At 37.1% G+C, this 72,089-nt stretch overlaps 5 protein-coding genes across 6 annotated transcripts in view; 2 read left to right on the forward strand and 3 right to left on the reverse strand.

Moving 5' to 3' along the window:
* Positions 1-564: 564 nt before the first annotated feature.
* sftpbb (surfactant protein Bb) lies at positions 565-8,943 on the forward strand. Its single transcript, XM_084113337.1, has 10 exons — positions 565-765; positions 1,092-1,150; positions 3,771-3,845; positions 4,272-4,388; positions 4,528-4,665; positions 6,252-6,332; positions 6,432-6,615; positions 8,149-8,282; positions 8,430-8,507; positions 8,605-8,943. The coding sequence occupies exons 1-10, from the start codon at positions 714-716 to the stop codon at positions 8,632-8,634; spliced, it is 948 nt and encodes a 315-aa protein (XP_083969463.1). The 5' UTR covers positions 565-713; the 3' UTR covers positions 8,635-8,943.
* Positions 8,944-9,260: 317 nt separating this feature from the next.
* Positions 9,261-21,472, reverse strand: usp39 (ubiquitin specific peptidase 39). The gene is made up of 13 exons (XM_084113336.1): positions 21,309-21,472; positions 20,868-20,946; positions 20,679-20,773; positions 19,094-19,230; positions 18,759-18,911; positions 18,300-18,525; positions 16,751-16,825; positions 16,565-16,632; positions 15,477-15,665; positions 14,120-14,262; positions 13,871-14,006; positions 13,688-13,774; positions 9,261-10,237 (listed from the first exon to the last, which is right to left on the reverse strand). Exons 1-13 carry the CDS (start codon positions 21,358-21,360, stop codon positions 10,184-10,186), a joined length of 1,494 nt encoding a protein of 497 aa, XP_083969462.1. The 5' UTR covers positions 21,361-21,472; the 3' UTR covers positions 9,261-10,183.
* On the forward strand, positions 21,465-27,160 carry cUnh2orf68 (chromosome Un C2orf68 homolog). Its single transcript, XM_084113338.1, has 4 exons — positions 21,465-21,908; positions 22,832-22,947; positions 23,814-23,953; positions 26,059-27,160. The coding sequence occupies exons 1-4, from the start codon at positions 21,799-21,801 to the stop codon at positions 26,179-26,181; spliced, it is 489 nt and encodes a 162-aa protein (XP_083969464.1). The 5' UTR covers positions 21,465-21,798; the 3' UTR covers positions 26,182-27,160.
* A 6,420-nt stretch (positions 27,161-33,580) lies between these two features.
* On the reverse strand, positions 33,581-44,671 carry mat2ab (methionine adenosyltransferase 2Ab; the record flags this gene model as incomplete). 2 transcript variants are annotated; one of them, XM_084114490.1, is made up of 9 exons in its annotated part: positions 44,440-44,671; positions 41,711-41,788; positions 41,490-41,612; positions 40,806-40,918; positions 40,587-40,730; positions 39,171-39,389; positions 38,875-39,057; positions 37,797-37,930; positions 33,581-35,397 (listed from the first exon to the last, which is right to left on the reverse strand). In XM_084114490.1, the coding sequence occupies exons 1-9, from the start codon at positions 44,534-44,536 to the stop codon at positions 35,295-35,297; spliced, it is 1,194 nt and encodes a 397-aa protein (XP_083970616.1). In that variant the 5' UTR covers positions 44,537-44,671. The 2 variants fall into 2 exon arrangements, with proteins under 2 accessions (XP_083970616.1, XP_083970617.1); XM_084114491.1 differs by lacking the exon at positions 33,581-35,397 and having other exon boundaries at positions 37,793-37,930; positions 44,440-44,611.
* A 16,635-nt stretch (positions 44,672-61,306) lies between these two features.
* inpp5jb (inositol polyphosphate-5-phosphatase Jb) overlaps positions 61,307-72,089 on the reverse strand; it is a 37,619-nt gene continuing 26,836 nt past the window's right edge. Inside the window, exons 10-13 of the mRNA XM_084113630.1 lie at positions 67,803-67,940; positions 67,574-67,657; positions 67,353-67,457; positions 61,307-64,701 (exon numbers count right to left, since the gene is read on the reverse strand). Coding sequence (XP_083969756.1) covers positions 64,399-64,701; positions 67,353-67,457; positions 67,574-67,657; positions 67,803-67,940 — 630 coding nt within the window. The 3' untranslated portion in view covers positions 61,307-64,398. The remainder of the gene's footprint in view (positions 64,702-67,352; positions 67,458-67,573; positions 67,658-67,802; positions 67,941-72,089) is intronic.

Here is a 72,089-nt window from a genome sequence, read left to right on the forward strand (position 1 = left end):
TGGTATATCAATTCATTTCATTATAGCTTTTATAACAGAGAATCATCTTTATACAAAGTTTGGTTTAAAAAAATCCTGAAACCTAAAAATGTATTGGTGAATGAAATAAATGTCATTTCAAAATAATTATTGAGTCCTGGTTTCCACTACATAACATGAATAAAATATATTTTTTTTCAAATGTTTTTCATTTGTTTCTTATGCTCTAGTCTAAACAATGTAATGACATGAATAAATACTAAATAAATAAATAAATAATTCAGTGTCTCAGGAGGATTTGATAATAATAGGGTGTTTTAGATTTTATTTATCCATCAGCCCATTTGTGTGTGTTTGGTAAGTGTTTGAAAGGATAGGGCTTATAAATATGACATAAATAATCTTTTTTTTTTTTTTTTTTTTTTTTTTACAACATATAGCCTTAAACATTCACACAAAATGTAACCAAATGTAGTATTTATGGTCGTTTGAAGCTTTGGAATTTTTTTTTTAAATGGCTTTAAATTCAATTTAATTTCATGACACACATTAATGCATGTTACATTAAAAGCCTCTCACTACATTGCAGTTCATAGGCTCGTTTTAGCGAATCAGGCAGACAGTCACGATCTGGTGGTTTTACTTCCTCATCAAAATACAATAAAACGTTTGGGTTAACCAGTTGAACACAGACAGCGTCGGGTTTATGGAACAGCGCTTCCGATTAAAACATCATGCAGTTCGCCTTCGTCTCTTTCTTTCTCTTTACTTCTACCCTGTCCTCAGGTAAGAGAGATGAAATATTACCTAAAGATGGCTATGTGATATTTTGCTCCAACATCACCATTACATTTAATAATTAAACTGCTTAATTTTACTATGTTAAAAGTTAAAACAAGATAGACAGTTGAATTAAAAAAGCTTGCAGGCGATTTCCCTAAGTCAATTCCATATTAGCTAGAAATACTTTACATGCTCTGGTTTGATAATTAAAATGAGCTCTTTTATTTTCCAAAGCTGACACTCGATTTCCTGGTAGCCTTTTAGTCAAGTAGTTTATATATGATTCCATATTAGCAAGGAATGCTTTACATGCTCTGGTTTCTCTATAGGATGGGCAAGAAATGTAGACCTTCGGCCCACAGAACCACGAACATCCAGCCTTTCCACGGTGAGTCACCAGTGCTTGAATATGACCACTTGCATTTACAGTAGCAGCAATGCAGATGAAATCTATCCCTTTATAGCCTACATTTTCATTTATTTAATAAACTACTGGCATGCCAGCATACACCTAGTTAACCTTTACATTGGCTATATTAAAGGCTACTTTAGAAGGGAATCACAGATGCTTTTATAGGGATAGTTCACCCAAAAATGTGAAAAGTCAATGGGGCCTCTCATTTAACGTAAGTAAATGATGAACTATCCCTTTAACAATTCAAGAACTCGTTGAATTCTCAGTATTGCCTCAAGACACACTATAGCAGGCATTAACTTCTGACGACCATTTTTTTCCTCTCGTGTCAAACACTGCTACAGCAGAGCTACATGTGAAGAGATTACTCGTTTACTGTTTCTTTCATTTGGCTGAAAATGAAACTTGTGCACAGGAACTAGACTAGGGCGTATACACAATCAACTGAACTGACAAACTTCTTTCTAGATTTATCAAAGGTCTAATTTAATTCTCCCATTTAACCACTCTGTATTAGCGTTGCCACCCGTCCCGGTTTTCCAGGGATTGTTCTCTTTTTTGAGCGACAGTCCCGGAAAATTTATATTCTTTCCCGGGACACGAATTGTCCCGGTTTTTTGTGAAAATGTACTTCTACAGTAGAATTTCCTGGTTTCAAATTAAACCGTCCTTCTACTGTTACTGCAGAGCTGCCACGCACAATTGACACTTTTCACACGCTCTCGCGAAGCAAAGAGGACACGGAGACCGACAGACTAGACAGAGCAGGTTACTTATGACATAAAAAAAAATCTCAGCTCTCAGATTCTGTAAATTTTATTACGAAATTCAAACAATAAACACCGTTTTGGCGTTTGTAAATGTGACGTGAAAGATCCCTAGCGGCACGTGAACATCTCATCTCTAGCTAATAGTAAATAAACACGAATGAACAATGTTAAAAGAAACAGTACAACTTACCGAAATGTATATTCATCATACATAATATCGATCAATCAGTGTTTTTCAACCGCGGAAAGGGTCAATAAAACAGCTGGAGAACAATTGTCACATAACATTTACCTCAGGAAAGCCATTTGATGACCATAATATAAGCACGTTAGTTGGCTAGAAAAAAAGAGCTATAGAGAGTATTTTGCTAAACATGTGTAGGCTACTATATTACATATTTATTATATTTACTTATCATTAAATAAAGTTGTTATTATAATAAAAAAACGCATTATATTTAATTTGTTAAATAAAGTTATTTTTAACCTAAAATAATACTACCAGCTGTATGTATGTATGTTTACAGCATTTGGTGAGATTTTTTTCTTGAGAAAAATTAATGCCTATCTTGTGTACCTTAATATTTATCCAAATCAGTCAATTAAATCAAATCACAAGAATTGAACTGAATTGAAATCCTGAAATTTGTTTCAAGCAATAATAAAAAAATGTATCTTACCAGACATTTTACCATATAAACATTGTAACATGTTGTCACTAAACCTAATACAATTCAGTTTAGTTACTAAAATGTTTTGACAATCACAATACACTTATTTGCAAGATTATTATTTTTAACAGTTAAAATTACTACCCCCCCCCCCCCCCCCCCCCCCCCCCCCCAACAGAAAAAATAATCTGAGTGTCCCGGTTTTTCACAAATCAAAGGTGGCAACCCTACTCTGTATATGTAAATATTTTGGGTTTTTTTTTGTCCATATCACCTACAAGTTGCTTCCACCTTATTTATTATTCGCAAGTTTTCTAACTTTTCTTATTGCTATTGCAGTGAAGGCCTTGCACTGTCACAAGCTGTGTTGGGGAAAGTTACTTTTAAAACTAATGTGTTACAATATTGCGTTACTTAGTTACTTTTATTGAAAGTAATGTTACAGTATTGCGTTACTTAGTTACTTTTTATTGAAAGTAATGTTATAGTTGAACAATTATGAATAGTTATCCTAATTTCATTGTATGCAAATACAATGACAATAAAGGCTTTCAATAATATTGCGTTAGTTCCTTTTAATTGAAAGTAATGTTACAATGTTGCGTTACTTAGCTTCTTTTTATTGAAAGTAATGTGTTGCAATATTGCGTAACTTTTCTCACCAGAGCTGGGCTTGTTTGTTTGTTTTTAAGACGGCAAATGTCAGGTATTTTGTAATTCTTGGTCAGGTTCTGCTCCATTTGGACCATTAGTAGACTGATTCTTATTTGTCACTGTCTTATACTAATCTGTGTTAGGTTACAGGAAATGGCTACCCTTCAAATAATAAAAGATCGTATCAATATATAAAATCTGACTGTGATCCTTAAAACAAGATTTGAGAATATGGTAATTTTTACACTTCCTTCTTTCTATTAAAGATAGATTCGTTCTTTGACCCGTCCAACGCTAGAAAAGAGGTTGTGAGAGTTTGTGGTTTTGTGTTAGAAACTGCAACACATGGTATGCACTAATCTTTCTCGTATTTTACCATGCAGACTAATAAACAAAGCACTGAAATGCACCAAATTCAAATGTGTTTAAAGGTTTTATTCATATTACATCAAATCAGCTCACAGAATATAACCTTATTCCACTGTCATCCTCCTGTAGATGAACAACATGTGCAGCGATTGCAACAAGATCGTACAGTTGTTGACGGAAATGCTCTCCAGTCAAGACACTCAGGTGATATTGTGTGTGTGATGTGTACACTAATACTGAAACATTTAACGCAACACTTTCTGTAAATCAATTTTTAAAACGGTAATTTTAATCCAGTGTTTGCATGCTTGTTTTCTTTATGCCAGACCTGGTAATTTCCTTCTGTTCAACACAATCTCATGGCAATAATTCACACCAGTTGATATGATCTCCTTCATGCTTTCACACAATCTGCTTACGCCGCAGTCGTCACACTTGTAGAGAAGTGACATTTCCAGCTGCATTATTTTCAGTTTTTCTGCCAGCCGAGTGATGTAGTTTCTGTTTCTGTGATAAGTTGCTTTTGAATAGAAGCTTCAACTAAATTACATGTTTGTTTTTTTTAAACTCATTGTTATGAATGATTTGGAGTTGGTTATATATTGATCTTAAATTGTTCCCTCTTCACAGCATCTTATTGAAAGCGCTTTGGACAAGTTTTGTTCCGAACACCCCGTCATCCCGTTGTGTATGGATGGAGCGAGGACATATGTGCATTTGGTCATCAAATATTTCAGTGCATTTGCAGTGAGTTCATCCCAATTTGACTTTATCTGACTTAACTCTTTCTTAAATCTAAATACTTAAAATATATATAAAGCAATATCTTCCTTACATGAATAATACCCTAGCACTGAAAACCAGATGTTTTTAACCCTTGTCGCAGAATCAAAATGGTGACATTTGCTCAATGTTGGGACTGTGTGGCGTCCAGTCTGAGAGACAAGCGCCGTCAGAGATCATGGTTGGCCTGAATGAACATGGTTTACTCTATGCAAAACCCTCAAGAGGAACTAGTCAAGAGGTACGTGTTAGACAGGTCAAAGTTTACACAGTTTTAGACTTGAAAAACTCATCACTCAGACCATCTGAATCATTGCTTTCCAATGAAGACTGTAAAAAAGAGCCTGGCTTTAGTCTCGATTGATTTAAGCAGGGAAAACAAATTCTCCAAAGGGTTTTTTTCTCTCTCTATCTCTCATCAAATGGGAGTTTTTAATCCTTGCACACTTGGGGACTAAAGATAACAATTATTATGGCATGACTTTCAATCAACTTTGATGAAACTTCTCAGGAGTGGATGAGATGACTAAAATCTTAGTCTATGATATTATAAATATAACAGTGAATATCATCTTATAATTTTAGCTGAAATTTGTCACTGCAGCAAAATTTTACAATCCTCAATATCACCACAAAACAAATGACTAACTTAAATATCCAACTTTACCCACATACATTTAGTACACCCACATAAAGCAATATTTGGGAGTCACATACATTACATATTCAAATGTATCTTTTTTGATGTAACTAGTAAAGTTCTTAAAAAAACGAGTAAAAAACGCATTACTTTAGAAATGTACACATTAATATTTGAGTTACTGTTTTTACAAAGTAATGCACATTACTTTTCAGTTTAATTAATTTGCTTAAACATTTTTCTTAACTCTTTCCCCGCCATTGACAGATATTTCATGAAATCCATGTTTTCACTGTTATATGGTAGTGGCCGCTATTACACTAGTAGTCTAAAACTGATTTTCTCAGCTTTTTGTTCAAAATGTTACTTCTTTATTAAACTTACCCACATTTAAGTCTTGATAAAAAATAAATGCATTAAACTAGAAGAAAAAAGCACGTTTTGTTTTAAGCAGAGGCTCTGTTCTTTCATATATACTCTCTCTCTCTCTCTATATATATATACATATATATATACATATATATAGAGAGAGAGATATTCAGATATTCATACAGCAAAAATATTCTGAGGGCCATTCTGAGACATTTTTGTGAAAAAGTAAGTGCTTAGGATATACAGTAATAATATTCTAAACGTGTTTTTAAAAGACAATAAAGATGTATTTTAGTATGTTGCTGAATGCATTACTGCATTAAAAACATGCACACAAAAAAAAAACACCTGTAAGGCCTGAAGGAGCCAGCCTCAACCAGGTGAGGAAAAGTAATGTAAAAAGCATAAAAATGCATTAATTTCCACAAAAAGTAACTGTTACTTTTACTTGTAACACAATATTGTTACACATTACTTTTAAAAGTAACTTTCCCAACACTGATATTTACTATATAGCAAATCTCATCTGGTTAATCATTTATATCATCGCTAACTGTAAACTATCCAATCGCCCAGCTCTAATCTGCTCAATGTGGACTATAAGGCATTAAGGTATTATAAACTTTAACATTATGAATTTCTGCAAAGCTGAAAAGTGCTATGCACTATTTTGGTTTTATTGGGAGACAAAATCCGTGATACATTCAAGTATCTTTAAATTTGAAAAGAAAAGGTTTGAGACCATGCAACTAGTCTGAGTAGTTCTAGTCATAAACACATATTAAATAAAGCTCACGTTCTGCTTTGTTTCTTAGGTTCATGTCAATCCCCTCTGCACCTTCTGTCTGTTCTTCATAAAGACACTTGAGAGCATGTTGCCAGAAAAGAGAACTGCAGTAAGAATTTTTTTTACTAGTAAATATGTTCATGTTTTAATTAGCACCTGAGTATTAAACGCTCCTGGGTTATTTTCCATTTGTTCCGTCTTGTTTTAGGAGATTATAGAGAACCTTCTGGAGAAGATCTGCGATCATTTGCCTGAGCATTATAAGGAAAAGTGTGACAACTTCATAGAAACGTATGGAAAGAAGCTGATCGATCTCCTGTTGTCCTCTCTCCCTCCACACACCATCTGCGCAGCTCTGGGTCTGTGCCTCTTCCCGGAGACTCCCATGACATGTGAGTAGTGTGAGTGCCATCAGAGCCACAAACTCACGGGAAACTGCTTTACGTTTTGGAGAATTGGTGTTGAGATTGGGTTGATCAGTGACCACAGTCTTTTCACATAGAATAGTTTCTGTGGAAATCAATAAGAGACTGAAAGTTTAAAAAATATAACCCAATCTTAATTTTACATATATATTCCCCTTTTAAAATTTTGTTCACTACCTAGTGGACCTTTGTTTTTGAGCACATGCGCTCTTGTGGTGACAATTTCACATGAATTTCTGATTTCATTTAATCTGCCTATGAACCAAATACAAATCACATTGTACAAATTAATAGGAATCGCCACTTCGTAAAATAATCTCATGAGATCGGGTTCATCAGTCTTATCACATAGACTCGCAGCTTTCAAACTGTGGCAATGTGTTCACAAATATTTTAGCAATCTGTCAAAAACTTGTTTAAAACTAAACATTTGATTGTCATTTATTAGGCATATAACAAACTGAAACAACTTAATAGTCTTTACTGACACATAATAACCAAATAATTTAATATAGTTACACTTTATTTTAAGGTGTCATTGTTACAGTGTAATTATATATTTAAGTACTGAGTAATATTAAGCAACTACATGTACTTACTATAGGGTTAGGGTAGGATTAGGATTTGTTTGAGGGCTATTTGCATGTAATTATGCATAATTTACTGTTATTACTATGGTAAGTACATGTAACATATGTAACAAGGACACTGTAAAATAAAATGTTACCCTTAATATTTTGTATGGCGTTCTTTGGCCTTGATAACAGCTTGCATTCTTGCTGGCTTTGTTTTTATGTACTGTACTTTTCCACAGTCTCTGTTGTTATTGATTTCCAAATAGTTTCTGGTTGTTCCCAAAGATTTGCTTTTGATTGAACTTTGGTGCGATCTATCTTTGAATCCACCAAATCCCAAATTTGTTCAATGGGATTCAAGTCCGGACTTTGACTTGGCCAACTGTGACGAACGAGCTCACACATACTGATGGATTAACCATTACAGAAACATAAAAAAAGATTTTGGTTATAACCAACACTGTTAGTTTAGGGCAGCTGTGGCTCAAACCTTACGTTGGGTGGAGGTCTAATAAATATATATATATATATATGCACTACCTAGTGGACCTTTGTTTTTGAGGCAAATCACTCGCAAATATGTTGTTGCAGTGGCTCATTAAATGAGATCCCATTTGTACTTTTTCATAACAATCTGAATATGAATCACATCATACAAATCAAAACCAACACCTCATAAAATAGTTGTTTCTCAAGAACGGGTTGATCACTCATCACATCGAATAGTAGCGTGACCTAAGTTGATTAATACATTTTTTTTGAGACTAGGTGGTACTTAATGTTCAGATATTCTGACATGGTTCTTGCCATGGAAGGTTTGAGAACCACTGACTTCAGTTTCTCAGACCAGAACTGATTGAAGAATCATTTATGTTTGTGAATGATTGTGATCATGCTTTATATGAATTATGCACATCCTCTCCAGTGTCCACAGACTGCGATTCCTGTAAGATACTGGCGGCCCTCTCCCGGTTTCATCTGGGTCACAACGCAACCGAGATCCAGACCTCTGACCTGCTCCAGAAGATCTGCCACCTCCACCCTAATGCTATTCCTCAAGTAATGATCACACGCACAATACATCATAACAATCCTTGGACAAAATCTGTGTAAAATAGTGACGTACACACTCAAAGACTGTCTGACAGTGGCGACACGTGTTTCAGAAAAAGCAGTAGACTGACTGTATTGTTTCTCCTGTTCTAGTGTGAAGGGTTTGTGAAGCTTCATGGCCACAGGCTCCTGAAGAGCGATGGGAAACAACCATTCATCAGCAAGTGTCAGGTAAGAACTGCTCAACTTTACCAATATCTTTGGGGATGCTGAACGGACTGGAGATTCTGACATTAAGTAACTCTTTTTTTGTGTGTTTTGTCAACAGGAAGATTACCTTTGCAGAGGACACAAGTGAAAGTGATCAATCGAATAAGACTGTTCACTTGACCAAGCTTTTTGTATTCACTTCCTTTAGACACAAAAATTACCTTTATTTACAGAACAGTTTTTAATATAACCTTTCTTAATTACTGCCAATCATTTATGTGTTGTGTCTATAGTTCCATAATCCAAACCACACTGAGTAGATATGTAATAACAAACTAGTGAACTTAGCCTATAGGAAATCTTATAGCATGCATTGTGTGTGTAACAATATATGAAGCCTTTGCATCCTCATTTTTGTGTTGAGAAGATGCAAGAAATAAACTCATTTGTATGTCAAGGCATTGTAAGTAGTTAATTCAGGGAAAATTGCTTTAGGCAATTTAAAATGAACTTTTAACGGTGACAATTCAAAATAAGGCCTTTTACAATTATCTTCACGAAAAATCTGTCAAAAAACAAACTGCCTTTGGATTTGTCTTGTTGTTTGTGGCAATGCTGTATAAGAACACTACGTATCCTATTATTAATTTCACCAACAAACACATAAGCATTGATTGAACTCTTAAAACAAAAGCAATCTCAAGTGTGAGGGTTTTGGTCTAGCTGCTTATTCACAATACTTGTTTTCTAAAGAGCCGAATGAGATGCAGTCTATAGTCTTGAAAACTTTAATAAAAGGTCTCATACTACAAACTGCCAAACTTTATAGGCAAAGGAACAGTCACAATAAAACTGAAATCATTAAAAAAAAAAAAAAAAAAAAAATCACCATAGGAACAGAAATGCGTTACGTTCACCTTACAGATTTCTTAGCATCATTATATGAAATGAAACCTCAGGATTTAAAGGGATAATTCGTTCAAAAATGAAAATACTCATTCACTCATCCTCTTCCCATCCTCAATGTATATGACTTTCTTCAGATACACACAAATGGAAGACTTTTAGGGGGGAAAAGTCCATCTCTGTTAGTCTATATAACCCAATTGATTGGCTGAAGCTTGTTTGACGCTTGAAAAACCACACAGCGTTCGTGACAGTGATCCATACAAATCCAGTGGATGAATCGATGTCATCTGAAGCCAAACGGTTGGTGTGTGTAAGAAAAATACTAATAGATTTAACTTTTTTAATTATAAATCAATGCTGTTTTGTCCCCCTCAAGAACGCTCGTACGACAGTAGACTGGAAGCATTGATTTATAATTAAAGTAAAATCTATTAGTGTTTTTCTCATACACCTATCGTTTGGCTTCAGAAGACATCGATTCATCCACTGGGGTCGTAAGGGTCACTGTCATGATCAAGCTTCAGCCATTCAATGGCATTATATGAACTGACAGATATAGATTATTTTCCTAAATATGTGTTTATCTGAAGAAAGTCAGTCTTATACACGTCGAATGGCATGAATGTGAGTAAATGAGAGAATTTGGATTTTTGAGTGAACTATCCCTTTAAGGTGAATGTCTCTCATTGTCACTGTCACTCATCTGGTCATTCTTGAAGCCAGGGTTCCAGTGCTGCATTCAGGAACACTTCATTTACAACTCGCGTATGCTGCGTTTTTTGGGCATCCTATGCCCCTTTATGGCTGTCTGCTCCATCCTCTTTATCTTGTCTCTTCCAAATCTGCAAAAGAAGAAATATGTGAAATAAGGTTGTGTGGTGAAGTCTCAAAAACATTTACAATGATTCAGAATAGAGATCTGCAAGACACATATATATTTAACATTTTTGATTGCAACGACCACAGTATCCATCATCTTATATAATGCTAATATATATGATTTAATAATAATAATAATAATAATAATAATAATAATAATACAAATCCACAAAAGTACTTGAGCACTTCCTCAAACATATTTGAAAAGAGAAACTGTGCGTTCTTCATTAGGGGCTTTCGCAGTTCTAGGAACTCAGTTTTAGGAACTAGTCGTCAAGGTGGTTCCCCGAGAACTTTCAGATTCAGATTGTTTTATTTAGTTATATTGCCATGATTCAAAGCTGTTTTCATAGCAAAAATTATATTACAAAAATACAAATATCATATAAATACAATAAAAACCAAACAAACAAAAACAGAAAGTCATATTATACAAGATTTTTTAAATTAACATGATTAAAAAAAATCCAAAACCTTTTCAGGCATAATCTTACTAAATAAGTCCTTAAGTGAGGGAACTTCATAAAAGAGCAATCTACATGTATTAAGTCCAGGACAATCTAATAAAAATATGTTTAACAGATAGGGGAATCTTACAAAACATGCATAAAGTTGGGTCTTCAACCTTTATCCCCGAGAACTAATATTGTGACTTATTTTGACGGCGCAGAGAACGCCACAGCCTGAGTAAATGTATAGGCTATAATCTGTGTGTACACTGTTTTTAAAAATGTCAGGTGCTGTTGTTTTGCATGCGCTCGGCCAATCAGCGCACACTAACGTCACTGGTAGTTCCTATTGTGCTGGGTTAGACCCTACTCTGAAAATAATTTAGTTTCCCCAAAGGGGAAGAACGTTCCTAGAACTTAAATCGTCCCCAGTTCCTGCGGTGTGAACACGGCAAAATACAGGTACATCCGCCATTGTTCTAGGAACCATGTGAAGGTTCCTCCGGTTTGAAAGCCCCTTTTGACAAGGATGTCAGAGTCAACACAACGGATGAAATCACTTCTGCTGACAATAACCAAGAGTCCATTTTTCATCTATTTTGTTGCTATAACAGGAAAGTGAATGTGAACTGTGAATCATGGGTCTTATTGAACACTGAAAATCAAAAGCAAACCAAAAAAATCTGTCAACAAAACAACTTTGTGTAGCACTTCAATTCGATAGTCCACGTTAGACATTTTACTAACTATAAGTAACTTTCCAACTACATATCAGCTAACTCTCATTAGAGTATTAGTAGACTGTCTGCTTAATATCGGCTAACTCTTTATTTATTGTGATGTTCCCCAACAGACATTATAATGACTAGGGCTGTAATCTCCCAGTCAATTAGTCGATTATTTGGTCGATACGTTCTTGCTCGACCAAAATTCTGATTGGTCGATTTTTTGCCGCGTTCATTTCATCAGGTGGAAAGCACTAATTGCTAATGGGGGTGTTTTCAGAGCACCCCTGTTTCACAGGTAACAGTCTGTCTTCAGAACACCCCCCTTGTTTTCACTTCTTTTGGATTAGCCCGACCCACCGGAGAAGAGAGACAGATTGAAGAAAGTATACTAGAAGTTTTACTGAATATTATTACTTGATCTGGTTTGTTTAATAAACATTTTTTTTATTATAGTGGACGTGCCTTTGGTGTTTAAGAGTAAAAGCTTTAAGTTAATAGTCTATTCGTGTCTCAGCCGCGAAGCTGAGCTCCTATGTTCAGCCTCGCTCTGTGCAAGCTGCAATGAAATGATAGTGTCTTTTGTCATATGTATTATAATAACTGACAGACAGTGTCTGTCAGTTATTATAATACATATGACAAAAACAATTATCTAAATTATGTTGCATATTCCTCAAAAGTTCTTGTGATGATATCACTAGTTGACAACATAGTACTATTTTCGTAAATCATAGGCTCTGATATTGCGCAGGTGCACGTGATGCAACGCTGTCAGAGCCGACAGACTCGTGTGTCAGACTCATTTCAGTGCAAAATAATTAGGTAAAAAACGATTTAATATACTGCAAATAACCTACTAGTTTTTTTATGTTTATTTATAATTCATTTAGGCGGACAACAAGGCTACCAAGTACTGCGCAGCTAATTAATTTAACGGGTTTTTTTCCCTAACGTCATTTTTAGTCGAAAATTTCAGGACTTCAGCCGACCAAGATTTTCTTTGGTTGATTACAGCCCTAATAATGACTATAAGTAACTTTGCAAGTACATGTCAACTTATTCTCCTAATCCAAACCATACTTATCTATAAAGGAGTGATAGATTGGTCGCGGCACTGTGTGCAAAAAAACTTCAGCCTTATGTCTGATGTCGAGTTACACAAAGCAAATCATCTACACAATTATTTAGTTTTCTTATTTAATGACCGACAATTTAGTCGTAATAATAATTTTGGCATAAGGCTTATTAGCGTTAGGCTATAGCCTGAAAGGTCTGATTTACGCACTGTTACAACAGTCTTTTTTTTTTTTTTCCACAATGACATTTGAGTTCATGATTTTAATGTTGTTGTTTTTTGTGGCTGGCTAAAGACTAATGACAGACTGTTGAGCTTTGAATAAAAATGTGTTTGGTTCAGGTTTGAAATTCATTATCTTTTATTATAGGCTATGTAGTCTAATATCATAGTAGGCCTACCCCAAAACCACCCCCACCCCACCCCGTCCCAAATTTCAGCCAATCTCATCTGGTCACCCTATCCTGCAGTGTGTGCATCTGTCCCATTGGTCCATGTTGTGCATGTCAAATAAAATCATTCATAATCAATAAATGTTATTTCTTATGTTTTTTTTTTGTATCATTACTTATTTATCCTTATTAATTTCATAACAATTCTTAACAGTTTCTGAATGTTATTTACATATAAAAACACTTATGTTATTCATGATTAAGGGTCCTATTTAATGGAGTTTAATGGAATTAAGTGAGGCAAAAGTTAGAATGAAGGATAAACTGAAATTCACAGCATTTAAACAACTTCTGCTCACGTATTTGAAGGCTGCTATTGGATCATCGAGGGTAATCATCATATTATGCGACTACACATTACTTTACGGAGAGTTTACGACCTACAAGCTGCGTTCTGCCTTACGAACAAATGGTGCAACCGAATAAAGTACAGAGTTAGTTACAAACTAGCTAGTAGTTACTAAGCCTCTAGTGTGGACTTTACGTTCCAATTTAAGAAAGAACTTACGAACGGCTGGTGCAACCCTACCCTGTTCACTAGTTAGTTTTTTTTAATTTCGCTTGAAGTATATCGGGGCCTTAAAGTGGACTATTTAAATGAAGTGTAATCCAGTTTTCATGTAATATCCACTTGATAAAACCTCACGCTCAGCCGTGTTTTTATCTCCATCAACTTGCGAATGACAAAAGAAAGTAATAAGTAGCAAACCTGTATGTACGCCTCAGAGAGTGTGATCATCTGTGGAAGGATGTCAATCACCTGCAGGTCCTGAAGCTCGTACCACTTCCCTGTGCCCTGTCAAACATTACAAAGCAGACATATTACACAAAACATACCAAAAAGAAAGCTGCTATTGTTTTGAATGGAATAAAGTGTTGGTGACACACTCACATGATGCAGAACATGAATTCTATAGGAACCCTCAGTGGGTTTTCCATCATGAACAACATTGGCCACCAGGTCATAGGTCGTGAACTTCTCAGTAGCCTGCGCTTCTTCTGTGAGGTACTCGCGCAGATCAACGTTCCTGTTGTGCATGAGTGTTTTCACAAGAACATTTCAAAATACATTTACATAGAATATAGACAAGTCTAAAAGAGTGTAATCTAAATATATCCGGAGCCGGCAGCGGTCACATACGTGATGGGGAAGTTGACGATGGTTGGGTTCTTCTCAATGAAGAAGTTGTTCTTTGTGAATCGTTTGATGCAGAAGATGAGGTATGGGGGAAGTTTGGTGAGCTGGAACTTCTTCAGAAAGTTCTCTTTGTAGGTCTTGTACTCCTGTGACAAAAACGTCAAAAGTTTGTTGTATATAATTGGCCGTAAACTAAGTGGCATATTCAATATCAGCCATTTTCTTCACAAAAAACATTGTATTAACAGTCCCATAAACATATTGCAAGCCTTTGCGATATTCATATTGCGATATATACATTTGCAATATTTCGATAATTTCGATATATTGTGCAGCCCCAGTTAACATGAACTAATAATTAACAATAATTCTACAGCATTAATTCATCTTAGTTCATCATGTTTATTTTATCATTTACTAATACAATATTAAAATCAAAATTTGTATTTGTTAACATTAATTAATGCACTGAACTAAAATAAACAAACAAACAAACAGCTGAACGTTAAAAAGGATTAATAAACAAATGTATTGCTCATGGTTAGTTCATGCTAGATAATACATTGCAATAAGGTCTCATTTGTTAACATTAGTTAAAGTGTAACCAAAAAATAATAATAAAGCTAAATACCAAATAAAAAAAATAAAGCTATGTATATTTTATCATTAAAAAAAATGCATCAGGTGATTTATGTCTATTGGTTGTTTTCCCATGAAAATATCATTAAAAACATTTTGAAAAATAGCCAAAAGGCTCTTCTGGTGTTATTTTAGCATTAATAATTATAGTATTTATTAATGTTTTGATTTTTAGTTTGATTTTTAGTAATTTATGTGCTTTTTATCATTTTTATTAGTTTTTTTAATATTTCTATTTAGTTTTTTATTTATTTTTCAGTGTTTGTAATTCTAGCACTTCAACTTAATCGAAAAATGGGGGGAAAAAGGCAACATTTCTATTTTTTATTCATTTCAGCTTTAAGGAAAATGATTTTGGTAACACTTTACTTAAAGCCTTTATATACAATGCATCATAAAGATGAACAACATATTATATATTTTTTTATAAATAATTATAACCAAAGTTAAAAGGCATGGCGATATTTGCAGATTACTTGTTACATCTGAAATTGGTTGTTCGTCGTGTGTTTCAATGCATTATACTGTCTAAAAGTGTAAAAATGAACGGATATATTTTTTAATGTATCATAACTGTGGACACAATAATTCATGAGACCATACAATACATTATAATGCATAATTAATGCATTAAAAATACTTATGCATTATATATAAAGGCTTTATGACAAATAATTATTATAAACAATAAATAATACAAAATCTGAAAGTAAATCCAAACCTTCTCGGTGTTTCCATTGAACTTGCCCAGGATGTTGAAGAGAGGAACCTGAGGAATGATGAGCTGCTCCTTCTCATCTTTGTAGAGCGGTGCGGTGGGCAGGTCAAGGGTCAGGTAGAGGAAGGTGGACTCCGACATCTTCTCCTGGTACTCCTCCTTAAGGAGAAGGGCTTCTTTCTCTTCAGGAGGCTGAGAAAACAAGGACGACAATAAATCATCTAATCTGACATTGCAAATACAGCATTTTTCTGTCCTCTTTCTAAAGACGGATGGGACACCAGCACAAGCGTTATTGTTCAATGTTCACAACAATCCCATCTCATGTATAAATAAATAATAAAGAAATGCCTTCTAAACTGTTTAAAGGGGTGGTATAATGCCATTTTCACAAGATGTAAAATAAGTCTCTGATGTCCTCAGAGTGTGTATGTGAAGTTTTAGCTCAAAATACCCCACAGATATATAGCATGTTAAAATTGTCACTTTTTGAGGGTGAGCAAAAACGCGGTTTTGTGTCTGTTCCTTTAAATGCAAATGAGCTGCTGCTCCCGGCACAGGGGGCGGAGCTTCAACAGCTTGTGTCCTTTTACCTCACACAGACATGCACTGATTATTTCAAAAACTTTTAGCCTTTTATGTTCAAACCGGATTCAGACAATGATGGAGAGACTTGAGAAGAAGTGACAACATGTAGAAGCAACAGGACATTTCTGAATGGTTAGTTGATGAATTTATGTAGCTTATGTGTAGATATTTTCTAGTCATTGATTAGCATATTTTGTCTTGATAATCTATAAATCGTGTTCAGGGGGCGGGGTTTATGTAAATTCTAGGGTTGGTGATGTCACTAACCCGGGAGGAATGTCGTGTAGTCTCTACCAGCCGTTTGTTGTAGTCCTTAAAAAGCAATTTCTTTAAAAGCAAATATCTCCCTTTGCTTTGAACTTTGAGCGTTGTAACTTTGCAGATGTTGTTTATGCTCAAACAGCAACATTACACACTAACTAAAGTAAGTTGAAATCATAATCAACCACCCCTTTAAATGGTTTTAGCAAGCACAAATCAGAAACTGTCCAGCAGAAACCTACCAAGTCTGGATGGGGAAGCTTCTTTGAGAAGATTCGCATGGACCCCTGAAACACCTTGGCGAGTATGGCTGTAGACAGAAGAGAAAAACTATTTCACCTGTACTTATGAAGATTACAACTGAGAAGAAAAACTAGCACAAACACATTCTTATAAAGTCAATCAGAAACACACAAAACAAAACTCACATGATTTCTTCTTTGTCCCACCAAGAGCACCATGCAATGCATTCAGGAACCAGGAGAGAAAGTCAACAGCGTCCCCTAGAGGATAAAGAGCACAACACCGGTTTAAAAAGTGATGACAGACTACTGTTTGAGCATTCTACCACACTAACTTTACACATACAAAGACGGCACACTCATATTACTTATATATAAATGGGAGAAAGTGCAAAGCACAATCTGGTGTAATAAATCCCGCCTTCTAAATAAAAGATCCAATCGCTGATTGATAAAGTCATCGCATCACTGCAGCTCTGCCATTAGAAGCTCTGGTTGTCATTGTTCTGAGACTTAGGACTGCACATGCGCATCTAGCCTCAAAAATAAGCATTTCTAAAGCTATATGAGCATAAGAAACAACATTTACGGGATAGTTTATGTCAGATTTGGTTGCTGATTTAAAATATGTTATTTTATTCTGAGTGTGGCAAGGAGTTTTTGAGAGTTCAGGATTTCCCCATTCATGTTGGACTTGGTCTTGGATGCCTGAATTACCTGGATGCCGGAGGTGTTGCAAATATGTCCGCCAAGTGAACAGACTTTAAGGGACTTAGGTCCTGTCCCAAATGGCACACTTCAAATGCACTTTCGGTCTTGTGGACTTACAACGGCTGCTGCGTGCACGTGTCCGTTAAGTCCACGAGAACGTAGGGTGTCCCATTTGCCATTTTAGGTGTCAGAAGGGTGCTTGCAAGCACTATTTGCGGTCGATACACCCTTGATGTGCACTTTTGCCAAGCCTGCACTCTTGCGAGCTCCACGGCAGACTTCTTCCTGATGCTACTACACTACTTTCTGAATTAAACATGCAACCTAGAACCTAAGATAGCAGCTTAAGAAAAACGTTAACCCAGTGCACTGTATATACAGCACAGTATGCAGTACAGGGCTTGTTATTAACCCGCCAACCCACCAAATGTGGGTGAATTTCAGGCTGAATTTTATTTACTTTACATTTTTCAATTTTCAAGTCTTTTAAAAAGGCATCTGAAATAATAAACTAAGTGCAATGAATGTAATGTTGTCAAAAATATTGTTTTTTCGATACATAACGATACTGAAATATCTGAAACTCTTCCGCATAATACACAGTTATAGCTGTGCATTCTCGCTCTCTCATCTCTCCGACAGCGAGTGACACACAAACCCGCCTCTCCTCACTCACTTGTTTTATTTGCTCTGGATGAATATTGTTGGTGTCATAGGGTTTGAATTTCGCCGTGGGATTGTGCATAATTTTACTCATTCCAGCAGATTTTGTGATAATGGATCCATACGTCAGGTCTTAAAGTGACAACAGCCTATTATACCGGCTACCAAATTATGAGATAATATTAAAAATATCTATATTGCAGTTTTTCCCATGGTATCAATGTCAAAATTGTGGCCAGTGAAAATGCTAAGTGGCTTGTAACTTTAGAAAACCACTCGCCACAGTGGCTGGTGAGCAAAAAAGTTAAAGTCCAGCCCTGATGCAGTGCATTAGTATTCACAAGTGTGTGTCGTGATATACCTTGCTTAGTGATCTGAAAGTTCTTTTTACTGCATAACACCACAGCCTGCAACATTTCATGCGGCGAGACGTGGGCTTTGAAGTTGCGCGGGTTCCACAGCTTGCGCATGAGCTCCCCAAAACGCTGCACCAACAGAAACATGATGTCGCCCGGCGGCCGGCGAATTCCACGATAGTTTTCCTCCTCGAGGAAGTAGTTTCGCAAAGGGGGCACGTTTGACAGCGCCTTAGGAGAAAACAAGTGGTGACATTAAAAAATATTTAAGCCTAAAGGTCCTTACACACTGAAGTCTGAAATTTTCGTATGCGTTTTTTCGTATTCGTTGACAGACGAAAATTTCGGACTCGGTGTGCAAAGACTTTAAGATTTATGTATTTGAATTGCATATAAAATGTCCATCCATTTGGATTACAGACAGTTTTGTCAAACTAATAAACTCAATATGATGCATATTTTACCTGCAAAACCACATTAGCATAATCATTGGCCTTGATATTATTGAGACCCACAATTCCAGGCAAATATGTGGTGCCATCGTAGGCTCTGTACAGCTTTCCCTGCTTATCCAAGCCAGAGATGTGCGGCTTGGTGAATGTGGGTTTCAGCACATACTGAAATAAAGAAATGAATCAGAGATTTAGAACAATCAGTGCAAGACTAACTTGAGAATGATTTGAGACAAACCTTTTATTTTACTGTAATTACACTTTTCAAAAAGATGGTAGAATAAAATCTCAATATTATATTGTCAATAAACTTGATTAAAATTGATTAAAGGAAACCCGTATCTCACTGTAATGTCCTCTAATGAGGAGTCAATGATCTCATAATTGTCTGGCAGGCAGTAGAACTTTAACGTGTGGAGATTCAGGAAAACGTGGTGTGTGAACTGAACGCTGTGGATGTACGCATGGGACTTCTGACCTCGACCTGACGGGAACAAAATAAGCCAAAATATTAGCCTGAACAGTGTTCTTCAAAATTACACAGATCACATAGTCACTTTGATTATTTAGCCCATGCAAGTACTTCCATTTAGAGAAACAGATGTCCTCATTGTATGAAAGCTTGTTTTTGCACTTAATTATTTATTTTTTTATCCGTTGACCATGGATGGATGGAAGCTTGTTTCGGCCACAGAATAAAACTATAATGCCCCGGTTTCACAAACAAGGCTTAAGCTAGTCCCAGACTAAACTGCATGTTTGAGCTGTTTTAACTGAAAGCAACTTGCACTGACGTATCTTAAAATGTCAGTGTCATTGTTTTGTCTTAAAGGAACACGCCGACTTTTTGGGACTTTAGCTTATTCACCGTATCCCCCAGAGTTAGATAAGTCCATACATACCCTTCTCATCTCCGTCTGTGCCGTAACTCTGTCTGACGCACCCACCGCTAGCCTAGCTTAGCACAAAGACTGGAGGTAAACGGCTCCAGCTAGCATACTGCTCCCAATAAGTGACAAAATAACGCCAACATTTTCCTATTTACATGTTGTGATTTGTATAGTCACAGTGTGCACAAATAAGTGTCACATGAGACACAGCCATCTTCTAACCGTATACATACTGGGAACTATATTCGGCGAAGCACTGCTACTTCTGCGGAGTGATTTGCTCGCAGCGCCTGAGAAGCCCCGTGGTGAGGAGCAGAGAGTTCGCTCAGAGTTGGAGTAAATCACTCCGCAGAAGTAGCAGTGCTTCGCCTTCAGAGAATATAGTTCCCAGTATGTATACGGTTAGAAGATGGCTGTGTCTCACGTGACCTTGTTATTTGCACACGCTGTGACTATACAAATCACAACATGTAAATAGGAAAATGTTGGCGTTATTTTGTCACTTATTGGGAGCAGTATGCTAGCTGGAGCCGTTTACCTCCAGTCTTTGTGCTAAGCTAGGCTAGCAGTGGGTGCGTCAGACAGAGTTACGGCACAGACGGAGATGAAAAAGGTATGTATGAACTTATCTAACTCTGGGGGATACGGTGAATAAGCTAAAGTCACAAAAAGTCGGCATGTTCCTTTAAACAAACACCAGTAATGTGTTTTTTTTAGGCACTTTTTTAAAAGCTACTTAAATGTCCTAATTGAACTAAGGCATAATCCTGATTCCTGGCTTAATCTAAACCCTGTCTGTGAAACTAGGCCTAAAGCTAAAGATAATTGCGACTTTCTCACAATTCTGACTTTTTTTCCCTCGCAATTGCACAAGTTGATATCTAAATGAGTTTATATCCTGCAATTATAATAAACATATTCAGAATTGCTGGCTATAAACAGACAATTGCGAGCTAAAAAGTCTATGCCATGGCAGAAATAAGAGTCCATCATCTTCCACTGGTCAACAGATATGAAAAATCATATATTGTAAAAAATGTACCTTGGAAATATTTCCCACAGATCAGACAGGCATAGACGTTAATGTGTGAAAGAGAGATTGAGCAAAGCTTCTCGAAGTCGAAATCCAAAACACTCCTAAAAAACAAAACAAAAGAGCGAGTGTTAAAGCAGAAGAGCAACATTGGGTTACAATAATAAACATCATATAACGTTAGTCATATTAATGAACCTATTGATTGTGTCCAGATATGGACAATGGCGGCTTCTGCGATCTTCAACATGACCACGACCGACTTTCACACGCACTTCTGAAAGTAAACAAACATTAAACATTAAAATCATGTTGTTTACAGTTCCACGTTGATGAAAACCAAACATGCAGGTCTCTATGATGGAGATCTCTCAGACAGACAGAAATACAATACATGACATCAAAGCAGATATTAAACAGATATTATCATCGGTGTTCCTGTGCATTACACCTCTGCACATGTGAGAACATAAACATACGATCTCCTGGAGATAAATCGTTTGATTAGTATGTTTTTGCATGCCTACTATTATTAAACGAATAACAGTAAAGGTATTTTAGCAGCTAACGTTACGTTAAAAACAGACAGAGGCCTCCACATTTAAACCGAAATCAAGCAAATAAACGCTTCAGACATACCTTCTTCTTCGTCTTCATCAACTTCCCTCTCCCGTTTCACGCCTGCGATCATTTTACGTTTAATAACAAATAAATTCAAGTCAACACACTGTTGAATGAACACTCGTCGCACGCATTCAGCGAGCGTTACAAATATCCCGCTTCCACTTCCGCTCTAAAACGGGGTGGCCAAGAGCACATTAACTCGGGGTCGATGCGAAAAACAAACACTGGACACGTCCTGTACTGTACTTTCTCGACTAGCCACTTTCTATTGCATGATGGATTTTACTTTATGAAACAAAAATACGCGCTGCTAGATTTAAAAAAAAAGAGCAATATACAAGCGAAACTGTGGAAAAAACAAACTCGACAGCTAGGAGTGTAGTTTTTATTGGCCAACGTTTTCTTTTTATATCTGCAGTTCTCGGCCCCCGGTGATCGGAGATGCAATGTTTAATAAGCTAAAATGAATTTATTTTGAGAGTAATTTAATAAACAGTGCAGAACCATGGAGGTTATGTGTGATGCAGAGGAGGAGAGTGTTAAATACAAGCCCGGTGGTCGACTGGACATGAGCCACGGGTTCCTGAAGCACATCAGGAGGAATCAGATCGCCAGGTCTCTCTCTCTTACACACAATTACAGTCAGTTGTAGTAGCTAGTTATTGTGTTTTCATTGCACGTTATAGTAGCCTGATTTATCTGAAAACTATAAACATGTAGTTCGAAAGCTTAAAATGACAAGGAATATCTAAATGATTTCTGTTGGACGTTCTTTCATAATATGAATCCAGTCCTAATGGGATTCAATAAGAATCTTCTTGGAATTAAATAGAGGAAAACCTGACCTATGTACAGTATAATATATTATAGCCCCACTGGATTTTATAATATAATAAATACATTGGAGATTATACTATATATTCTTTATCATAACTCCACGTGTATTAGATTGAGATATTGTCTTGCTACTGGAAATTAAAGGGGGAGTTGTATTGAGTTTTAAAAATCCTGAAAGATTTACATTAAATTCCTTTTGCAGTCCTACAGTATGGCAGCTTGTTTCTGTCACAGGGTAAACAATAAAAATAAGATAATTGCATCTTTTATTTTATCTTACAATTCTAACTTTTTCTTGCAATTCCAAGTTTATACCTCATTATTATGAGAAATAAAGTATAAACTCAGAAGTGAGAGTTGCAAGGAATTTTGCAGTTGCAAAAAAAAAAGTCAGAATTGTGAGGTAAAAAGTCACAATTACCCATAATTGCGAGTTAAATACTTAATAGTAATGTCAGAATTGTGAGATATAAACTCGCAATTGCCAATACAGGGCATTTTACTTAAAGGAATAATAATAATAGTCATATTGGAAAGTAGATGAAATTTTCTTGTATGTCTAGTTTTCTTCTGTTAGATTTCTGTAAAAAAAAATTCCATTCGAATGAGCTTAAAGGCCGGCTGATCTTCTGGGCAGTGTCTTCATACCCTTCATTAACATTGAAATATGTGATATATATATATTTTTTATCTTTCTACAGGGATGATTATGACAGGGAGGTAAAACAGGCCCAGGAGAAACAGAGGCGTAGACACACCACCACCCCTCGCCGTCCACGAAGACCCGACCGCCAGGTCTACCATCCACGCCATCAGAGTACGTTACAAAGGCAGAAAGAGTTTCTGTCATTATTATTTAACAATGTAAAGTGTGGTTTTGTTGGAGGATCCAGTGGGGATCAACACAGTGCCAAAATTGCTTCTCATACAAAAGGAAAATTGACAATTTTGGAAAATCAAAACCGCAGAAGTGCTTTCTTTGCATTTTTGCTTATTAACTTAAAACGAAAAATAAATAAAAAACTTGATATAAAAAAACCCATTAATAAATTGAAAAGGTTAGCTCACCCAAAAATGAAAATACACAACTACCACTATCACTATCAAAAATGAAAAAACACAACTACCACTTTCAAGCCACATAAAGGTAGTAAAGACATCATTAAAGTAATCCATGTGACTCATGGTGGTCTAATCTTTTATGAAGCGACTCAAGCACTTTGTTTGTGCAAAAGTTTCGAACAGTGAACGAGCATTGGAGATTAATATTTCGTAAATGAAGGGGTAAATTATGTGTTTTTGCGCAAACAAAGACTCGTATCACTTCATAAAATTGAGGTTAATCCACTGGAGTCACATGGATTACTTTAATGATGTCTTTACTACCTTTATGGGGCTTGAAAGTGGTAGTTGCGTAGCTGTCAATGGAGGGACAGAAAGCTCTCAGATTTCATCAAAAAGATCTTCATTTGTGTTGCGAAGATGAACGAAAGTCTTACGGGTTTGGAATGACATGAAGGAGAACTAACCCTTTAGCAATCTAAATAATAACCAGCTAAATAAGCATTTATAATTGTGAATATAATGGGCCAGGTTGGCAAAATGGCTTTTAAATAATTAAAATTGACAAAATACTTTTTTGTGCTGCTGGGCTGGTGTTTTTGGACACCTGGTTTATTTCAGATGGTTCTGAGCCTGGTGTGAATGCAGAGGACTGGAATGAGAGCAGCTCGGGCACAGAGCAGGAGAACACTGGCACAGAGTTATTCTGGCTCGATTATCAAGCTGACAACGGGCAAATAACATCGCTCATCGTTCACAAGGTTTGCATTGAGATTCTAATGCATCACAGGCTACAAAGAGTTTCAAGCTACTGGATTAGCTTATCCATAAACAATCTGTGTTTATTTTATAAAATACACTGGGGGATTATTCTCTTTATACTGTATTATTGCACAGCTATATATATATATATATATATATATATATATATATATATATATATATATATATATAAAAAGTTGGATATACAGTATATTATATCTAACTTTAGGTTACACTTTATTTTAAGGTGTCATTGTTACAGTGTAATTAGACATTTAAGTACCGAGTAATATTAATGAACTAAATGCACTTACTATAGGCTTAGTATTAGGATTAGGGTTTGGTTCAGGGTTAGTTGCATGTAATTATGCATAATTTATAGTTATTACTATAGTAACTACATGTAACATGTAACAATGACACTGGAAAATAAAGTGTTACCTAACTTTATTTGCGTACATACAGCATACTCACATACATATACTATATAGCAAATCACAACTGCCTGATTTATTATGTCATCACAAAATATTACTATATTATTGCCCAGCTCTTTATATAAAGTTGGATATACAAGTACAAGTATGCCTATCTTTATCTGCATACATACAGTTTACTAGCAGAGAGCGATATGTTTATACGTTGGTTATGGATCACAACTTGTAATTATGTCTTATTATTTTTTAGTTGCGTTTTCTATGAACAGTTCCAATTATACATTTTATGTATTAGCTAAGGGCAATGCAAAATTACAACAACAAAAATTATACCTTAATATATGTTTATTATATAAACATACCACTCTGAAACGTCCTGTGAAATCCATGCTTGTAAAGTCTGTGCATGAAATCAGTTCTGAAGTCTGAATCAGGCTTAAATTGGTTTGAAATTGACGCCATCCTTAATATTTACATCTGAGCAGAAGGTTATGGTAAGAGGAGTGACATTTCCCAAACATGCGGTGCCAATCACAACACACTGGGCCAGCTAACCAATCACTAATGGTACATAAGGAAACATTATGACTGTAATACAGAGTTATGGAAAATATTTAGGAAGGAGGGGCTTCATCGAAACATGAACTAAAACCGATGCATTCGGGCCAGACTGAGGAGAGAGGTGCTGTAATAATGTAAAATACGTGAAAAATAATGTGTTTTGAACAATCAAGCATGAAAACATACTCTAGTACACCCCAAAACCAAAATCAAGACTTTGAAAAAGGGAATAATATGACACTTTTAAAGATTTTATAAACATTAACATCATGATTTTCTGTAAAGCTGCTTTGAAATAGTGAATATTGTGAAAAGCGCTATATATATTTGACTGGTATTAAAGTCTTTTGTTATTGTTAGTTGTTAAAGGGGTGGTTGATTATGATTTCACTTTTCTAACTCTAGTTAGTGTGTAATGTTGCTGTTTGAGCATAAACAACATCTGCAAAGTTACAACGCTCAAAGTTCAAAGCAAAGGGAGATATTTGCTTTTAAAGAAATTGCATTTTAAGGACTACAATAAACGGCTGGTAGAGACTACACCACATTCCTCCCGGGTTAGTGACATCACCAACCCTAATATTTACATAACCCGCCCCCTGAACACAATTTATAGATTATCATGACAGAATATGCTAATCAATGACTAGAAGATAACTACACATAAGCTACATAAATTCATCAACTAACCATTCAGAAATGTCCTGTTGCTTCTACATGTTGTCACTTCTTCTTGAGTCTCTCCATCATTGTCTGACTCCGGTTTGAACATAAAAGGCTAAAAGTTTTGAAATTTCCAGTGCATGTCAGTGTGAGGTAAAATGACACAAGCTGTTGGAAGCTCCGCCCCCTGTGCCGGGAGCAGCAGCTCATTTGCATTTAAAGGGACAGACACAAAAACTATGCGTTTTTTGCTCACCCTCAAAAAGTGACAACTTTAACATGCTATATAAAAATATCTGTGGGGTATTTTGAGCTAAAACTTCACATACACACTCTGGAGACATCAGAGACTTATTTTACATCTTGTGAAAAGGGCATTATACCACCCCTTTAATGTATGTGTTAAAGCAAAAAACAAAGATTTAATATTTTTTTCCAACCAGGAGGACAAGCCAGAAGTTATTGTGGAAAGAGTGGCGGAAAAGAATGTTCTGGACTCGGCCATGAGGGCGGCGCTGTTGGCTCGTGTGGGACTGGAAATGGGCAAGCGGTGTGAGAAATGCTGAGAGGAAGAGAAAAGCATATTTAAATATGAGCGAAGATGACGCTGAGACACTGTTGAGCCAGAATTGAGACTGAACTGCATTTCTGTATGACAGCACCAAGCATGCAGCATTCATAAATATCATGGAGATGCCATGTATCCTAATATGTGAATATGAGTGGACTCTAACCGTAAAGAGAAAAGACACTGTTAAGCATGAACTCTTGTTTGATCTTAAATAATATGTGTTTCAGTAATACACAGAAAATAGGAGCTGAATTGTTCTTTCAACTGGAAATGGGAATCCTTGCGTCACTCCTCACTTCACACTTGGACCAGACGTTGGACAAATGTTTAGCGCTCTGGATCTTGAAGTGTTGACCGTGGCTCTTTTTACACCCGAGGTGACTTTCTTGCACTCGTTTTGTGATCGATTTTATAACCACAAGGTCTACATTGCCTCACTATGTCCAATTAGTCTGTATTTTATCTTATAAGCTTTCAGATAAGAATGTTTAAGATATGATTTAGGCTAAATCAACACGGAAATCAGGTAAAAAATGAAGCCTTACTTCTGCTGTGATGTAGTTCATGTAGATGGTACTGGAAATAGCTGACAAAGTTTAAAGAATGATATTGAGGTCCTCATTCCTCTGATATTTATATCCATACATTTGGATATCTGCCTTTTCCTTTCATGCCCATATGTATTTATATTGAAATATTGATATAAATATAATGTTTTTATCTGTTGGTGCTCATGATGTTCTGCAAACAGAAAGGACCTATATGTTTCTTTTTTTCTTTCTGTCTCTCTTTTTTTTCATCTCTTCATTCATTGTACAGGTAGATTTTTATTTTTGTAATTGTATTCCAACAGTGTACAGTTGTGTTATTGTTTTAGATTGCAGGATGAATTGTTCATTCTGTCATATGGACAGATGATGGCAGTGTGCACTATGTTTACATCATGTGCAAAAATACATGTTTCTTTGGCTGCTTCTGTAGTTTCATTCATTCAGCTTGTCAGCAAAGACTTTATGAATGGTAACTCACCACAGGAAAGCTCTTCAAATGAAATGCGAGGACATTTCTGACTCTATATAGATCACAGGTTTTCGTCTCATAATTATGACAGTGGGAATGCAGCATATATATATATATATATATATGTGCAATTTCCCACAAAAAATCATCCTGGCAGGGTGTTTCACCTTCTTTTTAATAGCATTATATATTTATTTTTTTTATCAAAAAAGCTATGTTGTGTAATCTTAAAGGGATAGTTCACCCAAAAATGAAAAGTCTGTCATTATTTACTCACCCTTGTGTCGTTCACAACCCGTAAGGCTTTCGTTCATCTTCTGAACACAAATGAAGATATTTTTAATGAAATCTGACCGATTTCTGTCCCTCCATTTGACAGCTACGCAACTACCACTTTGACGCTTCAAAAAGTTCATAAAGAGACCGTAAAACTAATCCAAATGAATTGAGCGGTTTAGTCAAACTTTTCTGAAGAGACTTGATCGCTTTATATGATGAACAGATTGAATTTGGGCTTCTATTCACATATAAACATTCATCAACTCACACACCAGTTTGGTCAACGGAAGCTCAAACGCGTTCGCTTGACGTGCGAGAACCAATGGGGTTAATTCTCGTGTTACAGATCACGTTTGAGCTTCTGTTTATGCTCGCTGATCAATATTTAATTGTGAACAATAGCCTAAATTCAATTTTGTTCATCATTTAAAGTGATCAAGTCTCTTCAGAAAATTGGATTAGTTTACCATCTCTTTATGAACTTTTTGAAGTGTTAAAGTGGTAGTTGCGTAGCTGTCAATGGCGGGACAGAAATCAGTCAGATTTCATTAAAAAGATCTTCATTTGTGTTCTGAAGATGAACGAAAGTCTTACAGGTTTGGAACGACATGAGGGCGAGTAATTAATCTTTTCATTTTTGGGTGAACTAACCCTTTAAAAGGTGTCAGTAATCTCAGGGAGTGGCAGCCCTGGTTAGCCTGTGGGCTGCTTATAGCAAGCCTGTACTAACTTGGATTTCAGTTGCAGTGTTATCTCAGGTATGTACATTTTGGCAATTTGACAAATACCTTCAATGAGACTCGTCGGATTTTAGAGCTGGATGGATCTATTTTAGATATAAATACCAAGTAGCAAATGCACTTATTCAAAGCCATAATTTTATATGGTTAGAAAGCTGTACTTTGAACAGTACTTTGAATTTGTCAGTAATGCTACTTTAAATGTTAAAAAACACAAGTATCTAATCAGAATTTGTGCACAATGCACATATTACATAAGAGTACTCCAAAGGGGGGGGGGCCATTTCCACAGGCTTTAGAGGCCCTTCGAGGCAGTGAGTGTATGACACTGGATCAAACCCCCCTCCATATAGTGAGTGAGTGCGCTTGCCCCTCGTGTGAGAGAAGACAAATGTTCACATTCCCATGCATCCATGCTCCGCCCACATCACGACCTCACCCGTCACACCGCATCCTGATTGGATGCTCAGGGACCAAAGACATTTGGGGAGTCTAGCACATGCACACCCCTGCACGTGCATGTCTCCATGTTGCAATTTTACAGTATTTTAATTGTAAAAGTGATGCTTCCCATTCCTTTACCATATTTTAAACCATAAGTACTATATTTTTTGCAATTCAAGCATTACATAAGTCATTTTTGTTTTTATTTTATAAACAAAACTTGGTGTAGACACGGTGTAAGACATCTCCGTGTTAATATGATGTTGTCATTTGATGTTATCTTTATGTGGTTTCATAGAGAATAAGACTAAAACATCAATCTAGACTGGTGGCCTCATTGAACATGTGAAATTTAAAATGCCTTGGCCTTTCCACATGTCCTTCCATTTCTATTTCTCTCTCTTCTGGACATAATCCAGTAGCGCGTATTTAAGTATTTACTTCTTGGCTCTGATGACATCCTGACCTGCGTCTCATGTTCTTCTCACAGGATAACTCACGTTAGTCAAAAGATAAATGTAGGCTTTTAACGAACTACACCATACACTTCAACGTCATCATTAAGCTTCCAACAACTCTTCCAGTCTTTATTTTATAACATTTTCCTTAAAGTTTGGGTTAGAATAGTTTGTAAGAGCGTGATTAAAAACACAATGAGGCTGTGAAAGCGACTGGTGAGTGAGTTTATCTGTTCGGTGCGATGATGTTTAATGTCCCCTACATACACTTTTGACCCATTTAGCCACTTGTTAGCAACCTCAATTTTATATCATAGAATAAAACGTGAAAATTTCTTGAGCTTGTGTTCACCACAGACCTTATTTCAAGCATTTAACCAAAAACCCATAAAAAAAAACCCATTGACAATGGAAGCGGAAGTGCTAAAATGCTAATTCGTTTAGAGGTTTTGGCCTGTAGCCACTCTATTCCAAACAAAACTAGAACGAAAAAGCTGCCTTGATGTTAGAGATCTTATTATAAAAGGGCTCTGGTAAACTCTTGTAAACGCATCGCTGTGCTTCAGAAGGCCTTTACAAACCCCCCAGAGCCGTGTGGATTACTTTTATCATGGATGGATGCACCTTTTTGGGCTTCAAAATCTATTCCTCTATTCACTGCCATTATAAAGCTTGGAAGAGCCAGAACATTTTCTTTTTTAAATAACTCCGATTGTATTCGTCTTAAAAAGAAAGTCATTTACACCTAGAAAGGCTTGAGGGTGAGAAATTTCATTTTTGGGTGAACTATCCCTTTTAAAAAAAATCGGATTGAAGTATTTACATGCTTATTTTTTTCCTGTTTTGATTATTTCAGGTCTACCCCCTTTTAATGCAAATTGAGCTCATTTGGATCAAGCATAAGTGTTTACATGAAGACTTTTCAGTCCGATTGAGCCTTCAAACAGTTCTGGCTCCTCTACTGTCCCGTGGCGTTAGGCTCTCTGATAACTGGATGATGCAATAATGGGCAGTGTGTGCAACCTCCAAATGGAGCTGCGATTGTGAAGGTCAGATTCGTCAGAAGGTATTTCCATTCCCAAAGTTCGAAGTTGTTACTGAAACATAATGTGAAATGATGCACAAAACAACTGGTTTCCCATGTTTGGCTGTGTTGTTTTATTGAATCATTTCATAACTGGGCACGTGGTAGGTATGGCCTAACACGCTGCGTGAGTTTATTATTTAACCTTTAATTGAGCTGACACTTATTTTTAGTAGAATGATGTAAGATACTGTTTCACACCAGTCAGCTCATATCAGTACTGTACATGCCATTCATATTATGCAAGATAAAAATATAAGCAAGTGAAACACACTGATGGTGTTCCCTGACCCTTGGCAAATGAAACGAAACATGTCCAGTGATTGATATTGGAATTTGGAAAGTAAGCATGTTAGACGTAACTTGATCACACATGCGATTGGTGCTTGGTACAGTGTAACTGTAGAACTGTGTTACTGAAGAGCAGAATATGAATATGATTCTCTGGTAGCTGTTTCTGTGCATGCAACTATCAAAAGCACTAATGCAACTGTTGATTCACCATTGAGCACTTAAAGCAAACACTAAACAATGCTGTTAAAGTCCTCCTGTGGTGAAAATCAAGCTTTTAATGTTGTTTATATGTCTATGTGGTGTTTTTAATATGCTTTAAGACAAACCATATGTAAATTCATAAGTCGACACCATTGCTGAGTATTTTCTCCTTAAAACTGCAGTGAACCAAAGACAGTCTCAAAAACACGCTTTGAAATCGCTGGTGTTTCTGACGTCACAAACTACCTTGCAACCAATCAGATCAACTTGTGATCGTCAACGAGTGGATCTCTGAGCTGCTGTGAGTGAGTGGAGGCGGGGCTCATTTGCATATTCATAGAACCGCGTACTAAATCAGGCAAGGGTGTCGAGTTACATTCAAGATATTTCAAGGCATGAAGAATTTTTTTTTTTTCAAGGAAAAACATTTAAATATGTAATTTTGGTGATCAAAGATGAGTTTTAAGGGATAAAATTACTTTATAATTATACTTCATTTGAAACAACCTTTTCCAAAACGTAATAACAGTTCTAAAAATATATGTATAAAAACGCGTTATTCATAGCTGTAAACTAAAAAGGTGTATTTTTCATTGATAGAGAAATACTGTATTTATCTACAGTAATAATCTATATCATACAGCAGGACCAGTGATAGATAATATTCGATGTGCTAAGACAGCACAGATCAGCTGACTGCTCCTACTCATAAAGATGAACCCTATTAAGTTATGACCACTCAGGGAAACCACAGAGAGATCGGTAGCCAGTTGTGAATTACAAGGGGATTTGGGGGGTGAAACCGTATGTTGCTGAAATGGTTCACTTGTAGAATGGGAGAAACTGCAATGCACAATATGGCAACTCTCATAAAAGAAGCCAATTGGTAAAGTCATCGTATCACTGCAGCTGCTGTTTAAAAGTGCCCATTGAAACAGTTAAGGCCCTAATATACTTCAAACGAAATTGAACGATGAATGGGTGTGACGCCATTTTGAATAAAATCTGGCAAAAACAGGTGTTTTAGTGGTTCAAATTACATAATCTGAGATTATAGTCTTTGGGTACGTTCACACGACAACGATGTACTGAAAGCAGAAAAGTTTTTCCTTTGCATTTTTAACGTACAGGCAACAACGGGAAAAACATTAAGAACGCTGCATTCTGCTGCCAGGCCAGTAGTCGGCAGTGTCACTTTGTGAAGAAACTACACATTTATAGACTGAACACGTGCATGACGTCACCGTTTTCACTAATTCACGTTGTTGTAGCTTACACGGAGATGATGACGGTGTCGTTTTCAAAAACTTTGAAACCCATTTTTAGGCCCCCAAAACTCTGTTGTGTAAATGAACGGGACAAAAACACAAAAAGGTTTGAGTTTTTAGTTGAAAACGGTGTCGTTAAACAGAGCGCTGTGGCGATGACATATTCTTGTAGGTCGACAGTAGCATCAACCTATAGTTCACTTGACAAAAGGTGAATGGGATTTTTCCATTGGCTTTTGGACAGTAATCGTCACGAATGTCACAAAACTGCCCCAGAAATGAAATGTTAAACGTAAGGCTATGAACGAACTACAACACCCGTAAGCTTTTCTTTATTTAAAAACACTTCTCCTGAAAATTCCTTGAGATAGAATAGTTTGCGGGAGCACAATTATACACACAATAAGGGTGTGAAAGCAACTAGTGAGTAGAGGAGTTTATCTGTTCGGTGTGATGTTTAATATCCCGACCACCTCTGGAGTCCCATTTAGATGCTTGTTAGCATCCTCGTTTTTCATGACAAGTAAAAGAGAGAAGAAATCACAAGAGGGTACTGATGAATTTTATGTTATATAATAAAATATCCTGTTCTTGTTTAAACCACATACCTTATTTCAGGTATTTATCAAAAAACCCAGTGACTTCAGGACAATGGAAATGGAAGTGCTAAAATGCAACTCGTTTCTGGGTTTGGCCTACCCTGGTAATCCAGAGTTCTCGCAAGAGCACAAGTTGAATTTGCTCAGCGAGTTTACTCTGGCGTCGAGTAATGATGCTCATTAAATATGCCCTTGTATCCGAGCTGCACCAATCACATCGGGTTATCTGATATAGGCGGGCCAGAGGCGAGCTAAAGATGACGACAGCGCTGTGACGTCGAAGTCATTAGTAAACATTGCAAGATGGCTATGAATGAACACCAGCTGTTTGAAATGGCTTTGGCCGCTACAATGAACGAGTTAGACTTGGCTTTTTATCTAAAAGAGGAACAGAAGACGGCGCTCAAATCGTTCCTTTGCAAGAAGTGCGTTTTTGCTGTTTCGCCGTCCGGACACGGCAAGAGTCTAATCTTCCAGTTAGCTCCACTGGTAGCTAAGCGTATGGGGCTTGTTGTGATTGGTCGTAGTGTTATCCATTTGCGTGCAGTGAGATTTTCAAATGCATGCTTGGTGCCGCCCCTCGAGCTGGCCGATTTTCATTAGTCGACGCCAGACCATTAATCTTTCAGATTTAGGTCTGGATTTCCAGGTTAGGTCTGGCCTACAAAAACACATCATCCTTGCAGCACATCGTCTTATCAAACATGAACCATTCAAATAACACAATGAATCTTCCAGCATCACCTCAGGAAATATTTTACCATAGTAAAACTTGGAACCATAATTTGTTTCCACCTGCTGGTTTAAGTCAGTTCACTGTCTCTTGATAAACTACACATTTGAGTTTGAATGCTGATATAACGCAGTACAATCATTAACTTATGGCCATCTTAAATGTTTCAATAAAGTACCTACTTTTGTATTATATGAATATAATTCAAACCTAATTTCTAATTTTCTATTTTTCATATTTCTATAAACAGAAAGAAAAAGACACAACAACATCATAATAGAAAACATTTTATTGTTAAAAATAAATTAAAACTGGAAGGTAGGTAGAGAAATATATATATATATATAGAGAGAGAGAGAGAGAGAGAGAGAGAAAGAGAGAGAGAGTATGCATGTAAACATGGCTAGTTTCTCTGTACAACACCAGCCAAAATTGCTATCCCTCTGTTCAAGAAAAGACGAGAGTGTGAAAGAAGAAATACAATTAGCATCTTACAGTGCATTAGAGTATTGGCCAAAAGAAGTGGCACTGCAGCAAACACTTTCCTTCTGGCTGGTCCCCAAAGTTTTTCTGTAAGACACTTGGGAACCACAGAGCACTAGGGAAGAGACCAAGAACAGCAACATACAGCATAACAGTTGACCTCCAGAGTACAATATGACAGCACAAATAAATAATACACATTAGCCGTGTTTCCACTGTCGTAGTAGTGCATGCCGGGCCCAGTCGCGTCTCCACTGTCACTTCCGGGGCTTGATCGGCCTTGTTCAATCACTTTCATGTCTGAATGCCTTCTGTTTGTGATCCGATGTGGATTCTGATCACCGTATAAGGTAGAAATATGTATACGCGATGCAAAAGACTATGCGCACTATTACCATAGTAAATATGAACGCTTGAAGAAATCAGAGAAATCATAAAGGCTATCACAATCATGTTTGTATTTTATCTGTCGGTAGTCTACGTCTCGTCTCTTTATACCGGACTAACATAAAATAAAGCAACTTTTTTTTCCGGAGCTTCCTCTGTTTCTCTGACTGAAAATAACTAGCCTACTGGGAGAGAGTGCTAAAGCTCCTCAGGTCGTATTTATGGTGGCATATATGTAGAAATTATCATTCTTTCTAAATGTGATGTAAATATGTCCTGTAACTACCAAATAAACAGAAACAGACGCGACTGAATAAGTGTGTCCTCTTTCTTTTGTGAAATAAACCTAACAGTAAACCACTTTATTTCTGTGTGACTAATGTGCAATTTTGACTCAAATTAATTCATTATGATCAATGTATCACTTTTTATTGTAAACCTGTGGTAAAACATGATTCTTGGGTTTTAAATATTCAAGTAAACAACAAAAATGCCAGCAAACGCTCGCTTTTATCATGTTTGTTTTGCGATCATGCCGTTTCCAGTGATTTCTTTCTGATTAGTTTTCTGATAAAACTTCCATTTGTTGGTGAAATGATGTGTTAGTGTGACGTTGATCCAGAGAGGCGTGTTAGGGGCAGGTTTAGTGAAGCGCTGTGGAGCTTCTGGCCCGACAGTGTAAAGTAACGCAGCAGATTTTGGGCTCGTTGCTCCAGACCCGAGGCTATTAGCCCCGCCCGGCCCGTTTGAAGCCCTGGCTCGCACTGGCCCGACTGTGGAAACGCGGCTATTGTTTAAAAGTACTAAAAATGGTTGGGAATGCTTATAATACAGTGGTGATAGTGGTGCATAAAATCAAAAGCCATAGTTAATACTGGCCACCCAGTTTACAATTCTTACATTTAAAATGAACACATTAATCTGTGTAGTACACTTCCTTTATCCTAATGCTGATGAACAAGTGCAATGGTTGATGATGATGCAATATGATGGGAAAATGAAAGAAAAAGATGGACCAGCAGGACTTGTACCAGAATAAGACTTCTCCCCATAAGCCATGCGGGCTTCTCTGTAGAATACACCAGCAGGCCTAGAGAGGAAAAACCTTAACAAAAGGTTTAGTAGTGCAGCTTTTTGGGCACTTCCCAAGAGAAAGAGTCACGGCCAAAGTGGCCGTAAGCAGCAGTCTTCTGATATATTGGCTTCTTCAGCTCCAGCTCCCTAAAACACATTGGCCATGGATTATTGACTCATCAAAATGAAACTGTGTGCAGTTAAAAAGATGATCATGTAGCAAATACTTCAAGTGTGCGTTTGTACACCCAGCCAGCCAGAGAGGAGATGAAGCGGTCACTTACCGTTACACGCACTAGTCACCCTGAAGAAGGAAACCGCAGCATGAAATAGAGAGCAAGTCTAATAGCAAACACTAAGCTAAGCACTCGAACCTTTCCACTTTAGTGAACCATGAATCCAGAGAGGAAACATGATGGCTCTGTTCCACACTAGAGAGTTTTCTAACCACAAGTGGCTGATTTGAAACGCTCTTCATGCTCACTAATGTGTGTCACACAAGTAGAGATATAAAGTGCATGAGAGACTCGAATGCTCACGGTCAATTGAGTGCAACGGTCAGATCCCGGAGATTAATTTTCTCTAGAAATGCACCGATATGAAAATTTTGGCCGATACCAATCACCGATAAGTAAGGGTTAATGCCCGACGAGGTGTCCATTGTCAGGTATTAATGGACGATGGCGAGGCGTGAACCGTCCGACGCGCTGCCTTCGCCGAAGTCCATTAATACCTGACAATGGACACCTCGAAGGGCATTAACCCGCTTATACCATGGTCACTTGCCAAATAACACATTTATTTAGCAACCGGAGATATTTATAGTCCGCTCAGCTCGTAGAACCCTTCAGTTTACTGCCTGTTGCTATGGTTACTCACAGCTGATGTAGCCAGCGCATTTATTTATTAATTTCGAATGGTAAACAGTCAGTTTCACCAGAACTCCTTTACTAGGTGTCCTCTATCACTTTTTAATGGACACCCTGCAGCCAATCAGAATCGAGTATTCACCCAGACCATGGTATAATTCTTTATATTTGAAAGCCGATAACCGATATATTGGCCGATAAATCTAAATTCAAGTCATTTAATTTTTGAGAGCCTGATTACAAAAACAAAAGTCTCACCCTTAAAAGCCATGACCCAAGCACACTATTATAATGTTCTCATTATAATTTTATATAACCTATATGAGACAGACTTGTGTTGCACTGAACTGTATTTAACTTTTTTGAAGTGATTCCAATCATATTTCAAGCAATTCAAAACCAAAGTGTCTCAGCTGAAGGAAATAATCCATTATTTATTGGCTTTAATATATCGGCTAAATTGTTTTATTGGGCCATATATAAAAAATAAAATGTATATTTATTGTAAAAATGAACATATATTGACGATACCGATATGGTGGCCGATATATCGTGCATCCTAATTTTCTCCAAAGAGGAATTGATTTTTAATGATGACTTATAAACCATTACAGAATACAGACAGACCTACTGTGAGCCCTGAAGTTAGTAATATGCTTTCGATCAAGCCATCTGTTTGCATTATTTCAAGTTATTTTTTGAAATAATTGTTTAACAGTGGAATTTGTGTTGAAAAACTACATTACCCATGATGCTGTACGGAAAATTTTACCAATCAGAGAGTCGCGCTGAGCGAATCACACCAAAAGAGCTTAGCAGGGAACATGAAGCTCTGCAAATTACGTAATCAAGTTGGCTTTGCTATTCTCGCAAAACACTTAAATATTGGTATATATAACTTGCATTTAACTTTAAAAAATTCACTTTATTGCTGGTTGGCTTGGTTAATGACTTATAATGCTTTAACAAAGACTTTTTAAAAATCTCTATGGGAAAAATGAATGGAAAAAATACGTCCGGAACCAACGGCACTGAAAAAGTGGACAGGCACTAATGCACTTTATTCCAAACAAGTTTGACTTTAGCATGTTGCTAAGCTAACAACTCAATATTCACAAAGTACACGCAAATTTTGGGTAAAAATGTGAATTCTGTAATTAGATTAAGTTCATTAAGGTATTGTCTTATCTATGACTAAAATAAGAAACAATACTAATTTTTCTACGTACGTATGTACTGACTGCTTTAAAAGAGCACTGCTTTGCAGTAGTGTGTGTGTGTGTGTAACAATCATGTTGTAACAATTCCAGTAATTTCATTTTTATTTTACATTATTACTTTTCAATTTCTGAATGTCTCTTTTAATACTTGATGCTGTATTTGTTAGATACAAACATCATGCACTGTTTGGGGTCAGTAAGACCAATTTCTTGCTTTTCATTCTATTATTGACTCTTTATGTACTGAATCTTGAATAATTGCATTGAAAATATTTTAACGAGTTTGCTAAGAGTTATTATAATCTGTCTGATGGAATTGAGGGATGCAAAGACCCAAAAAAGGTGAAGCACAGACAGAAGCAAAAGAAAAAGGAAAGATTTACACCCAAACCTGTTAAGCTGAAAGATAAAGACATATAAAAGCGAGTGAGAGGTGTGTAAAGACAGCAGCTGTTACCTCACAATGACTCCTGGACGAAGATCAAAGTTTTTCTTGACTATTTTCAGCAGCTCCTGCTCACTCTTTTGGGATGTGCCATAGTGGAAGATGGAAATGGAAAGAGGATGGGCCACTCCAATAGCATAAGCAACCTGTATCATAGTGAAGGAAATTTCAAACATATTGATGAACTTGATCTTTTAAATCTGCTAGCTTAAAACTCATTATTTTTCTATTGCTTTTAATGTTCCTTGATGATTATTTTTGTATTTGACTTCTGTTAGTATTTTGATTTTCTTGCTGTTTAGTTTGAAAATTGTCTCTGATTTTATTTTTGTGATATTAGTTTTCTACTGCTTTTGCTTGTATTTATTTTATCCGATGTTGTAAAGCACATTGGTCAGCTTCTGCTGTTGTAATGGTGCTATAAATAAACCTAACTTAAACTTACACCTTGTCCTAACCAGACGCGATGCGATAAGATTCCAACGACAAATAATTTGTCTGTCCAATCAAAACCCTCAGCCAATCAGAACAGCGTGTGGGCGGAGTCTCACGGCACTAGAGAGTAATCTTGACGGCACTCGCAAGAAATTGTATAAGTAGCTACATAATCAAATTCACAAATATTACACCATTTAAACATTATTATAAATACACAGGTTACTGAGTTACTAATACAATCTTTGTCAAAGAATACACTTCTTTGTTCACAGTTTAAACGTTCTTGTTTCCATTTGTTTAATTTCAAGATCTGAGGTGAATTATCCATTGTTGCTTTTACAGCTACAAAGCTGGAGCACTAAATGATATTTAAAGTCACATTTCACGCTTTTAACATTAAATAAAGCACATAAACAGTACCTGAGGTTATCACTGCCACACTTTGTGATTATAGTTCCAGCGCGACGTCGCAGAAAAATAGAAACCGTTTCTAAAATAGAATCGTCGCGGCCGGTTAGGACAAACACTCTGATTAACATGGAAAAGATGCCTTTTATCGCGCGTCGCGTGTAGTTAGGACACAGTGTTAAACTTGATCAACTTCAAAGAATTATACTTGCTCAGCAGAACACAACATATCTGGGCGACTGACCTGCACAAGAACACGCCTGCACAGTTTGGCCTTCACTAGAGATTTGGCCACCCAGCGGGCAGCGTACGCAGCAGAACGGTCCACTTTAGTGTAATCCTTTCCTGAGAAAGCTCCTCCACCATGGGCTCCCCAACCTCCATAGGTATCCACAATGATCTTACGACCAGTCAGGCCGGCGTCACCCTACATGAGTGGAGTAGCGTTTATATTAGTGTGAAGAAAAAATAAATAACACCTTGCTACTCATTCATGTAAGTATTATAACTTTATTGAAGATTTACAAAACTGGTCACTACCTGAGGGCCTCCAATGACGAAGCGGCCACTGGGCTGCAAGTGGTAGATGGTGTCATCATCCAGATAGACGGAGGGGACCACGACTTTGATGACTTTATCTTTGAGCGCATCACGCATCTCATCTAGACAGATGTCTTCATCGTGCTGCACTGAGACTACAATAGTGTGGACCCGCACCGGCAGCATGGCACCACGATCCTGTCTGTACTGCACAGTAACCTGTTCAGAGTCATGATGCACTGTCAGGACACACACTCTACACAAGTACATGCACTTCTAGCTATGTTGTTCGAAAAAAGAAGAAAAGAAAAAACATTTGTGTTCAAAAAACACATTTCGTGTTCTGAAATGCAATACACAGCATTGCTGGTCACCAGAATAAGGTATGTTTTGCATGCTGGGAACAGAACGGGAAGCGTGAGTGTTAGTGAACCAGCTACGCCAGCTCAGTTCTGCTTGAGAACAGCTAGACCAGCACTATACCAGCTCTAACCATCATAAACCAGCCTGGACTAACATGGAAATCATGCTGGATTTTTCAGCAGATTAGAATGCAAGAGTCGGATTCTGGAAGCAAAAACTCATCTTTTTTGGGGGGGGAATTGATTTTTAATGATTAATAATGATTATTATAAAGCGTTATAATGATTATACACATTACAGACAGAACTAATGTGTGCTATGAGGTTGTTAACTGATGGTATATGCTTTAGTTGTCTGTTTGCAATATTTCAAATTATTTTAAAAATAATCATGTTAACATCTGAATTTGTGATGAAAAATGACATTACCAATGATGCTGTGTATGTGTATATATATATATATATATATATATATATATATATTAGTGCTGTCAAATCGATTAATCGCGATTAATCACAACTAACATAAAAGTTAATGTTTATATGTGTGTATATCATTATATTTATATATATATATATTTATATATATATATATATATACACAGTATATATTTACATAGTGTATATATACAGTATATATATATATGCACTATATATATATTTGTGTATATATATATACATTGTATATATACACACAAATATATACACAATATATTGTGTATATATTTACATATACATATATATCATATACACAAACTTTTATGTTATAAGCGATTTTTTATATAAATATAAACTAAAAACATATAGTTTCTATAGATAAAATCAACAACTTAAAAAGAATTGTTTTATATTTCTCCAACATTTTTAATTTGATTATGCAATTCACAATGCTTAAAAAAGGGATTTTAGTCCTTTCCCTCACTGAAGCCGTTAAGTGTCTTTTTGTCCGATTTCTTTTTTTGCTTCAAAACAAATATTTAGAATGTTACGATTCACATCATTGCTGGTTAGTTTGACTAATGGCGTATAACGTTTTAACAAAGACCCAGCAGACCTGAGTCTTGGAGTCGGGCCGGAGCCAGGGCAGGGTGCCGTTGCGCCTCAGTTCTGCCATCTTGGCATTTAGTTTGTGGGCGAGCACAATAGTGAGTGGCATACATTCCTCTGTCTCATCAGTGGCATAACCGAACATTAGACCCTGAAAGAATAACAGGAAATATTAATATTGAAATAAATTTAATTAAAAGAGTTTCTTTGCCATTTTTGGACTCACCTGGTCGCCGGCTCCAACGTCCTCTTCGTCACGGTCTAAGTGAACTCCCTGGGCGATGTCTGGAGACTGCTGCTCCAGGGCCACCAGGACATTACAGGTCTTGTAATCAAAGCCTACGGGTTCAGGACAGAGAATATGGATCTGTTTCAGTTGCTCCGATGACATTTTTTTTAGTTTGTTTGTTACCTTTCAGAAGTACACTACCATTCAAAGGTTTGAGGTCAGTAGGATTATTTGAATAATTAAATTTAAATGAAAACCATTTTTTTTAAGTTAAACTAAAACCATTCATTCAAGTTAAATGGACACCATTGATTCTAGTTGGTTGTACATGGTTGGTTCTATTGGGTTTTACTTGTTTCAATCACTGTCCATGAGAATCATGTTCAGCCAAAAATATTTTTTTTTTTGAGTGAATGATTTCTGAAGGATCATGTGACAATGAATACTGGAGTAACGATGCTGAAAATTCAGTGTTGATCACAGGAATACATTACATTTTAAAATATATTCACATCGAAACCAGTTATTGTAAATTATAATAATATTTCACTATATTACTGTATTTTTGATCAAATAAATGCAGCCTACAAAACATTTTAAACATCTTACCGACCCCACTCTTTTGAATGCTAGTGTAAACGCTGCAGTATCTATAATAAAATGTAGGATCATCAAACAAACCCTTGGCTGAGTCGTCGTAGCCGATGTGTTTTATGGTGTCACGGACCACCTTTTGATAGTCTACAACAGCACGAGACGTCACCTCTCCTGCCAGCAAAATCATTCCAGTCTTGGCTACAGTTTCTAGAAGAAAAACAATGAAAAGGGGCCATGAAACATTATTATTCAGACCTTTGGGGAAGACCGAAAAACACATGCAAAACTCGAGAAAGTCAACGTACCACAAGCCACTTTTGCATCTGGGTCTTGCTTCAGGTGAGCGTCCAAAACCGCATCACTTATCTGGTCACATATCTTATCTGTACAATGCAATAATAACAATAATTAGTGTTCTATGTGTTTGTCAAAATCCACACTAAGCTTATCTATTTTCCTAAAGAAGTTATTCTTGTGTACATGCATTTGAAATTGTATTTGTTTCTGTAAAAGCACCTCTGTGTGACACGTATGATAGATGCAGCATACAGTAAGTGTTTTACATTTCTTTATACACATACTGTAAGAAAAACTAGTACACTTTATTTTAAGGTGTTCGTGTTACTGTGTAATTATATTGTGTAATAATGAACTACATGTACTTACTTTAGGGTTAATTTCGGAATTAATTTGGAATTTTAATTTAAAATTATGCTGATGTACTGCAGGTGTTTAGGAAAGTGATTTAGTGTTTTATAGTCGCTGTTTAACCCCTCTATTGTCTGTTAGTGACAGTAGTTAACAATAATATCTTGTAGGGACGATTGAAACGCGGGAGGATGAAACACTGAGATTTCCTCGAAAACCAGGGACAAGTTGTATTTATTGTTTCATTTGCCATTGTAATGATAATACGGCAGGTGTATTAGTACTGCAACACACCCTTAAGTGTGCATTAGCAGAGTTTTTTAGTTTAAGGGCAAAACAGGTTTAAATGTACTTGTCCCGACCGCGCCTCCTGCCAGTTTAACCTGGTCATATTCTGTTCATAGATTCATATACTGTTCCAAGACTTGTGTTTCTTTTAATGCAAATTAATTTCCAATTACGCAACACGTTATCTCTTTAATGATCATCAATTGTCCAATCTTTAATCTTCAATAAATGTAATTTATCGTCTTCTGGTTGACCTCGTTTTCTTAATAATAACAGGCTATTCAACTAGCAAACACTCAATATGACTCAAGGAAGAAATGTAAGAAAATGAATTGTAAACGGATTTGTCTGTCTTCGTCAAAATAGCCTATTAGAAAGATTACCAAATGCACATAGGCTTATCGCCTATTGTTTATTGGGCGACAGAACAAAAATGGTTCATATGAACCTTTAAATTAAAATAAATTACAAAATATGTTTGTAACAATGTACATAAGTTACTTGTCAGGTATTGTTCACAAAAACAAGCATTAGATGAATAGTTGCCGTTTAAACTGTTATGTTTCATCCGTCCCACCCCTGTGTTGCAAAGCACAACTCCCGTTCAAAGTCAAATTTTACTTAAATCATTCTATATTTGTACCAAATAACACATGATACTAAGAGAACACATATGCGAGCTGTTGATCACAAAAAAAATAAACAATCTATCTGTAGCCTTATCTTAGAAAATGACATTTATCTGAAAAGTGTTTCAACTGTCCCGGCTCTCCCCTATCTCTTATGACAAGCACAATAAAAGCAAACTATAGTTTTCAAGTTATAAAAGTGATTGAAAAAGAAGTATTGCATCTGTTGTCGTTATGGTTCACATCTGAAGAGCTAGTTGGCTATTTGAAGAATAAAAGAGGGTTTTCAGTGTGTAATACAACTTCAATTTCTACTTATTTTTATTGTTTTATTATTATTTTACCAAATCTCTCTAATTAGTTTAGATCCAATAATATTTTACATAATCCAAGATCTTCCGTGTTCAATGGCATTTTCTACTGAATGTTCAACTATCACATCTGAAACTATAAGAAATAAAAATGTGTCCATTAAATAAAAACAAAATGCACTTACCTAAGAAAGTACTGGGTAATATAAGGTAACTACATGGGTTAGAGTTAAGTTTAGGGATAGGTTCAGGGTTAGTAGTTATCACCCAGTTATTGTTATTATTACTATAATAAGTGCATAGTATGTACATGGGGAACAGGACTGGAAAATAGTGGCTAACACTTTATTTTAAGGTGTCGTTGTTACAGTGTAATTGCTGAGTATTATAAGCAACTACATGTACTTACTAGAGTTAGGGTAGGATTAGGGTTTGGTTGAGAGTTAGTTGCATGTAATTATGCATAATTTACTGTTATTACTATTAACTGTAAATAAAGTGTTACCCAATATTATAACGAACAAACCCATTTCTGAAACAAACTAAACTAAAATGTAAAGTATCTGAAAATAACCTTTATGGTACTTTTTTGTTATTTTGGAGATACCCGTCTTCGATCACTTTCATTGCAGATGAAAGAACCGAGTTGATAAAACCATATGGATCAGATATGGATAATAACGCAGAGTGGGCGGAGTCTGCGCGGAGAACGCATGTCTGATCCCACGTGTCGCGAGGCTGTGTCTCGATACAATACCTGGAGAGCTGCCTACTTCATCGTTAGAGAGAGAGAGAGAGAGAGAGAGAGAGAGAGAGAGAGAGAGAGAGAGAGTGTGTGTGTGTGTGAGAGAGAGAATGCTGTCTAGGATGGCAGCTCACTACTTTTTGAGACACAGCCATGGAAACAAAAGTACAATCGCGTTTCCAAGTCTATCAGACCGACATTAATTTATTCTGAGCATTGATGAATTATATGTACGTTTGCAATGCAAATAAAAGCACATACAGTTATGTAGCTAGAAACAAAATCGAATGAAATAATACGGAAAATAGAACCGCACGTTATTACAGTGAACATGCAGAACAGGTGCTGCCATGTTATGTAATAGCGGAGTTGAATACTGTAACATCACTCAATGTTAAGTTTGGATATTTTACCTGGATGCCCTTCTCCAACGGACTCCGATGTAAACAAGAAGCAGTCCTCCTCAATGAGAGAGTTATGGAACCCGTTAATTTCTCCGTTGCCGTTCATCGTTTTTAGTTTCTCTTTTGTTGTAGGCTACTTTACTCAATCGTTTGGAAAGCGCAGGAAATCTGTCACCCCTCTGAGGAACGCGGGAGTATTTATGGAACGGCCCGTCTCGCGTCATCAGGGGCCCGCGCTCTCTCGTCCTCTCGGGTGACTGGACGAAACCATGTTGCGCGGAGGGGGTGTAGCTCAAAATTCTGTGGGGCAGTATGGCTATATGTCAAGAATGATGTAAACTTGCATGAGATTGCACCCGCAGCGAAGTCCACAAATACACTCTTGCGCAACGTGCTCTCATAACAAACATTTGAAAACATTAAGGTACGTATTTACACAGAACCATACACCAAATAATACTACACTAACAAAAACTTACCGTGATAAAACCACTTATTTTCTTGATATGTAGCCTATCATACATTTAAGGACACGAAGACGTACATGAAGTGTGATCAGTGTAATCTATGAAGTAAGTAAATATCATATCATGAATATTAAAACTTGCCACTCTAAAAATGCTGGGTTGTTTCAAGCCATGTTTGGGTCAAATATTGACAAAAACCAACGGTTGGGTTTGTCCATATTTGACCCAAACATGGGTTGATGCATTTTTTTAGTGTAAGAACCTGGTAAGAACTCACACTTGCGCAACTTTTATTTTTAGCAATGAAGACTTAAAATATAATTAACCATTAGGATACTTGTTATGGTTTTATACACATTTACTGTAATACAGTGATATGCTTCTACATTAACAAATTATAGGGTACCATGTTTTGGACACGCACCATGAAAATCTTACTTTTTTGAAGGACACTGGAGTATCATGTAGCCTAAACAACAGGTACAAACTTACACAACTCTTAGTGATAACAAAGACTTAAAAACAGCATTAACCATTAGGCCTACTTGTTAAGGTTTTACACACATAGTAATAAACTTAGACTACTACTTTAACAAAATGTGCAAATTACCATGATTATGACATGTACTTTAGGAGTATCATATAAACAACATGGTATATGATTATGAAATCCAGGTTACCTCACGATCTTGTGCAACCTGTGGACAAGCATCATTAAAATATATAGGCTATATTATATTATAATGGACTAATTGGCCACTGCAATAACACAAAAGAACCAGAATGACCATGAAAAACATTCATACAATAATGCATATAATTTATCTCATTCTTATTTGATGTTTCTTGGAGTATCATGTAAATGTCATTATATCAATATGAACTCAATGTGAACAGTCTTGCGCAACTTACTGTGAAAACAATGAACACTTAAAAACATGATAAACCATAATGTTGGCTTCAGAGGAAACCAAAATACAATTACAAGAGATAAAATGGATGCCCTGGAGATTTTTCATGCTTTATATGCTGTTCTGATTTGATTTGAAGAAAGGTGAATTGTATGTCTGCTTCTCACTTGAGCATTGCTTCTTTCATCAATATTGCCATGGGGAAAAACTGTGTTGTCGATTTCTACCAATTATGTCTGTGAAAGGACACGTAACTGAAGCAAAGTTCCTTGATATTGATCTGAACTGAACATCCCCTCATATAAATGAGCTTCATAACCACCATGTGACGTCATCAGTTCTGTACTTTTGTACCTTGAAGGAATTGTTCATCTAAAAAGTCAAAAATTGACAAATGTCCTATTTCTTAAATTTCTATTTCAAATAAATGCTGTTCTTTTGAACTTTGTATTCATCAAAAAAATCCTGAAAATCCTGTTTCATGGTTTTTCAACATTGATAATGATCAGATAATATCTGTTTCTTGAGCAGCAAATCATCATATTAGACTGATTTCTGAAGGATCATGTGACACTGAAGACTGGAGTAATGATGCTGAAAATTCAGCTTTGATCACAGGAATAAATTACATTTTACAATATATTCACAGAAAACAGTCATTTTAAATTGTAATAATATTTAACAATATTACTGTTTTTACTGTAAACTGTATTTTACTGTAAATGCAGCCTTGGTGAGCATCAGTAACACTTTATTTCGATGGCCCACTTTAGACATTCTAACTATAAGTAATTTTGCAAAATTTTATACTAAATGTAAAAAAAATTGGATTTTTTTTTTTTTGGCGTTTTTCGCGTACAGACGACAATGTTGTCCACGAAAACAATTAAAAATGCTGCATTCTGCTGCCTGACCAGTAGATGGCGATGACATTTTGTAAAGAAACACTAGACTCCTATAGACTAAACATGTAACACGCATGCTCATCACTAATTCACGTTTTTGTAGTTTAAACGGAGACGATAACGGTATCGTTTTCAAAAGTTTGCGTTTTCAGCCCCCAAAACGCTGTTGTCGTGTAAATGAACGGCCAAAACGCTGAAAAGTTTCCATTTTCCAGAAAATGGTGTCATGTAAACGGTCCCTAAGTAGACTGTCTGCTTAAAGGCACAATATGTAACTTTTTTGCTTTAAAAATAGCAAAAATCACTATATCTATGTTATATATTTTTTTTAGTTGTGTACTTACATTATCCCGACTGTTTCCAACAACTTTCAAACCAGGAGAAATTTGTAATTTAATTCGAGAAAAAGTCCCATTTCTTTATTTCCGTTTTGTCGCCGTCAATGCCGTCATATCCGCGTTGTCCCTGGTTTCTGCTCGTGCTGCCATGGCAACCAGAGCTATGAACCAGAGCCCTCTGATAGTAACCAAAGCGACAGACGTAGACCACTGTGTAGTTCGCAATGTCTGTTTGCACGCTGTTGTTGTTTCGTTCAAACATTATGGACCATGACAAGCATACTTTGGATAAAAAAGGAGAACTAAAACAAGAATCAATATCAGCGCGGTGTTTTCGAGATGCCGAGAGCTCCCATAGACAGTATATAAACGAGAGCTCCACGTCCGAGACTTCGACCGCTCCTGCATGTACTTTATTAAACAGGTGAGCACATTTACATAAAACTAATCAATGTTATATAGTTCAACAATGATAAAATGTTAGAATATGATCTGTATGTTATTCTAATGTTGATCTAGCTTAACGTTACTGCTAGTCTCATACAGACAAACTAACACATGCATTTCAACACATTCAAATGCAGTTTAGTGTGCTAGTGTAATGTTAGACCAAGTGAAACAGCGCTGCGTTACCTCACAAGTTTAATTTGTCTAATAAACTGACCTGTGAGTAATTCTGCACTCGCGTGTAGTTCGGTAGAATGAAATGTCCATATTCCTTTTATATCCGCGGGACTCGCGTCGTGTGTGGAGCTGATAGCTGTCTCTTAGCAATCCCGAACTGCTTCATATCACAGTCATGATAAAAGCATCGATGTATTTACTCATCCATAAACATTATTAGATCGGTCGGCTTGACGTTGACGACAAGATCCATAATTCTTAGCAAATGTTGCGTCATCAAACTACGCCTTTGTTATTGTAAGAGGTTAGCGACCCCTAGTGGCGAAAAAAAATCCATACTGTACGTTTAATATCTGCATGTATGTAATATAAAACTTTATTATGATGCTCCCCAACACACATTCTACTGACTATAAGAAACTTTAATTACAACTACATGTCAGCTTATTTCGACTAACCCAAACAGCTACTACCTAACAGTCTAATAATACTCAGAGTGAGTTGACATGTAGTTGCAAATAATGTAACCCTAACACCTAACAGTCTACTAATACTCCAATGAGAGTTAGTTGACATGTCGTTGCAAAGTTGCTCATATAGTTAGTAGAATGACTAAAGTCTTTGTATAACAAACATTAAAAAAAAAGTTAATGTTGAACGGTTGAACTAACAGTAAGTTTGGCCACAGCTCTCAAAGGAAGGTTGTGACACCCCGGGTGCGTTTCAAAGGGCAATGTCATTAATTGTTATATAATCCAAACAATATATTACTGTTTAGTGGGTCAAAATACAAGTTATTAGCCTGATATAATCACCTTAGAGATTAAACATGGAAGCAATTAAAGCCTGCAGAATTTCATTCAAAACTACAATGATGAACTTCACTACATAACTTTGCACTTTAAATGTATTATTATTATTATAGTAGTAGTATTTATCATTGCGGAAATGAGAAAGAGCATTCCAGTAGGCTTTATTCTTTAAGTGAAACATAATTTTTTGATTTTGAAAGATCTTGTAATTCCCCCAGGTCAGTGATTTGCGAATAGATGTCCTCATTCTAGACTGAGACTGATTGTCATATATTGCCTTTTTACTAGGACAGCATGACAATTCTCTCTGTATCATCTATATTCATACATTCTCCCTCCGCAATCCACCAATTCTTCTCATGTTATTCTGCATGTAAAGACACGAAACGGATATTTTATCTTGAAAACTGTTGTGTCATATTAGAGCAGCAATTCTGATTCAGATGCAATCTTAATAAATTGACAGTGACTCAGGTGTTTTATTATGACGCATAAAAAGAAAGATTTCCAAGCCAGGCGACGCGTGTGTCCTTGACGCGGTCAGGATGAGACAGCAGTTTTTAGGCACAAATCTCCGGCACAATGGCACAGCTAAACACCACTCCTCTCAATCCAGACAAGTATTGCATCAGAAATGGGCAATGCTGGCATGCAAACACTGTAGCCTACTGTATATACAAACGCTTTACCGCATTACCGTTCTCATGATCAGGCTGTTTTTCTTATCAATCTCCATGTGAAATATCATTACATAACACCAGGGGAAGTTTTCTTTAGTTATGTTATATGAGGTAAACCCTGTTGTTCAACACTGATGATTGACAGTTTGAATTCACTCAAAGACAAGTCCTGCCTTGTGTCTCTGATAATGCGGTTTCATTCACAACGTGTTTGTACTATCTTTACTATTGTTATGCATCCGACAGTTGCAGTCCTAAACAAATAACATTCTGAAAAAAAAACATATTGCATAATGTGTAATTCAGGGCACATTAAAATGTATTATTGCAGCAGTAATCTGTGTGATATGCATGTTATCAGTCCGGTGCTGTTCATTTTTGATCGAAAATTTTTACAAATAGTATTTATCTATTTATAGATTATGTATTTTTATAGATATATGTCTATTTATAAGTATGTATTTATTTATTTTTTCCTTTATCTGAATGGCACGAAACTTGGTAAAGGTTTTGGCACTTGCTGTGTGAACACACACAAATCATGGACTTGAAAAGGTTAAATGGTCCTGAAAAGTGTACACTTGTATAGACCTTATGTAGCCCCGCCCCTTTTCAGCGCTGCGCTCGTTGTCTTTTGACTTCCGGTCTGTATTATCACAGGGATTCTGCGTGTTTATTAATGAACGGCTCGTTTTAAAATCTTCCCGGTCTACTGACATCTGTTAAGACATCTGCTTTAAACATTACAGTCCTCATGATAACTTTCGTTAACTTTACATTAAGTAAATCCACTTCAAAAGCTAATTACTCCTGGACAGCAATACCATAGAAATATACAGAGCGACCGCAAAAACGGAAGTTAAAAGACAATATTCTAAAGATGGCGGCGCCCTCGTTTCTCTGACGCATAAGGTCTATAGGACGTATAAAAAAATTGCGCATTGGAAATGAATGGGAGACGCATTTTATCTTGTGGAAACGTTTGGTACACTGAAAAAAATGATTCATTGACTTAGTTGAATTTGCTAAAAAAAATTATGTTAATTGGTTCCACATAATTAATTTTAGCTACATTTAAACAAATGCATTACGTTGAACTAGTTCAACGTAATGCATTTGTTCAAATGTAGCTAAAATCAATTGTGTGGAACCACTTACGATAAAAACATTTAGTAAATTCAATGAATTTACTGAAATCATTGAATTTACTAAAAAAAATTATCGCAAGTGGTTCCACACAATTGATTTTGATTCATTTAAACAAATGCATTAAGCTGAACTTAGTTCAACGTAATGCATTTGTTTAAATGTAGCTAAAATCAATTATGTGGATCCAATTAACATAATTTTTTTTAGTAAATTCAACTAGTCAATGAATCATTTTTTTCAGTGTACTGCGCCCAAACAAATTCTTACTGAAAGCTAATTTATTGAAATATCAACCTCTAATTTGGAATACAACTTGTTTAGATTTATGGCTTTGATTTTTTTTCACAGTTTTAGAGTAAAACGTGTTTTGAAAAAGATATATATGTTTCATATAAAACTTGAAAATGGTATTTTTGTGTATTTTTCATGAATAAATGTTTTTTCACTTAAGAAATAAATCACCCAGGTTTCATCTTTAATAAGAGACAAATCTTGAATTTTTTGGAGCACAGACTGAAGTTTGAAGACAGTTTAAGGTGGTAATTTCATTGTCAGGTCCATGCTCAAAAAGTGAATAAATTAATTATTACTACTGCATAAATATAATTTATTACCATAAAATACCCTAAAAATACAAAATATTAAATAAAAAATATTATCAAACTAAAAATATAGTGCAAATTAGTTTTTTGACCGACACACGAACAGTACCAGAGGGTTAAAGAGTGGGAAATGTATAAAACTATGCACCATTGTTTATCATTTGGCAATTTATATAAAATTCATATATTCACAGTAGTGGCGAAAAGTGATGTCCGGTGGGGATATTTGTTATTATTCACCCTACAAGTTTGAATAAACCATCAAAATCTTAAAATACTATTTCAATAAAAGGTGAGTATAACTTCCTGAGCCGGACATCACTTTTGGCCACTACTGTATATATACATGTATGTAAAAAACAAAAACAAAAAAAACATTGTGCAAACAATTAATTTACAGTAATACGGTATTTAAATGTTAATCATTCAGATATTCGACCATGACGTGATACATCTTACTCCACTCTTTAAAAAAAATCATCTTATTTATATATCATGAAGGCCTATATGATTTCTTCTGTGGCCAGTTGCATAAACTGCCCAGACTAGTCTTAAAAGTTAGTCGTCTAAATATTTTCTTCAAGACTGCTCATAACTTTTAAGTCAGTTACATAAGAACTAGTTTGACAAACTAGAAGTTAACAAAGGGGCAATCAGTCTCACTTTTCCAATTCAGATTATACCGATCTACCTTTTTTTAAGACGAATGTAGTTCTTAACATGGTGTCTAACAAGTTTATGCAATTGTCCCCTGATTTCAGCCAGACAGCTCAATCTGAGGATTAAATGGTTTTGTGTTGCAGAGGTGCGTGACTGAAAGGTCACAGGTTTGAATTCCTGAAGAAAGCCTCTTATCCTCAGGCTGACGCAGGGAGACTGTACTTACTGAACTCTGAGTAGTTTTGGGTAAAAGCTTCTGCTACGTTCCTGAATTCAGTGACTCCAGAAGTGACTCACTGTTGGCCTTTCTGAGAAGAAAACCAGATCTTTGGTAACACCTCTATATAGTTATGCAAGCTTCTTTCTACTTGAATGTGGAAAGACTAGAATTTCAAGTCAATCAAATCAGAATACAGTGGTATATCTCTGATCTAGTTTGAGTAATTGCTAAACATATTAATTAATTGAAAACTTCTCCCATTATAGATAACACTTGGGAGGTTTGGAACAACATGAGGTTGGGTAAATACTTCAAATTTTAACATTTCATAATTATCAACTAGGGGTGTCGCAATATACCGGTATTGACGATAATCGTGATATTCAAAGCATGAAATATCGACATTGTGTTAATTTAGAGCAATACAATATACCGGTATTGGCGATATTGGCGTTTTCTAGACGCAGCGCTCGTCCGCGCCCAGCTAGATTGAAACACTCTGTCCACACCCAAAAAAAGTAAGCTCGCCAGTATTAACAACAGAGTTCGTCGGCTTCAAAGAAAACAGCACCTTAGAGGTGGTCGCACACCGGACGAGAAGCGCAGCGCCACGTCTTTAAAATTCGAACACATTCTGTATGAGTGTACACACACCGGACGAGAAGCACAGCGCGGTTCTATTCGCCGTCTGTCCGCGGCGCCCAGCAACGGCTCAGGACCTTGTTGAAAATCCTGCCGCGACACAGAGCGCAGAAAAAAAGTGTTCAGATCACAGACTCAGCAACTATTGTATTTAATTGTACAGTATAATCATAACATAGTACAGACATTATCTCAATTCCATAATGTCCTTAAACATAATGATATTGCTCGCCATAAACTGAGAAAGTGCGTGTCCGGTGTGCGATACCTCGAGTTGTCATAGACGCGACGCGGCTATTATTTTACTAGTCATCATGGAATGGGAAACGTGACATTAACCTGTTAACAGGGGGTTTCTGTGTTCATATATTTAATAAAGGGTGATTATTAAAATTAAGAACCCCATTTTCTTTACTCATCTTATTAGGGCCCGAGCACCGATGGTGAGAGGACCCTATTGTTTTTGCTCCGTTTATTATTATTAGTGGTGCTTGCTGAAAGCAAGGCATCACTATTGTTATTGCTCATACTTATTATTAGTGGTGCTTGCTGAAAGCAAGGCATCACTATTGTTCTCTTGCATACTTATTATTATTATTCTTCTTATTATTCTGGACAAAGTTTGGCGCGTAACTCGCCCCGCACCGTTTGTCTCAGACCCCTGAGTGAGGTGTCAAATCGACCGGCTCATTGAGGAGAGGTGTGGTATGACTTTTCTAAGCGATCGGGTGTACGATGTTCGCACAGCGGACGAAAAAGCGGCCAAAAAAGTCCCATTGACTTTACATTGGGAGTTCTAAAAATATTTGAATCCCAACCGACGTTTTCACACACACACCACTCCAAAGGGCCTGACACCCCTGCGTCTCTCCCTCTCTCTCTCCCTCAGAGGATTTATATTATCAAGCAGCCAATAAGTAATGGCCTAAAATCTTCATAGCCACACCCTAGCAACCAGTTACAGCACCCTAGCAACCACTAAGAGCTCCCTAGCAACCACCCTAAAACAAAAAAAAAATATTTTTTAATTTTTTTTTTTTTTTTAAAGCAATTTTACTCTCATGGCATTGCGATATCGCTCCATGCTTGAGCCTATTCGGCCATAGGCACGAGGCCGCAGGCCGAGTGCCGTACTGAAGGCACTCGTTATTAAAGATTTTAAGAACTCTATAAAAACTCCATAGCAACCATATTTGACAACTACCAACCACCTAGTAACACCATAGCAACTAATAAAAATACCTTAGCAACCACCCTGAACACCCTAGTAACGTCTAGAAATGCTCTAGTAACCACCAAAAAACTCTAGCAACCACCCAGAACACCCTAGCAACTGCCTAGCAACCACCCAGAACACCTAGCAACTGCCTAGGAACCACCCAGAACACCCTAGCAACTGCCTAGCAACGCCCTAGCATCCACCCAGAATACCATAGCAACTGCCTAGCAACACCATAGCAACCACCCAGAACACCCTAGCAACCACCAAGAATACCCTAGCAACTGCCTAGCAACCACCCAGAACACCTTAGCAACTGCCTAGCAACACCATAGCAACCACCCAGAACACCCTAGCAACCACCTGGCAACAGCATCTTGCTAAAAACATGCTAGCAACATGCTAATCATGCTAGCATCATGCTAGCAACATGCTAATCAAGCTAGCATCATGCTAATCAAGCCAGCATCATGCTAGTAGCATGCTAATCAAGCTAGTATCATGCTAGCAACATGCTAATCATGCTAGCAACATGCTAATCAAGCTAGCGTCATGCTAGCAACATGCTAATCATGCTAGCATCATGCTACCAACATGCTAATCATGTTAGCATCTAGCTAAAAACATGCTAGCAACATGCTAATCATGCTAGCATCATGCTATCAACATGCTAATCAAGCTAGCATCATGCTAACAACATGCTAATCAAGCTAGCAAAATGCTAGCAGCATGCTAATCATGTTAACATATACCTAAAAACATGCTAGCAAAATGCTAATCATGCTAGCATCATGCTAGCATCATGCTAATCATGCTAGCATCATGCTATCAACATGCTAATCATGTTAGCATATACCTAAAAACATGCTAGCAAAATGCTAATCATGCTAGCATCTTGTTAAAATCATGCTAGTAACATGCTAATCATGCTAGCACCATGCTACCGACATGCTAATCAAGCTAGCATCATGCTAGCAACATGCTTATCAAGCTAGCATCATGCTAACAACATGCTAATCAAGCTAGCATAATGTTAGCAAAGTGCTAATCATGTTAGCATATACCTAAAAACATGCTAGCAAAATGCTAATCATGCTAGCATCTTGTTAAAATCATGCTAGTAACATGCTAATCATGCTAGCACCATGCTACCGACATGCTAATCAAGCTAGCATCATGCTAGCAACATGCTTATCAAGCTAGCATCATGCTAACAACATGCTAATCAAGCTAGCATAATGTTAGCAAAGTGCTAATCATGTTAGCATCTAGCTAAAACATGCTAGCAAAATGCTAATCATGCTAGCATCCTGTTAAAATCATGCTAGCAACATGCTAATCATGCTAGCACCATGCTACCAACATGCTTATCATGCTAGCATCATGCTAACAACATGCTAATCATGCTAGCATCATTCTAACGACATGTTAATTATAGTAAATCATGCTGGAATGTGGTAAATCATAGTAAATCATCTTAGAAACATGGTAAATCTTGGTAAATGATGCTAAAATGTGGTATATTATGGTATCACAACATGTCAATTGTGTTAGCATCTGCCCAGTGGCGAATTTTGCCACTGCAAGCACCACTTCACATTTTCTTCAGGAAATGTACATTCTAGTTTTTCTTCTTCTTATTATTATTCTTCCACACAAAAGTTTGTGTTAGCATCTGCCCAGTGGCGAATTTTGCCACTGCAAGCACCACTTCACATTTTCTTCAGGAAATGTACATTCTAGTTTTTCTTCTTCTTATTATTATTCTTCCACACAAAAGTTTGGCGCGAAACTCGCCCCGCACCGTTTGTCACAGACCCCTGAGTGAGGCGTCAAATCGAGCGGCTCATTGAGGAGAGGTGTGCTATGACTTTTCTAAGCGATCGGGTGTACGATGTTCGCACAGCGGACGAAAAAGCGGCTAAAAAAGTCCCATTGACTTTACATTGGGAGTTCTAAAAATATTTGAATCCCAACCGACGTTTTCACACACACACCACTCCAAAGGGCCTGACACCCCTGCGTCTCTCCCTCTCTCTCTCCCTCAGAGGATTTATATTATCAAGCAGCCAATAAGTTATGGCCCAAAATCTTCATAGCCACACCCTAGCAACCAGTTTCAGCACCCTAGCAACCACTAAGAGCTCCCTAGCAACCACCCTAAACCAAAAAAAAACATTTTTTTATTTTTTAAATATTTTTTAAAGCAATTTTACTCTCGTGGCCTTGCGATATCGCTCCATGCTTGTGCCTATTCGGCCATAGGCACGAGGCCGCAGGCCGAGTGCCGTACAGAAGGCACTCGTTATTAAAGATTTTAAGAACTCTATAAAAACTCCATAGTAACCATATTTGACAACTACCAACCACCTAGTAACACCATAGCAACTAACAAAAACACCTTAGCAACCACCCTGAACACCCTAGCAACGTCTAGAAATGCTCTAGTAACCACAAAAAACTCTAGCAAGCACCCAGAACACCATAGCAACTGCCTAGCAACCACCTAGAACACCTAGCAACTGCCTAGCAACCACCCAGAACACCTAGCAACCAACCAGAACACCCTAGCAACTGCCTAGCAATGCCCTAGTATCCACCCAAAATACCATAGCAACTGCCTAGCAACACCATAGCAACCACCCAGAACACCCTAGCAACCACCTAGCAACGCCCTAGCAACCACCAAGAATACCCTAGCAACTGCCTAGCAACCACCCAGAACACCTTAGCAACTGCCTAGCAACACCATAGCAACCACCCAGAACACCCTAGCAACCACCTGGCAACAGCATCTTGCTAAAAACATGCTGGCAACATGCTAATCAAGCTAGCATCATGCTAGCAACATGCTAATCAAACTAGCATCATGTTAGCAACATGCTAATCATGCTAGCAACATGCTAATCAAGCTAGCATCATGCTAGCAACATGCTAATCATGCTAGCATTATGCTACCAACATGCTAATAAAGCTAACATCATGCTAACAACATGCTAATCAAGCTAGCATAATGCTTGCATCATGCTAATCAAGCTAGCATCATGCTAGCAACATGCTAATCATGCTAGCATTATGCTAGCAACATGCTAATCAAGCTAGCATCATGCTAGCAACATGCTAATCATGCTAGCAAAATGCTAATCAAGCTAGCATCATGCTAGCAACATGCTAATCATGCTAGCATAATGCTAGCATCATGCTAATCAAGCTAGCAACATGCTAATCATGCTAGCATTATGCTAGCAACATGCTAATCAAGCTAGCATTATGCTAGCAACATGCTGATCAAGCTAGCATCATGCTAGATACATGCTAATCATACTAGCATTATGCTAGCAACATGCTAATCAAGCTAGTATAATGTTAGTAAAATGCTAATCATGTTAGCATCTAGCTAAATACATGCTAGCAAAATGCTAATCATGCTAGCATCTTGTTAAAAGCATGCTAGCAACATGCTAATCATGCTAGCATCATCCAACCAACATGCTAATCATGCTAACAACATGCTAATCATGCTAGCATCATTCTAACAACATGTTAATCATAGTAAATCATGCTGGAATGTTGTAAATCGTAGTAAATCATCTTAGAATCATGGTAAATCGTGGTAAATAATGCTAAAGCGTGGTATATCATGGTATCACAACATGGTAATTGTGTTAGCATCTGCCCAGTGGCGAATTTTGCCACTGCAAGCACCACTTCACATTTTCTTCAGGAAATGTACATTCTAGTTCTTCTTCTTCTTCTTCTTCTTCTCCAAAGTGAATCGCTTTTTAGAGGGCCTAAACATGCTCGAAAACTCATGAAACTTTGCACACGCTTCAGAAGTGGTGAAAATTTACGTGTGATATGGTTTTCAAAATTGGGGGGGGCAAATTCGGTAAATTATTGCCCCCACATTTTGCCCCGGCTCTACGTTTCATGCACAGGTATGAAATTTGGTACATACATGTAATGACCCAATACCTACAAAAAAGTCTCTTGGAGCATAGCCCTAAACACAACAGGAAGTGAGCTATTTTGAACTTCCTCCTGGATTTTGGGCATTTTTCAAAATTTCCTGATGTTGTACTTTAACGAACTCCTCCTACAGATTTGATCTGATCCTCTTCAAATTTGGTGAGTGTAATCTTAAGGCCTTTGCGACGTTAAATTGCGAAGATCTAGAGTTTTCGTCGAAGGGTGTGCCCTCGGCGGCCTGACAAATGTTCACCCAATTTCGGCCTTTTGGTGATATATGCATGATCAGATAAGTTCAATATTAATGTTGCTTGCAGTTCCGATGTTGCTAGGCAACCACAGACAGCCTGCAGTAACTTAGGCATACAATTTCCAATCTTCCCCAAACTTCACATGTTTGATAAGAGTCCTGTCCTGTCTCTTGGAGCATAGCCCTAAACACAACAGGAAGTGAGCTATTTTGAACTTCCTGTCAGATTTTGTGCAGTTTTTGCCATTTACTGATGTTGTACTTTAACAAACTCCTCCTACAGTTTTGATCTGATCCTCTTCAAATTTGGTGAGTGTAATCTTAAGGCCTTTCCTAAAGGCGCCGGGTGACGGTGGCAGGGGTGCGAGGGCCCTTTTCATCGCTGCTTGCAGCTTTAATTTTTGTATTTGTATTTGCACTTGATTTTTTTATTCAAATCTACTATCTGCATGACTTTATTGGCGCTAGTGCAACAACAGGTTTAAGAGCTTTTCAGTTCTTCAGGAAACCTTAAGACAGTGTTTGGCTTCAGTTTGAAACCAGATAAACTTGACATGCTTGTCTTCCTTCACAAAAATTTGCAATAGATTGAGTACGCAAGAAGTAAAAATGCATGTGCCTTGTGTTTATCAGTATCCTTATGTTTGTTGGGTAAAAAAGAAAAACTATATAAACAAAGTAAAAATGAATTTGACCGATAACTACCCCCCCCCATAGATTCTATAAATATCGCAATATATCGATATCGTGAATTCTTTTGGCCACAATAACCGTGGTGTGAAAAATCTAACATCGTGACAGCCCTATTATCAACCTTTTGGGTGAATTTCACCACTGATGGCTGATGCAACACGTACAGAGTTGGAATAACAATTAAAAATGCATTTTGCTTTATGAAAACGATATTTCTGAATGTTCTCTGAACTTTAAAAAAGGAAAAAATGTTAGTTTTTTTGGTCATGCAAACATTAAGGGAATGCTCCATTTTATCATTTTGCTAAATTTGAATGTTCTCTGAACGTTCTGAAACTTAGTAACATTTTAAAAATGTTAAACAAACGTCCAACTGGAACATGTCAGAAAAACGTTCCATGAACAATGTATGAATATTATATTTGTGCTAACATTTTGAGGAGGTGGGAAGACCAGGGCCTCATTTATAAAACATGCGAACGCACAGCTTTGAACTGATTTGAATCCACGCCAACATATTATATATTTATTATTACATATTATATTATTACATATTCATATTTATAAAAACAGTCTTTGCTGTAAAAGCAGAGTCTAAGCAGACATGCACACTTTTCCTTGTGGCAGAGAGTCAAAGTACAGCAGGCATTTGGAAATCTAAGCAATTCTTGACACTCACAAGTAGCCTAAAGCATTTGGACATGACTGGTGCTCTCTTATGTGTTAATGACACTAATTAGGAGGCGTTTCTGAAACCATTCAGCTGAGCATAATTTCAAGATAATTTGCAATAATTTATAAATTTCACGTCTAGCAGAGAGGCGTAACTTTTGAACGTTAGTGTTGGTTACAGATTTCCTAAATGAAATAGTAAGTAATAAAATATTCCACTTTCAAAAGGATTTATTTTCATTTTGACAGCAATGTTTGACAGTGGTCTAAGGCAAGACACCATTACACAACAACAACCAAGAACAACGGTTCACAAGCCTATAAGTCGATACATTCTGCTCAATACAAGTCCAAAAAAAGTGTTTATTTATAATCAATGTGAATATAAAGCAAACAGCAATGAGTGAGTGGCATTTGCTTCAATGAACAATAAAGATGCAGAACTGTAAAACAAAGTTCTAAATGCATATTCTCAATATAATCATAAATCACCGTCTTTATAATGATTTAAACAAGCTGACCAGCAGAATCTGCCATGGATAAGAAAATAAATATAATCTTAAATAAAGTTTCTTCTCTGTTTTGGCACTGATTGTCATCTGTTCTACATACTGTATATATACCCACATCTCATCTAATAATCATAATCACTGAGCTCATGTCATCCAATAACATTTCCAACACATGCATGACATCTTGCAAGCTCAAAAAAAAAGGAAATTCTCATAAGGAACTAGAAATTAAAACACTGCATCTAAGTATCAAACACGGGCACTTGCAAAACATTTATTTGGCTTTGAAAGGAAAATTATTTTTTCCAAATACTGCATCTAGCTTTCAAATATTGTAGGGCTAATGGAGTATAAAAATATGAGTATTGACAAACCCGATCCTGTTATTTTTTTGAAGAAAATAATGATTAAGATCTGTTACCCTCGATAGGGCTTGCTATGAGAAATTCAGTAAGTCTGATAATGCTCTACCGTGATTGGAGGAATCATTTGGACGAGTTCTGCACAAAAGTCTAACAATTAAGTTAAAGGACTTGTTCAAAACCTTAACCCTAAATATGAGCGATTAATTAATAGTCATCATTGCCTTAGCAAGCACCACCAATAAACATGACATGAAACACGCTCTGCGCTTTACATGACTTCATGACCCACCATGATGAAACACACACACAGGATCATCATCAGACGTGTGTGTGTTTGTGTGTGTCCTACAGATAAACAGATTTAAACACATTACAAATCTCAAGAATGCAGTTGTTTGCAGTTTTGACAAAATGCCAGGTCTTGTTAGAAACTATTAACTTATAGTATTTCTAGTAAAAAGTGCCTGATTGTTTTTCGATTTCCAAAGATATCCCAAACTACAAAGATTTATTGAAAAAGGTGTATAATGTAAAAGAACGGCCATTTTCATCGTCAACCCATTTTCTATTCCATCTAGAAGTGGCTCTTCCTCTGCGATATTAAAAGGTGGTGGACCGCACGACACTGTGAATATCCATGCAGAAACACGTACACTGACACGCTTATACTCTCACTCAGCTAACCATGTAAACAGTGAGACAGCACGCCACGTGTCCTAAGGCTAAGTAGTCATGGTACAAAATTTCACGATCTACTAATAGATTACGATATCGGAGCACGTAGTAGAGCCCTGTAGACGACGTCAAAACCTGGAGGTCTCGATGGAGACAAGAAGACGAGATGATGAGGAAAGGGAAATACAGAGAAAGGCAAGGAGATGAGAGATTTCACCATGTCGGATAAATCCTAGAAAGCCCTAGACGACAAATATGCTAGTATTCCTACCACAAGTACAGTCATGATACAATACTTGACACGAATCAGACTAAAGATCAGATAGAAACCACGCAATTATCGTTTAAAGTCAACATGAAATCAAAAACTGATGCTTTCTTAATGCGCGCTTCTGGTCTGTACAGGCGTTCACACTGACAATCTATCATCTAATAGCACAGAAATTTAATCAAAGTTGGCATGAACGCACCTTAAAGTCACCATGAAATCAAAATTATTGGAATGCTGCAGTATTTATTAAAAAAATATTTTTTAACATTTTAACTTTTTTTTTTTTTTTTTCTTTTTTTTTGAGAAGCCGTTTTACTCGGATACGTATAGGGAAGAATATAAGGGGTCGTTCACACAGAATGCATTTTTGCATTCCACTGGTTTCTTTTCCATTGTTTTTCTATGAACATGCACTAGCAAAGGGTTGCACTTTATTTTAAGGTGTCTGTGTAACAGTGTAATTATACCTTTTAAGTACTGAGTAATAATAATTAGCTACATGTACTTACTTTAGGTTTAGGGTTTGGTTTAGGGTTAGTTGCATGTAATTATGCACAGTTCATGCAGGGGGGTTTTTCATTCCTCTGCCCTGCGTCTTATGCAAAAACGCAGCCCTTATAGTGGTAAGCATCATAATTTAATCTTAAATAAATTACTCTTTCTTTTTGCCACTTCCACTTGGTTCGAAAACACCCACACAATCCAATCACTTCCTGACTGATTAAATCAGGTCCTGCCCTGCGTTTCTTTCATTGACTAGCCTGTTGAAAACCATTATGCAAATTTGGTTTGTGAACGGCATTTCATGTTGACTTTAAACTGGCAGGTCAAAGAGCTGGACATCACTTTTAAATTATTTTCGAGAACATTAACCACAGGAACATGACGGCACAGCAGTCACAACTGCAATAGATTTCATCATTGTCCTATAATATCGTAAAATGCTAACAGTTGGTTAAACCGGTAATCGACATGGATAATATACTGTACTTTACCAAGTGCTGTCAACCCTTTATATGCATCTGCCTTTCAAGGACCTGAGGAGAGTGTGGTAAATACATGCGATTGCAGAGCATGTTTATTGTTATTAAACACAATTTACCTATCCCTGTTAAAATAAGGTGATGACAACAGCATTTCACCTTTAGCAGGTCATTCCCAATGTCCTCTATGGCAGAAAGTCAAAGTCACGATTTCTGCACCAAAACCTATTGAGCTGCCTCGCTCTACTATCTACATAGGCAGCAACCTTACAAGGCAGCATCCTATCCGAAATGCAGCTTTATTAGTAACTCTGTTAATGCACTATTTGCTATGAGAAACTTGACTAAAGGGCCGTTCATACCAATAACGATAACTATATTTGCGTCCACACCAACGAACGATAACGGTCTGTTTATTCGCTCGCGCGCTGCGGTTTCAAAGTGTGTAAAACGCCATTGAACATGTTTTTGCTGTTCTTGTTGCATTTACGCGGCTTTAACGAGCAGATGTCCTCAGCATGTTATGTTTCGAGTGAAGCTAGTGTAATCGATCTAATAATCTAACAGTGAAATTAGCTGATGTAGTCAAAATAGTGGAATAAAAACAACACCTAGTCTTTTTCACCGCAATTTCAACGGAAGCAAGACAATGTTGTCGAAACGAGCGCTGGATACCTGAGGTAATACACCATTTATTCAGAGGGTATGAACCTATGGTATGAACGAGTGTTTTCCATATCCCTTATTTTTTTAAAGGGCCTTGACTTGTCAAACAGTGAAGGATTTTTTTCTGGACCTCAGCGATTAACTTCTCTGCAATGTCGTCTGCCATTTTAAATGCGCGAGCCCTTAAATTTGAATGGATTCTGATTGGCTGATTGGTGTTTTATCGTTCAACAGCTGGAAAAAAAAGTTGATCCAAATGATATCGTTTCTCTATATCGTTATCATTATAGCTGTGGTGTGAACTCTGCTATTCTTTAATACTGAGAACGATTTTTAGAACTTTATCTTTATCGTCAACTTTATCGTTATCGTCCTTGGTGTGAACGGGCCTTAATGCTTAGCCTACAACTGATTCCAAGAGTTATTCCAAGTTATTCCGAATTGAAAATGTGCTGAAGTACCACACACAAATGTTGTCTTAAATAGTCAATGAGATTGAGCTATTTATCTCCGCTGATTTCAGAATGTAATAAAATATTTTAGTTTATCAGTTTTTCTCACAGTGCATTCTGGGAATACCCTATCCTTTGCCAAAACAAGGGCTGCATTTAAGTCCACTTTTTATGTCCTTCCCTCACCAACTTCTCTTCATCTTGTTCCCTCGGGTGTACGTGATTGCTTGTGGTGCACAGTGCCCACTACTGGCGAAACCCTTGCAATGGGTTTAAATGAAACACCCTAAGCCCTTGGAATCTGCTATGGAGCCCGCCATGCGAGTTGTTATTGTGACGTCACAGTCGTGTTGCATTATGGTCTATGGATCTGCCTGAAGTGTTAATATGAGTAGACTCGGTCAAAATCAAGGGGTCAAGGGCCTGTCCAAATAAACATCCCTCGAACACTTGACGAAGTTGAAAGCACTTTAAAATGGCGGCCCTTACGGAAGTTTCCGAGAGTATGTCTAAAAGTGGAGTTAAACACAGCCAAGTTATTTCAAGACAGCATAACATCTGGGAGTCTAAAGGGTGTCTATGATGCCTAGATAGGCAGCTCACTAGAGTTTGAAACAGAGCACTGGAAATCATACAGAGGATCTGCTCTAATAAATCCAAGAAGAACCAGAATTTTTCCCGTTGTGCATTAAACCCTGGTTAATTCTGGAAAAATCCTCCATATGGATCAATTAAAAGCATTAATATTGTGCAAGTATATCTACACTCTGAAAAATAAAGGTTCTTTAGTGGCATTGAGGGTTCCATGAAGAACCTTTAACATCCATGATGGATCCTTTCAAGTACACCAAAGGTTCTTTAAAGTGGAATAAAAAAAAGTTATTTTAAGAACTGGCATTGCTGTGGAAACCCCATTTAGGAACCTTTATTTGCAAGAGTGTTTGATTATTTCTTAGAGTTTCAGGTTTTGTCTTCTGCAGTTGAAGAGACAGAAAGAGGAGGAGGAGAAGAATATTAATAGTATGACTGCACAGAACAGAAGACGACAAAACAGTTTAGTCTGCCCTCTTGTATTTGCTGGAGGGAGCCACACACTAAACGCTCACTGCTGCCCTGCAACATATTACACAACATCTCCAAACAAGTAAATCTACAACGACATTACAGCAGAAACCTGCAACCCCAGCCTTGAGCTGATAATATAATCCTCCAGAGAAGGTGGTGTGCTTAGCTAAGGTTCCTCTGGCTTGGCTGCATCTTTTCCTGAGTTAGCGCTATCATCCGCAGCGACAGGGTCACCCGAGGACTCGACTGGACCACCGGCCTGCCCGCTCGAGCTGGTGTCTTTGGAGTGCGTTTGCTTCGGGTTCACCGTCTGCTCTTCGGGGAGTCTGGAGCTCCTGCTGCTGTGCTGTTGCTCTTCAGTCTCGGGACCGGAGTCACAGGAGTCGCCCTTCTTTACCTCGTCATCAGACGTGAAGTCGGAGCTGTCAGACGGGCTTAGACCAGCGGAGGCGGAGGCTGGCAGTTGAATCTATTAAAGGAGGAGAAACATACTGACTGGAAAGCAGTCTTAACTTCTTAAAGACCCCCTGTGGTGAAAATCCAATTGTTGTTTATATGTCTATGTGGTGTTTTTAATACGCTTTAAGACAAACCATGTGTAAATTCATAAGTCGACACCATTGCTGAGTATTTTCTCCTTAAAACTGCAGTGAACCAAAGACAGTCTCAAAAACACGCTTTGAAATCGCTGGTGTTTCTGACATCACAAACTACCCAATCAGATCAACGTACCGGCGGGCTTTAGCATATCATTAACAGCGAACTAGCATATTTTTTTGTTGATATGAAAAATCAAGTAGATTTAGCAATATAGCGGGTATATGATGTATATTACGATGTTATGATGAACTATATGCCTTTCTCCACTGACATTCTGAATTGCTCAAAGTGTTTCTGATGATTGTTAGAAGTCAGACTGAGATGGCGAACGGGAACTTGGTTGTGTAACATTAGCAACACATTATTAGCTGTATGATAACATAGTCAAGCAAAAGGTTAATCATATTAATGTGTCCGATCGATGTTGTAAAGAGCGATTCCATTGTGCAGCGTTTACCTCAGTAAGTTGACCGAGTTAAAGGGATAGTTCGGCCAAAAATTATAATAAACCCATGATTTACTCACCCTCAAGCCGTTCGAGATGCATATGTCAATCATTTTTCAGACAAACACATTTTCTGTTATTTTAGAAAATGTCTTGGCGTAGGAAGCGTTGTGACGTAGAACGAAGTATAGCTAAGTCAAACGCTACGTCCTACGTCATACGCCGGCATCCATCTCCCGTGAACGCGCGTTGACCGTTGCCGGAAGCCAGTTATTTTCATTTATTCATTTATAAATATAAATATTTTTACGACAAAACCACACGGATTACCCTCAGAAGGCCTTCGTTTATCCCCCTGGAGCCGGATGGATTACTTTTGTGAAGGATGCATGCACATTTTTGGGACTTGAAGGAGGTGGACCCCATAACTTGACATTATAACCACTGAAAGATCTAAGACATTTTCTAAAATAACAGAAAATGTGTTCGTCTGAAAAATGATTGACATATGCATCTCGAAAGGCTTGAGGGTGAGTAAATCATGGGTTTAATATCATTTTTGGCCGAACTATCCCTTTAATCTGTGAGCTGATGTTAGTGAGTGGAGGCGAATTCTGAATGAAATCATTCCGATTGATGAATCTGTTCTCAAGAATGCTGTGTATTTCTCTTCTGTAAAGCACTTTGTAAACACTGTTATAAAAGGTGCTGTATAAATAAAGCTTTACTTGCATACTAAATAAATTGATCGGGTCACATTTATATGTCACAAGCTTCATATCTGATTTTTTGACCTGCGCACACAGCACGAATATAGTTTCCCGCTGTTTGCACATACTAACCATTCTCCTAAATTGCTTCTTTTCTTTGTTTTAGGCTGTGTTCACACTTGGCATGTTTCGTTGGATTCATACGAACCCTGGTGCGATTGCTCTGTTAGTGCGCTTCATCTGAATAAGTGTGAACGCTGCCATCTGGACCCTGGTGCACCAAACAAGTTGACCGAAACGCTGAAAAGATGGGTCTCTGTCCGCTTATAAACAAACTGGTGCGGTTCAAATGAAATATAAACACAACATGGACTAAAGACATGTAAACGAACCAAAAACAGGACATGATGTCACAAGATGCGACACTAAAAAGGACAGCGCTCAAGCATGCCTGTTTTTTCTCATCATAATCGCAGTGTTTCCCATCACAGTTCAGTTCAGGCATCAGAACCGTGTCTCCTCACAGCAGATCTGTGCGTTTGTGTGTGTGTGTTTTGACTTCTTTACACATTTTATAAGCTCTACACGAGTTCTCAACTGGTCTAAATACCATCATATGTAGCTACGCACACACAACGAGCGCATTTAGCCCAGCACACAGCATAGTTTGGATGTTCGGTAAGTTTCGATATGAAATATTCGCAATAAAAGCCGGCCAATCAGGTTGTGAACATATCCCTATGCCTTTAGGTTCGGTATCTTTAGGTTTGTTGTTAAAAATGCCAATGTAAACGCTAAGTGGACCAGGACTAAATGTTTTTGGTCCAGACCAAAAAGAACCAAGCGAACCGAACCACAAGTGTGAACACGCCCTTAAAGAGTAGACTTAATATTCATCCATTTCAGATCTGAATTTAAGAAATGACGAACACATGAAGCTTTGTGCCGTGCTGGTGATATTTATCAAGCTGTAAAAACGGCCCTTAACTTGGACGAGAGTCCAAAACAAGAGCCGGTGGGACATTGTCCTGCTCCACTTCACAGATGACGAGTGGAAGGAGAATTTTAGAATGACACGACAGTCATTTATGGCAATTCATTCATAACTAAAACAGCTTGTTCCACACGTCATACATCATTACGCCATTTCTACGCCATTGCACATGCGCAGTCATTTCGGTTTTGGTTTTCAATCCAATCAAGTGTTTACACGGATTCATTCTGATTGACACGGTGACTTTTTTTACTCTAGATATCGGATTATTAGGGTCCATGTGAACGCAGATACGGATTCAAGTATCCGAGAACTGTTTTATGGCGCATAGGAAGTACATGCTGGAATTAAAAGCATAAGAGATTATCTACCTGGAATGGCTCAGTGACGCCCACAATGGAGCTCATATTGTTGCTGTAGTAACCCAGTATGAAGTCGCCAGAATCCTTTGGCAATTCTTCCTCGGTAAAAGTCACCTGGAGATTGCAAATCAAAACCTCCTAATTAAAATTCACAAGCTTCAGTGTGTAGCATTATGAACACAAGTGAATGCCTTTTTATGCAACTAAATGCATGTGTGATTTGTCCTTACCTGGTGCTCCTGCCTCAGGAAGTCAGACTCCTCCTGCTTGGCCCAAGTGTAAGCCACATAGTCTTTATGGTGCTTAAACCCAACCTGTGAAATGACATATTTGTAAAGTATGTTCAATCAATTGTATAGCTGCATATGAACTTAACTCAAGTGACAAAAAATATATGATTTTAACCATCGTACTCCTACATCAATAGATGCTCAGAACTGATGAAATGATTGAAATAACCTTGTAAAGCCCAATCCAGTCCCAGGAGCTTCGAGGAAAGTTGGGCACCACCTTGAATGTGGCCACTGCATCTGATATCTCTCTCCATTCATCCTCTACAATGAGTTCTACTAGAGGCATGTCCACCTTATATGGGAACTGAAAGGACATCACATGTTAAACACATTGCACAAACAAACAATGGAAGTTGCATTGATGTAGACATTCTGTGACAGCCTTGAAAATGAAACGATTTACTTCCAAAAAGGTTTTATAGTCTGATGTCTTGTTTTAGGGATTTCCACCTTTCAATTAAAAGAGCAAATCATCATATGGACCAGATTTGGCATGTTCAAATGTTTGCTTAAATGTTCAAAAAAGGATATTTTGATATTGTTGCAGCTCCTCTCTTCCCAGTCTGTCAGTAACGCTCTGTTTAGTTTCTGTCTCTATGAAGCCCCTCCTTCTGAAAAGCACACTGTGCTCTGATTGGTCAGCTGGAGCAGTGTGTTGTGATTGGTCGAGGGCTTCGAGTGTGTTTGGGGAAATGTCCCGCCCCTTTCCATAAGCATTTGTTTCAACACACTACTAATTAACTCAACCAGGCCCCGCCCCTTTATTCTGCATATTAATTATTTAAATGAGAAATATTGTGACGTGTTCGTTCCCGTAAGAAACTCAAGACTACAATAGAGGCGTTTCAGGGAGTTTAGAAACACTGGCACTGATATAGAGATTATCTCCTGCTGGAGGGACTTTGCGACTTTGCAGAGCTTTTTCATGATCAAACAGCAACATCAACACTAAAGAAAGATGAACATGTGCCTTGGCATTAAAGCTCATTAATGCTGCTGTATGGGTGTTAATAACACAACAGCTGAGGGAGTGATGGCAAATTTGATCTTTCTCTCTTTTCCGATCACCAAAATCATTTTCTTATTTTTTGGAAAGTCATTGAAACGTGATTTTTTTGTGATTGAAACAAAAATGATTGCAGTTGTTTCCCATTCACCGCTATATAAATCCACCCATCTATGATGATTTCTGCTTCTGAGAACCCAGGAAATGTGAAAAGGGTCCATTAACAAAAGCAATGCTTGGTCTTTTTTGCTCTCGAACATGCACATTAGCTGAACCAACATGAAAGAATACGTTTTAAAGGGGTGGTTGATTATGATGTCACTTTTCTAACTTTAGTTAGTGTGTAATGTTGCTGTTTGAGCATAAACAACATCTGCAAAGTAACAACACTCAAAGTTCAAAGCAAAGGGAGATACCTTATCACCACAAATGTGATTTATATTGGTTGGTATTTATCGACCACCCGCTTCAGATGTTACTTTTTATAACTCATTTAAGGATATTTTAAAGGAAATGCAAAGCCATGGAAAGGAGGTGATTGTTTTAGGAGATTTTAATGTAAACTGGACTGATAAGAAAAGTAGAAAAAAATTGAAAGAAATTACTGGTCAGGGGTGCGTTTCCCGAAAGGATCGTTAGCCAACTATGGTCGCAAGTTCCCTCGTTACCAATAGAGTTCAATGGACATTGCGATGAACTTGCGACCATAGTTGGCCAACGATGCTTTCGGGAAACGCACCCCAGTATGGTTTTAGTCAGATGATAAATGGACCTACGAGAATAACTCAAACAAGTAAAACCCAAATTGATCTAGTATTTTCTGATAAGCCAGAGAGAATTATTAAATCTTTTAACTTTGTTACAGGAATTTCTGATCACAATTTAGTACTCGTTGCCAGGAAGTTAAGTAAGAAAAGGTTTATTTTTAGACAACACAAGAATGATTCTTCCTTTAGGATACCAAAGAAAGACTTGCCCAAATTTGATACAGAATTGAAAAATTCAGACTGGGATAGGTTAACTAGTATTGAAGAAACTAATTTACTTTGTAAGGCTTTTATAGATACTGTCAACAGTGTTAAGGCTAAATTTATTAAGAAAATAGCTAACAGACATACAAATATAAACCTACCTTGGTTGATAGAACATATTTGGAATCTGATGAAGAAAAGAGACCATCTACTGATATGCGTCTCTTTAAAGACTGCCGTAACAAAGTAGTGAATGAACTTAGGAAGGCGAAAGCAAATTTCTTTATTGACCTAATTAAACAGGCTAAAGGAAATAATCACTTACTCTGGAAACACATTAATAAACTCTTTCGAAAGGAAAATAAAAGTGTTAAGTCTTATGAGATGAAGATCAACAATATACTAACACAGGATGTGAATGAAATTGCAATGTCTTTTAATATGTTTTTCAAAGACAAAGTTTATGCTTTGGTTAATCAATTTGGGAGCAGGAAAATTAGTATCATATCACCAGATGTAACTTATCCTGTTTTTTCTTTAAAAGAGGTCTGTGAACAAGAGGTTATGGATATTTTATGGGATATTTATGGGATGGATTCCTGCTTGATAAAAAGGAATGCTGTAACTTTGTGTTCCTCAGTTACACAGCTGATAAATAAGTCTTTCGGACAAGCTGTGTTCCCAGAGAGTTTAAAAGCTGCAGTTATTACTCCAATATTCAAGGGGAGAGACCATTCTGAATTTAATAACTACAGACCAGTTAGTATCCTTCCAATAATGTCTAAGGTAATTGAAAAATTTGTGACTAACCAGTTAATTAACCATCTGAATTTGGGTCACCATTCCTTGAACGAAATGCAGTTTGGGTTTAGACCGAAACATTCAACAGAGACAGCTCTCTGCTACTTTGTGGAACAGTTAAAAGGCATGTTAGATAAAGGAGGGGTGGTAGGAGCCATCTTTATAGATTTAAAAAAGGCATTTGACACAGTCAATCATAATGTGCTGTTATCTAAATTATCAACTCATAATGTTTCAGCAAATGCTATTGAATGGATGGCTTCATATTTGCGTAATAGACAACATTGTACAAGGGACATCCTCCTCATCCTTAGATTGTCCTACTGGTGTTCCACAAGGCTCAGTTTTAGGCCCTCTTTTATTCAGTATTTATATCAATGATCTACCATCTATTTGTCCAGAAGTTAAAATTCAAATGTATGCCGACGACACGGTTATTTATGTTCATGCTAAATCTAAACAGCATGCTGCATCTCTACTCTCAGGAGCTATGGAGAAAATCCCAGATTGGATGACATATTCCTGTTTGATATTAAATTATTCCAAGACGGTTAGTATGTATTTCTCCATTAGAGGAAGTAGTTGCACTCCTCCTGTGATTAGTATTAAAGGACAAAAGGTACAGGATGTTCAGCAAGTTAAATATTTGGGTGTGTTCACGGTGCTAAGTCATGATCATTCACCACAATCTCTTAAACAGTTTGTAACGATAAACAGACCAGGCTCAAGGTTAACAAGAGCTTCCTCTAGAGGGGACTGCTGTGTTAAGTTTCGGTCCACGACATTTGGACAAAACTGCTTTTCAGTGAAGGCAGTTGGGATGTGGAATTCCCTACCACTGAGTGTCAGAGAATGTAGTACATTCATACATTTTAAAGGTGGTGTAAAAATATGGTTGAAGGATAATCAGGTTTGTAGTCATTGAGACACCGAATGTGGTCAGTATGTTTTTATTGTGTATGGTAAAATTTTTGTAATGACAATTGTTTGTCTTTGTATTTGGATTATTGATGTTGTTTAATATGGCTTTGGGAGGTTTTGTATATTTTGTAATATTTTGCATGCTATTGGCACCTGCCCAGGGACTGCAGATGTGAATTAGCTTTTAGCTAAATCTGGTACGGTATATACCTGTATATTGTGCATTGTCCCTGTTAAATAAATAAATAAATAAATAAATTCCTCCGGGGTTAGTGACATCACCAACCCTAGAATTTACATAAACCCCGCCCCCAGGAACGCAATTTATAGATTATCATGACAGAATATGCTAATCAATGACTAGAAGATAACTACACATAAGCTACAAAAATTCATCAACTAATCATTCAGAAATGTCCTGTTGCTTCTACATGTTGTCACTTCTTCTTGAGTCTAAAGAAGGCTAAAAGTTTTTGAAATGTTCAGTGCATGTGTGTGTGAGGTAAAAGGACACAAGCTGTTGAAGCTCCGCCCCCTGTGCCGGGAGCAGCAGCTCATTTGCATTTAAAGGGACAGACACAAAACGGTGCGTTTTTGCTCACCCTCAAAAAGTGACAATTTTAACATGCTGTATAAAAATATCTGTGGGGTATTTTGAGCTAAAATTTCACATACACACTCTGGGGACATCAGAGACTTATTTTACATCTTGTGAAAAGGGCGTTATACCACCCTTTTAAACCTGATTTGAGCT

This window comes from Abramis brama (assembly GCF_963993115.1).
Source record: "Abramis brama genome assembly, chromosome: 5".
Lineage (NCBI taxonomy): Eukaryota > Metazoa > Chordata > Actinopteri > Cypriniformes > Leuciscidae > Abramis > Abramis brama.

Excerpts from the sequence above, each read along its gene's own strand:
- sftpbb (XM_084113337.1), top strand. The coding sequence starts at position 714 with ATGCAGTTCGCCTTCGTCTCTTTCTTTCTCTTTACTTCTACCCTGTCC. Across the intron at positions 6,333-6,431 it reads TGCCAGAAAAGAGAACTGCA|GAGATTATAGAGAACCTTCT; the intron begins GTAAGAATTTTT and ends GTCTTGTTTTAG. Across the intron at positions 6,616-8,148 it reads CCCGGAGACTCCCATGACAT|TGTCCACAGACTGCGATTCC; the intron begins GTGAGTAGTGTG and ends CATCCTCTCCAG.
- usp39 (XM_084113336.1), bottom strand. The coding sequence starts at position 21,360 with ATGATCGCAGGCGTGAAACGGGAGAGGGAAGTTGATGAAGACGAAGAA. Across the intron at positions 20,774-20,867 it reads TATCTGGACACAATCAATAG|GAGTGTTTTGGATTTCGACT; the intron begins GTTCATTAATAT and ends TTTGTTTTTTAG. Across the intron at positions 16,633-16,750 it reads TGGGACAAAGAAGAAATCAT|CCATACTCGCCAAGGTGTTT; the intron begins GTGAGTTTTGTT and ends TTCTGTCTACAG.
- cUnh2orf68 (XM_084113338.1), top strand. The coding sequence starts at position 21,799 with ATGGAGGTTATGTGTGATGCAGAGGAGGAGAGTGTTAAATACAAGCCC. Across the intron at positions 21,909-22,831 it reads AGGAGGAATCAGATCGCCAG|GGATGATTATGACAGGGAGG; the intron begins GTCTCTCTCTCT and ends ATCTTTCTACAG. Across the intron at positions 22,948-23,813 it reads CTACCATCCACGCCATCAGA|ATGGTTCTGAGCCTGGTGTG; the intron begins GTACGTTACAAA and ends GGTTTATTTCAG.